The sequence below is a fragment of the Papio anubis genome, chromosome 18 (assembly GCF_008728515.1).
Source record: "Papio anubis isolate 15944 chromosome 18, Panubis1.0, whole genome shotgun sequence".
In the NCBI taxonomy this organism is placed as follows: Eukaryota; Metazoa; Chordata; class Mammalia; order Primates; family Cercopithecidae; genus Papio; species Papio anubis.
This window is the reverse complement of record NC_044993.1, coordinates 2,621,657-2,692,521: the sequence shown is the minus strand read 5'-3', so window position 1 is coordinate 2,692,521 and position 70,865 is coordinate 2,621,657. Positions and strand designations below refer to the sequence as shown.

The 70,865-nt window shown below is 52.7% G+C and overlaps 1 protein-coding gene and 1 non-coding gene across 4 annotated transcripts; both read right to left on the bottom strand.

Moving 5' to 3' along the window:
• Nucleotides 1–12,811: 12,811 nt before the first annotated feature.
• Nucleotides 12,812–68,466, bottom strand: FBXO31 (F-box protein 31). 3 transcript variants are annotated; one of them, XR_641723.3, is made up of 11 exons: nucleotides 68,016–68,466; nucleotides 45,643–45,714; nucleotides 44,419–44,505; nucleotides 31,911–31,987; nucleotides 28,598–28,765; nucleotides 27,860–27,934; nucleotides 21,118–21,227; nucleotides 20,212–20,365; nucleotides 18,799–19,199; nucleotides 18,446–18,628; nucleotides 16,349–16,458 (listed from the first exon to the last, which is right to left on the bottom strand). XR_641723.3 is itself a non-coding variant. In XM_009197008.3 (10 exons), the coding sequence occupies exons 1-10, from the start codon at nucleotides 68,365–68,367 to the stop codon at nucleotides 16,236–16,238; spliced, it is 1,719 nt and encodes a 572-aa protein (XP_009195272.1). In that variant the 5' UTR covers nucleotides 68,368–68,464; the 3' UTR covers nucleotides 12,812–16,235. The 3 variants fall into 3 exon arrangements, 2 of the variants coding, with proteins under 2 accessions (XP_009195272.1, XP_003917332.1); XM_009197008.3 differs by lacking the exon at nucleotides 18,446–18,628 and having other exon boundaries at nucleotides 12,812–16,458; nucleotides 68,016–68,464; XM_003917283.4 differs by lacking the exons at nucleotides 18,446–18,628; nucleotides 44,419–44,505 and having other exon boundaries at nucleotides 12,812–16,458; nucleotides 68,016–68,462.
• A 178-nt stretch (nucleotides 68,467–68,644) lies between these two features.
• On the bottom strand, nucleotides 68,645–68,717 carry TRNAM-CAU. The gene has a single exon. It is a non-coding gene; the product is annotated as a tRNA-Met (tRNA).
• Nucleotides 68,718–70,865: the final 2,148 nt, after the last annotated feature.

Here is a 70,865-nt window from a genome sequence, read left to right as displayed (position 1 = left end):
AAACCTAAACATACGAATATCCGATGACTGACTAATTCCTCACCTCACCCAAGAGAAATGAGAGCTTATGTGTACCAGAAGACATTAACAAAACTACCCACAGCAGCTTTCCTCCTGATGGTCCCAAACTGGAAATGACCCAGATGTCCATCCATAGGAGAAAAGATTTTAAAAAGTAAGTGTGGCATGTTCACAGAGAGGAGATTCTGTGCAACAATGGAAAAGGGCACACAACCACAACCCGCAACAATGTGGATGAAGCGCACAATGAAGTCACACCCCAGAATGTACAGAAAATTCCACGTGTGTGATGTTCAAAACCAGGAAAGCAAATCCATCATGACACAGGCTGGTGATGTGAAGGAAACTCCAGCCACCCTGCCCTGTGTTCTGAGTAACAAGGCCTAGATCCCAATCCTTGCTCTGCCTCTTCCCAGAGACAGGTATCAGACAAGTTGCCTAACTTTTCTGAGCTTTAGTTTTGTGTGTAAAATAATGATAACCATAGAACCAAGTTTGAGAAGATCAGACATGAAAGAGCATGAGAAGTGCTTAAAAACCAGGGACTGGCATGGTAGCTCACATCTGTGATCCCAGCACTTTGGGAGGCCAAGGTGGGAAGATCACTTGAGCCCAGGAGTTCGAGACCAGCCTTGGCAACGTAGTGAGACCTTGTCTCTGCAAAAAATTTAAAAATTAGGCATGGTGGCACATGCCTGTGGTCCCAGCTACTTGGGAAGTTGAGGTGGGAGGATCAGTTAAGCCCGGGGGGCTGAGGATGCAATGAGCCATGATTCTGTCCAGCCTGGGTGACAGGGCCAGACCTTGTCTCAAGAAAAATTAAAAAAAAAAAAAAGGCTAGACACAGAGTCCAGCACGTCAGTTTGTGACGTGAGCGTGCTTCAGGCTGGAAGTTTGGCCACTACCACTGCCTGTTCTAGGCTTTTGTTTCCAAAACCCCCAAGTAGAGGGAAAGAGGAACAGAATGAGATCTCTGTGAACCCAAGGTAATGGGGACCCAAGTCATGCCTACAGAACCTCCTTGATTCCAGGGAGAGAGTTGCAGGTTCCTCCCAGATCACACCTCCCCGGGCAGCCTATACCCAGACAGCAGCAGGGCTCCTGGGCACAGTTGTGTGGTTTCTTCACCAATCAAGGGTCCCTTGCCAAGAACCCAAGTGAGGCTTGCATTTCCCCCATGCTCAGCTCACCCAGTCATGCACCCCAGCCTGGGCCTTAGCCTGCTCCAAAGGAGCACCATGTGTGAGTTTACACAGGAGCACCCTGGGCTAGCAGTGGCCCTGCAGAGAGGCCTGACACCTGAGCAGCAGGAGCTACCCCAGACCAGAGGGGACCATCAACCTGGCTAGACAGGGCAGAGAAGCAGTGGGCCACTGAGGCAAACAGCCTCACTTTCACCTGCTAATGGCTCTTTCCGGCTACGAGAGTTGCTTGACCCATGTGTGGGGACAGCCCTCAGCAGTGACAGGGTGGGGTGAATGTTCCAGCCACTCCACTCTGCAGTCAGGACAACTTCAGGACGTGTTCTGCACTGGCTCCTGGCATCCCCCGCAGGACGGCTCCAGCCGCCTATGTCCTGATCTTCTTGGTCATGCCTATTGTTCCGCCTCCTGTCTTCCCATTCCACCTCCCCACCCACCACCTATGTTTCCAGATCATCTGCCCAATAAACCACTTGCAGATCCTCATCTCAAGGTCTGTCCCCCCCTTAGGGGAACCCAGACAAAGACAGCCTCTGACCATGATGCTGCTGCATGGAAGGGCTTGTTCTGACTACTACGAAGCTCCATGTCACCTGCATCTGTGCCACACACCAGCGACCAAAGCCAGGGCTGGTTCAGAGCTGAGAGCAGTGACCCTCCGAGACCTGGTGGGCAGAGGGAGATGTGTACCAGTCACTGATGCAAGAGTCACTGGCTGGCTGCAGCAGCATGAGGCTCAGCAAGTGCCAGCAAGATCTTTAGAAGAAAACACCCTGTGTGGATGCCGGGAAATGAGCAGGAAGGAGAGCAGGAGTGGCCCTGCTGAGGTTTCCAGAACACCAGGAGGGCGGCAGGTGGCACATTCCCTTCCAGACGCTTACTTTCCGACTCGAGATTTCTTAGAGATGTAAAGCTCCCGTGGAGAGGGAAAAGGATTCGTCATCCACTGAAAATGAAGGCTTAATCCCACAGGGAAGAGCTGTCATTGACCCTCTGTCAGGATTTGAAGAGGCCAGGGGTGGGGGACAGAGTGGGGACACCTCTCTGTGTACCATACAGCTGGTCGCCAAGACAGCATCACATCCTCGGCCAGGCACAGTGACTAACGCCTGTAATCCCAGCACTTTAGGAGGCCAAGGCAGGCAGATCACTTGAGGTCAGGAGTTTGAGATCCGCCTGGCCAACGTGGTGAAACCCTGTCTCTACTAAAAATAACAAAAATTAGCTGGATGTGGTGGCAGGTACCTGTATGCCTGTAATCCAAGCTACTTGGGAGGCTGAGGCAGGAGAATCACTTGAACCCATGAAGCAGAGGTTGCAGTGAGCTGAGACCACACCATTGTACTCCAGGCTGGGCAATACAGCAAGACTCAGTCTAAAAAAAAAAAAAAAAAAAAAGCATCACATCCTTTAGGGGGAAAAAAAAAAAAGTGAGTTTTCAGCCCCTAAGGCCCTGTGGGTGGACGAGGAGCAAGGAAGACAGACATATCCTCCAGGAACAGCCACCCTCAGTGCTGCCCCAGCCCCCGTGCAGAGCCACACAGCCACACGGTGACAGTGTGCAAAGCAGGGCCTGGGAGAGGTCCACCAGACCTTGCACAGTGCTTCCCCCAGAGGTTTGACGGGGGAGGACGCCACTTCCACACATTTGCGCATTTCTCTCTCTCTAGCTTTGCAGACGTTTCCACAGACGCACACAGCACTGCCAAACCAGAAAAGAACTGACACTTTGTCATTTTCTTTCAGGTTGGCTTGTTATTCCAGGATAATCTTGCCTAATTCAACCCATGGCAGGCATAAAAAAGGAGTTCTACAAACTCAAGTCTTGGAGATAAAGTAAAAATGTGGTTTTTAAACTGAAACCTAGGCTGGGTGTGGTGGCACACGCCTGTAATCCCAGCTACTTAGGAGGCCGAGGCAGGAGAATCGCTTGAATCTGGGAGGCGGAGGTTGCAGTAAGCCCAGATCGCACCACTATACTCCAGCCTGGGCGACGGAGCATGACTCCATCTAAAAAAAGTAAAATGAAATGAAACCTAAATAAGAACTGTAATTTTAAAAAATCTTAGGTCTTGGCTGGCTGAGGTGGCTCACGCCTGTAATCCCAGCACTTTGGGAGGCCGAGGCAGGTGGATCACTTGAAGTCAGGTGTTTGACACCAGCCTGGCCAACATGGTGAAACCCTGTCTCTACTAAAAATTTAAAAATTAGCCAGCATGGTGGCACGCATCTATAATCCCAGCTACTTGGTGTCTGAGGCACGAGGATCACTTGAACCCAGGAGACAGAGGATGCAGTGAGCCGAGATCATGCCATTGCACTCCAGCCTTGGCAACAGAGCGAGACTCTTGTCTCAAAAAAAAAAAAAGAAAGAAAGAAAGGAAAATAATAAAAATCTCAGGCCTTTCACTGGAGACACTTTTGGGGTCTCTTTGAACAGTCCCTTCCCAGGCTGGATCCCACAGTGATGAGGTCAAGATCACCCAGGTGCCTCTGACTTGTGTCTGTTTGCGTTTTGTGTTCACCGCCCCTTAATTATCTGTGTCATGTGACCGATGCCCGTACAGACGTTGTTCTGGGTGCCTCTGCTGGTTCCTAGAGGAACCCTTATCCGTTCCGCTAGGGGTTGCTGGCTCATCATCTCCCCTTATTCTCACAGTCTCTCCAATCGTGACAGTTTACATGTCTTCCAAGGGCCATCTGGGTCTTCCCTTACTTCATCTTTGTGCCGTCTGCTGAGGCAGACACAGCGTCATCATCCTTCTCTTTGCTGTTACCACAGCAGCATGAAAAGGGGCATAGCCACGCAAAACAGCCACACTCTGAGTTTGCTAATTTCCAGATACCTCTTTTACATGTCATCCTCCCACCTCTATCACATGGCACCGAGGACCCGCTATCTTAGCACTGTCTCTGAAATTACTGGAGTCCCCAGCTCCACCCAGAGTTCGTCACTTCCCAGGACTCTCACGACCCCACTTGGGTTCAGACCAGAATGCATGCAGCAGCCGTCTCAGTGGGCGTCTCCCACCTCCACCTTCCTTGCCTGAAGACCATTCTCAATGTGGAGCCTCCAGGGGCTCCTGTGGGGCCCAGAGACAGCCACAGTCTTTGCTATGACCCACAGAGCACTGTGAGATCTATGTCTAGCTAATAACAGCACACACATGCACCCAAACAAATGTGCGCACACACATGCATGCTCCATCACACACCCGCACACTGATGCACCCTCGCCCTGGTTCCTGCTCTGCCCTCATCTCCTACTGCATTCCTCCTCCTTGTTCCAGCCTCGATGCCCAGTGCTGCTTTCTTACACCACCATGGCCTTGCACCTGCTGCTCCCTCTGCCTGAACTGCTCTTCCCCAAGTGTCTCAGGGCTGCCTCACTGCATCTAGGTCTCTACTGTGTCATCTTCTCAAGGAGGCCTTGACTGAGCTCCCTATTTAAGGTTCACACAACGGGTGTGTCACCAAGAGTAGACTTTGGGCAAAGCAGGTTTAGAGTTTTCAGATGATGATGACGGTGGTGATGGTGACGATGGTGATGGTGATGATCGTGATAGTGATGATGGTGGTGAGGATGGTGGTGATGGTGATGATAGTGATGTGATGGTGGTGATGGGATGGTGATGACGATGGTGGTGGCGATTATGGTTGTGGTGATGATGGTGATGGTAGTTAACACTGTGAAAGTTTCTTATGTGCCAGGTACTAGTCTGGATGCTCTCTGTATTTAACTCATTTACTCCTCACAGTAACCTATGAGGTGGGTTACTGTCACCATCTTACAGATGAGGAAACTTTAAAAATTCCCTGTCTTGGGCAAGTGAAACTCACTAACAGACTTTTTTCTTAGTACCCAAACTGTGCTCCTAGGGACACCTGAGAGGCAAGAAGGATTTATTGGGCTGTTGCGAATTTCGGGAAAAGCTCCTGTACTCTCTGCAGAATTGCCCGTCAGTTTCCAGCTCCCCCAAGCTGCTCACGCGTGCAGGGGCTTGTCCTGAGTCTCCCAAGCTCCCCACTCTGTCCCTGCACTTTTCCCTTTCACCCTCCAACTCCTTGTGTCTTCAGTCTCCCTTTGCCTCCCCTAATTCAAATTTTCTATCAAGGAATGTGCTAAAAGTCTTGGGGGTTTTTGGGTTTTTGTAGGTTTTTTTGTTTTGTTTTGTGAGTGTCTCGCTGTGTCACCCAGGCTGGAGCGCAGTGATGCAATCATGGCTCACTGCAGCCTGGAACTCCTAGGTTCAAGAGATCCTCCCACCTCAGCCTCCCAAGTAGCTGGGACTACAAGCATACTGTGCAAAAGTTTTGAACAGACATGCTGCCAAACATGAATGGCAGCTGAGCACACTAAGAGAGGCTGAACTTTTTTAGTCCCTAGGGAAGTGCAGACTAAACTCAAAATGAGTTTTCACCACGCACCTCTCAGAACGGCTGAAATAAAGAACACTGAGGGCCGGGCGCAGTGGCTCACGCCTGCAATCCCAACACTTTAGGAGGCCGAGGTGGGCGGATCACGAGATCAGGAGTTCGAGACCAGCCTGACCAACATGGTGAAACCCCGTCTCTACTAAAACTGCAAAAAATTAGCCGGGTGTGGTGGCTTATGCCTGTAATCCCAGCTACTCAGGAGGCTGAGGCAAGAGAATCACTTGAACCCGGGAGGCAGAGGTTGCAGTGAGCTGAGATCATGCCACTGCACTCCAGCCTGGGCGACAAGAGCAAGACTCCGTCTCAAAAAAAAAAAAAAGAATACTGAGTACATCGTAAGGGATGGCAACGATGTGGCACAAGGGGACTCCGTCTGCTTTGGAAAATGTGGCAGTTTCTCTGATGCAGCATGTGCTTACCATGTGACACAGCAGTCCCACTTTTAGCTATTTAAAGGAATGAAAACTTATGTCCACAGAAAAAATCACACAGATGTTTATAGTGATTTTATTCATAAAGTGTCCAACTGGAAACTGCAAATATTCTTTCCGGGGACACAGATCCATTGTGGCGCCTCCACCCTGTGAATCCTGCTCTGCAGTCACACCGCGGATGGATCTCAGGGCATCGGGCCAAAGTCCCACATTGTCAGTGCAGTGCTGCTACCCACAGACGGGCAAACACTGGTCCTTGGGGGATGGGGGAAACACATCTTGCTTTTTTTTTTTTTTTTTTTTTTTTTAAGAGACAGGATGTCCCACTGTCACCCAGGCTGGAGTGCAGTGGCACAATCTCAGATGACTGCAACCTCTGCCTCAGGTTCAAGCATTTCTCCCACCTCAGTCTCCCCAAGTAGCTGGGATTACAGGCGTGCGCCACCACACCTGGCTAATTTTTGTATTTTTTGGTAGAGACAGAGCTTCACCATGTTGGCCAGGCTGGTCTCAAATTCCTGACCTCAAGTGATCCCCCTGCCTCGGCCTCCCAAAATGCTGGGATTACAGGCGTGAGGCACCGCTCGCAGCCCAAATGCTTTTTAAAAGGAAGGAAAAAGGACAGCTCAACCCTTTCTCACTAAAGGGCAAAGGGCTGCTAGCTGGGCGTGTAAAATTGTACGTTTCCCTGAAGTGTGTTCTCTGGAATCCTCTTCCCCAGAGATATTGAAATGGAGGTGCTTTGTTTAGTGCGGTGGCGGCAGATAACGGCCACAGGACAGCTGCTCTGGGGGCCTTGGAAACTACAAATGCTCAAACCACCTCCCCAAAAGCCACAGCTCAGCAGGCGGGAACTGGGGTGAGCATCTCTCCCGACAGCTCCCTGGTGACGCCGAGCTTCACACCCACCCAACCCATGGGAGCAATCCGACTTCATGGTAGATGGTGACCCAGTGGTCATTGCCTCTTTGCTTTGCTCAGGAACTGGGTGGAACGTGCCCAGGGAAGGTAGCCCCAGAACTGCAGGGGAGCCATGACACACTCAAGCCTCACGGAAACCCCTTTCCTTGGGCCACAGTTGGTTCCTGGGTGGTGTAAGGCCGGCTCTGGCCAGTGCGGAGTCGGCCCCTGCTGAGGTTTCTGGGAATTACATGCCTCCCAGGTGGAGAGGAGGACAACTGAGGACACAGCATCTCACTTGCCTCTCCTCACCCACCAGATGCTGGGCCAGGTGTCACCGGAGCCAAGCAGCACACGACTGCCCCTGCCCACTTCCACCTCAGCCCTGACCCTCCCTGCACCTGGGAGTCCACTGTCTCCTGATGTATCTGATCAGGGGTGGCCACAAGAGCACATATTCCGGGACGTGATATGTGTGGCCCATGTTGGGGAAGAGCTGTCATTGTTCACTGCCATGTCCCCAATGCTTAGCACCATTTGTCGCATGGGAGGTGAAGGTTAACAACCCAGTAGTGCCCAGTGGCCTGGGGGACACCTGACCTTCTGGGGCCTGTTGGCTGACAGGTGGGAGGGACTGCCATCCATCGTTGGGGCCAAGGATGCTGCTCAACCTCCCACAACGCACAGAGCGGCCCGGCGCACAGATTCACCCGGCCGCAAACACCAACTGCCGAGGTAATACCCTGCCCCGAGGGAAGCGGACAAGGCTTGAGCATCGAGAACACTGCAAGGGTCTCAGCCAGTGAGGGCTGCCTGGGCCCCACCGCAGGCCTGACTCCTAGAGCCAAGCCGTTTTCTCCCTTGAGGCAGTGGGTAGGGCTCTCATGTGACAACCTTGAGTTTGCAGCTCGGCTATGCACACAGGTGGACCCTCTGTGCTTTGTCAGTTCCTACTGCTTGGCCCTGGGGCCAAAAGCTGCTTCCCAGGCCTCACTCTGAGAAGCATCTTCACGCCCTGGGTGGGTCCACTGCCTCTTCCCGCCGACTCTGCTCCTTGGGAAGAGCATGTTCATCAGCATGGCCAGGCAGGGAGAGCTCAGGACAGCCAGACCCAGGGCCAGTGGCACAGGTATGTGTGGGAAGGGGCACCAGGGGCCTGTCCTCCCTGCAGGCAGAGCCATCTGTCCTCTGTGGACCTGCAGTTTCTGTAAACATCTGGAAGGAGCCAGGAAGCAGCAACTCCGGATGCCCAGAGGAGCCCCAGCCAAGGCGGATGCAGCCAGGACATCACGCCGTGGGGCTGGGCAAGGGGAGCCGAGCCGCAGGCTGGAAAGGCAGGGGTGCACGGCAGATGGGGATGCCGAGCCAGATGCTGACTGAGCTCCACCCACATTTGTGAGGGGCGTGGGGGCTGCGCCCTCAGAGGCCTTAGCTGGCTCCGGGCTTGAATTGCGGGTCCCAAGAGCCAGCCGTGGTGTGCCATGTGGCCGCAGGCTGAGCCTCCCTGTGTTTCTGTAAAACAGCACTCTCGTCTTTTTATATGAGAACCCAATTCAAGGTCCTAGAAGTCCTCGCATCAGAAAGGAAAAGTCGTGGTTTGATAAGCAATACACTCTCTGGCTGAGCCCAAGTCAAGGTTTTCAATCCAAGTTCATCAGCGCCCAGCTTCAGCCGGGACTGCTCTGGCCGCACCTGCTGTAAGCTGGCGCTTCTGATTCAACACCACACTTGGTGCAAGGGTCCCAGAACAGCTGAACTGAGTCACCGACGGCGGCTCTTCCTAGAGGCGCACGTTCGGGAGAGGTGAGGCTGCGGGGCTGGGGCCCTGGGCTAATACTCCCTGGCTTTGTGACCCTGGGCAAATTACTCAGTCTCTCTGAGCTGCTGCTTCCTCTCCTGTGGAGTGGGCTGATCCCAGCCACACCAGCACCCCTGGTTGTTCCGTGGTTAATGTCTGCCAAACACGGTGCCATGGAGAATACCCAGCAGAGCCCGGCTCCTTGTTTGGTGGGGAGGGACAGCGCTGCAGGGGCACCTCCCCCGGCCCTCGAGTGCCTTTCCACCTTGCTTCCAGGACCTCTGCGGCTCAGAGGCAGTGCAGGTGGGCTTCGGCAACAGGGAGGGCCCAGGCCAGCACACAAGGAAGAAGGGAAGGCGCCAGGGATCACCCCCCTCAGGAAGGAGAGAGACAGAGGCGAAGATAGGAAGGATACGCATTGCTGCCTTGTCACTTGGGGATTTTCAAGTCAAAATGGGGAGGGGGCGAGGGTAGGTTTGGAAACTATCCAAATGGCATTGTTTCACATTGCTGGCTGGGGGCAACCCTCTGCAGTGACCCTAAATACCCACTAGAGGTCACACTGCAAAAAGGGACCTCCCCTAAAGAGAGGGGACAAAGGGAGGACCCCGGGCACCCCACCCCCTGCAAGGGGAGGAAGGCTGAAGCCCCGCCATCCATCGGGTGGGCAAAGTGCCATGCCTCCAAGGGCAGCACAGCCAAGCGGTCCCCAGAGGGAGGACTGAGCTCCATCTGGGCCCAGGTGACCCAGCCACAATCCCTTCTCAGCCTCCGCCTCACCCACTGGTGTTAGGCACGGCCAGCCTAGGCAGCCACCAGTCCTCGGTGCCCATCTGCTGTCCCCTCAACCCCAGCAGCAGACAGAAAAGCCCAAGGTCTGAGCACCCAGGAGGATGCTGGTGTCAGATCCCTGGAGAACAACGCCTCTGCCCTTGTGTCTAGGTGAGGCTGCGGTACCCAGGCCCAGAGCAGGTCCCCCCGGCTGGGCTGACCACTCTCTCAGAGCAAGAGGGGAACTGCAGCAGGCAGCAGCCTTCCACTCGTTCCCCATGACCTGATTTTTTTTTTTTTTTTTCATTTTAAAATAAGAGAAACGTATGAAAGGTGCCGCATTTAGTCCCTTATCAGATCCACACTCCCCGCTGTGACCTGGGAAATCGGGGTGCGTCTCCAGTCTGCGGGGTACAGGGTCTCGTCCAGACAGGAGGCTGCATGGTGCTGCTTGTAGCGAGTGACTCGTTTGTAGTTGGCACGCCCCGTGCAGCTGAGGATGACCCCATGGCTTGGCCCCGGGACAGGACCCAGGCCCCAGGAAATAGCAGCAAACCTGAAAGTAGAGAAGGAAGTGCCCACAGCCGGGGACCCACGATCGCCTGCTCTCCCTGGAGGGCGCTCAGGGCCCAGGACGCAGCCGCAGCTGGCAGGCCATGGGGCAACCCAGAGACCAGCAGAGATGGCAGTGGGTGGGCCTGCAGATCACTGCCCCGGGCACTGTGTCCTGCCTGAGGGGCTTGTTTCTGAACCACACAGAAAGGCGGGGGAGCTCGTAATCAATGGTATCAGGATCAACAGGTGAATAGACGCTAGTTCTGCCGTGTGAGCCTTAATCTTTTTTTTTTTTTTTTTTTTGAGAGGGAGTCTCGCTCTGTTGCCCAGGCTGGAGTGCAGTGGCGCGATCTCGGCTCACTGCAAGCTCCGCCTCCCGGGTTCACGCCATTCTCCTGCCTCAGCCTCCTGAGTAGCTGGAACTACAGGCGCCCGCCACCGCGCCCGGCTAGTTTTTTGTATTTTTAGAGATGGGGTTTCACCGTGGTCTCGATCTCCTGACCTTGTGATCCGCCCGCCTCGGCCTCCCAAAGTGCTGGGATTACAGGCGTGAGCCACTGCACCCGGCCTAGCCTTAATCTTTTTAAAGCAAAACAGAGTTGAAGTTCTACCCTCCGATACCTCTAGATGTGACCATACTATTCCTACGCGTATCTTCAGCTTTTCACCACACGTGAATTGATAAAAATTATTTGTATTTTTACGTGTTACACCAATACCATCTCTCACTTGTTTTGCAACGGAACAAGGCTGTGTGCCCATCTGCCAGGTGACAGCATGGGTGGCTCCCCCGTAGTCCACCCGCCTCCTTCCGGCCTGTGACAGGTGTCACAGTGTGGCAACGAACATCCCTGCGTGGCCCATGCCCGGGCCCTCAGGACGCAGTTGCCAATCCCAGGGCCCGTGTCCTTAGTGTCATGAGCTAGTACCAGCCGTCCCCAAAACAGCTGTCCCACCTGCGTTCCTGTTCCCTGGCATCACTGCCAACGCTTGGAAAATGACACTTGCCAATTTCTGCCAGTCGATGGTGTACTTTGAGTGCATTTCCGTGGAAAACATCCTTTTTCTACAATTCCAAGCTAACAGCATTAATTAGCAGCAGTGAGTCACGGGGAGGCTGGGATGAGAACAGGAGGTACTTTCGCTGTCTATGCTAAATACTTCAACTGTTTACAAGAACGTATTACTTTAGTAAACAGAAAAGAAAGATCAATGAGATCCTCACTTCGTCTGTCTGGCTCTGAGCACATACCCTCCCGTATCTATCCTGGTCGCAGATGATGCAATTCACTTTGGCTTAAATCTAAGAAAACCCTCTGGGGCCCAAACCCCTCTGGGTTGGGACTGGAGATACCTCTGATGCCAGCTCAAAGGGAAGGACACAGGGACAACCACTGTCTGGGCTCCAAGGCATCCCTTCAATGCTCCCTTCTGTCAACGCAGGAAATTTGACGCTTTGTCAAGAAGCTGGGAAGTCTGGGTTCCCAGGCCGACAGCCCGCATGGCTTAAGGCTCTCGCCTCCATCTGACTCATGCTCCCAAAGAAATTACAAAACACACAACAAGCCTTCAAAAACAGATTTACTTAAAACTGCGAGGAGAAACACAAGTGCGTGGGTGCAGGTGGCGGCTGCCAGGCTTGCTCCGGTCCTACCCAGTGGGTGCCTACCCAGGCAGGGCACAGCTCCTGCTGCAAGGTCACCTTACCAGGGGGCGCGGAGGGGCTCACGATCAGATGGCACAGTGCTTTCCTAACGCAGGCTGGCTACATGGCCTCCAGGAACAACCAAATGCAGAATCAGGCCAAAACCACATGGCTCTGACCCCCTCGTGCTCTGGCTAGTCTCCTGGCCAGCAGCCCCGGAGGGCTGGCATGCAAGCCACTGAGCTGTGGGTGACACAGGTTATTCCACTGTTTGCACAGTCTCATTCCCATTCAAAGTGCAGGCCAAGGCTGGGCGCAGTGGCTCACGCCTATAATCCCAGCACTTTGGGAGGCAGAGGTGGGTGGATTACTTAAGCCCAGGAGTTCAAGACCAGCCTGAGCAACATGGCAAAACCCCATCTCTACAAAAACAAGTTAGCGGCCAGGCGCGGTGGCTCAAGCCTGTAATCCCAGCACTTTGGGAGGCCGAGACGGGCGGATCACGAGGTCAGGAGATCGAGACCATCCTGGCTAACACGGTGAAACCCCGTCTCTATTAAGAAATACAAAAAACTAGCCGGGCGAGGTGGCGGGCGCCTGTAGTCCCAGCTACTCGGGAGGCTGAGGCAGGAGAATGGCGTGAACCCAGGAGGCGGAGCTTGCAGTGAGCTGAGATCCAGCCACTGCACTCCAGCCTGGACCACAGCGTGACTCCGTCTCAAAAAAAAAAAAAAAAAAAAAAAAAACACAAGTTAGCCAGGCCTGGTGGTGGTGGGTACCTGTGGTCCCAGCTATTTGGGAGGCTAATGTGGGCAGATGGCTTGAGCCTAGGAGGTCAAGGCCTCAGTGAGCAGTGATCATGCCTCTGCACTCCAGCCCAGGTGACAGAGCAAGACCCTGTCTCAAAAAACCAACAAAAAACTACCAGCCGAATGGAAATGATCTGCTGCTTTCTCCTCTAAATAATTCTGAGGATGCGTAGTCAAATGATGTCCCTGGTCTCTCCCCAGAGTAAAGACAGGCTGGGTCACGTTAACACTGGACTTGATCGTGATTCAAGGAGTTTTATTCTCAGGGCAGGTGGTGGTTCTATGAGCACATTCCCATAAGTGTTCTTAAAAGTCACACCATGAAGGCAGCAGCCAGAAGGGAGACATCCTGGAAGAGCCCAGCTGCTCTTTCCGCAGAGCCTTGGATGGTGGACCAGAGCTCAGTGTCTGCTGTTCGCACCTGAGACCCCGCAGCCATGAGCACAACACGAGCTTGGAAGGTGCATGTGGGCAGGCGTTCCGAAGTAACCAAGGGGCTGAGGAGGTTCTGCTGCTGTCCGTGACTCCCACGAGCACTGAAAATGGCCTAACCATGTGCAGGCGAGAAAGCCTGGGGGTGAACAAGCCCTGAGGAGTCAGGGAAGCCAGAGCCAGTGGCTGGAGGGCCCTCGCAGGCGGCTGCAGCACAAATGCAGGTTCCCAGAGAAAAACCTCCAGCTCCAACCTGCTTCTGCACAAAGCTGAAATGGAGCGGCCAGCAGGACATGTGGCTAGAGGAAGGCCACGGCCGCCCCCGCCCCCTCGTGTGCCAGATGGGCTTGCTAGGGATGCAGGTGCCCAGTGTCAGGGCAGGGACACCACAGAGCCGCAGCCAGACCGAAGGGGCCCAGGGCATGGTCAGGAACAAGGAATAAGGGAGCCTGAGGTTCTCCCGCTACGCCACTCACACACAGCAGCGGACACTGAGGTCAGGGCCCAGGTGGGCTGAGGGACCCCAATACCACTCACCTTGAATCTCAGCCTATAGAAGTCGTTTGCAACTTCCTCGTGCAAACATTCAGTGCCGGTACAGAAAAGCTTCCAATGACCTGTTTGAAATCTTCAATCACATCATTTCTAAACGAGTGATAAAAAGCACATCCAGGCGTGCACAGCTGCACCGCAGGCAGCCCCACTCCAGAGAGCAGACCTGATCCTGCCCCAGAGGAGTGGCACAGCGAGGGAAAGGCACCCATGGTGCAAACGGTGGACAGCCCCAACCTCCCAGCTCCACCTGCCACCTTCCCCAATCAAGCCCAATGCGCTTGGCTGTCCTGAACTGGCTTACTCAGCCTCCTCCTTGGAAACGGTTTTATCCAACTCTTAGCTGCCCTTGATAGGGCCTCCGATGATATCAGCCCTTCCGAGTTCTCACCTGCAGCTTCCCAAGAGGGTGGATGTCTTCCCCCATAAGGGAAGCTGCTGTGTTTCAAGACACGCAGATTCTATGCATGTCCCTACAGAACCGGAGCCAAGAACTGGATAAGAACGCGTTGGAGTGGAAAAAACAAGGCCTGTAGTCACAACTGGAGAGACTGGCTGTGTAGCTCTGGCCCTGCCTGGCATCACCGCAGGTCACCACCACAGACAGACCCCCCCAACACACACACCAGGAGCCACATGAGCTGACCACAGCCATGGCTGAGACATGATGGGTGGAAGGCATTTCTATACCCAAACACTGGAAGCGCACGTGAGATCTGAGATTCCTTTAATCAGAAGCACTCGTCTCCTGCAGTGTGCTCTTCAAGCCCCAGAGGGTGCGCCTCTGATGGACTGGGTCCCTTAGAGCCAGCCTCGGGCTCTTGGTAAAAATGCATTTGCTTGATTTTATTTAAACAATGGTGAATCTCCAATGGTGCCAAGTCTACATGCCAAGGGTCCTCCAGGCTGCAAGGCCACAGTCACTGTCACTCAGAGACCACCTCATTTGGCACGAGAGAAAAACAGTGACCACCACAGAGGGCAGGGAGTGGCAAAGCTTGTAGGCTAATGCTGCAAAAGCCGCTGGAAACTGGGGCCACACACGAGAGCCAGCAGGCGCGCCTGGGGGTCTGCGTGGCTCACGGGTGGGCAGCCCTGCTGCCGCCTTGGAGAGGCACCTTCTCCACTGGCTTTTCTCCTGAGTCTTTCTCCCAGGCCAGCCAGATTGCCATTTAGGGGCCTTTGCCAATTCTCTGACTCTGGGACACGAAGTAAGAATTTGCCAAATGCACTGAGGCTGGGCAATGGGAATTTTTTTTTTTTTTTTTTAAAGGCCAGTCAAGGAGAAATTCATCAGGAAAACGTTTCCCAGGACATCCTCAGGTTGGTCTCCACACAAAGGCACACAGACTGTCATCTTCCCGGGGTCCCTCACCAGCAGGACATGTCCAGGGCGCCCAGCACAAAGGCTTGGCGCAGCCCAGACACAAGGACAAGCAGCAGAGAGGGAAGACTCGCTGGGGACGCCCACTCGGGCACAGAGCTGGCTGCAGGCTGGGGGAAGGGCCAGCTCCAGGCACCGTACTCTGTTCTTCAGGAGATGCCAACCTCAGCCAAGACCTCAGACAGGGCCCCCACACGCAGGTTAACACGACACGGGGCACACAGCCCTGGAGGCGTCAGTCCACGGGGTCTCCAAGCTGGAGGGTCCCGCTTTCCAAAGTGTGTCCTCAGCTGCAGATGTGGCTTTTCTAGAAAGCCATCCCCTCACCTGCAAAGGGGTTTCCTCGTCACCTCCCATGGGCACTCCTGGCACCTGTGTGGACCACACACTGCTTCAGACAAGCGGGCCTGGAGCCCTGCATTCTGGAGGAAGTGCCAGCAGCTTGGTTTTGACACCATGTGTGTGCAGGGAGGAAGGCAGGGACCAAACAAACGCCCTGTCTGGAACTGGCCGTCAAGGACAGTCAAGTGGCTGGAACGATGGCCTTGGCTCCAAAGCTGGAGAAGAGGGGCCGGGGCAGGTGAGTGGGCTGGGCCGTGCATTCACAGTGACATTCCCTAGTGACTCAGGTCACTAAGCCCACTCCACAGGTGGGGAAGCTGAGATCAGAGGTGAAATGCTTCTGTCCAAACTCCAAGCGAGCCGGTAGAGAAATGGGGATTCACTCCAGAGTCCCGGCCCCAAGCCTGAGATCCTATCAACGTCCCGAGCTTGCTCTCCGCACACTGTGCCCATCACACCTGCGCTGCCTGAGCTGTCTGCCTCTTCCTGACTCCCTCCCAGAGGCCACTGCTGCCCGGCTTCCCCCAACGGGGTGGGGTGCAACACATGCGTCTCACACACGACCCAGTCTATCATTCTATCCGCTCACGGGAAAAGAGCGCCAGAGGGTCCTGTTTCCTGAGAAAACCGCCAGCCAGCCCAGGGTGCGGCAACCCCACCGCTTCAATTCTCATGCGGTCCCGCGGCTGTCCCCCTAGATCCGCTGTATTCCAGCTCGTTCTCTCTTTTTTTGGTAAGACATGCTCAGCTTCTTCCATCATGGCACTGACAAATATGCAGGTCTATGTCACACTCTCTACATAAAGTGCTGGGGGGTGGCTGGGCTGGGACCCCCGACGAGGTGTGCGTTCTGGTCAAAAGGCCGGATTTCCAAAGTGCATGCTGCTTCTATTCACAGGTCAGAGTCCAGAGCCCCAGAGCCGCCCAGGATGTGGCCGCAAGGACGTGGCCGGTCAGGAAGTGAGGGACTGAATGTTCTTGAGCATCTCATCGAAGGCCTGTGGGGATGGCGCATCTGCGTTCCGGAAGGTGGCCTGGACCCGGCTGTACAGGCTGAAGGATTTCAGCTCCAGCCAGACGAACCCGAAGCGGTCCTCATCGAAGAGGATGAAGACCCCGGGGGTGCGTTCAGGGCTGGTGAAGCCGTGGCCCGCGATGAGGCCTGTGCCATAAAAACTGAACAGAAACAAGAGGGAAAGTGTGAGCTGGGGGAGGGCTGAGTCCAGTGCACGCCACATCCAGCATTCTGTGACCCGCTCTGTGCCACAAGAGCCACATCCACTGTTCATCAGCCAGAAGCTGACTCCCAGAGCCAGCCTGTCTCTGCAGGGGCAGCTGGGGGCGTGGGCTAAGCCTGTCTCTGAAGGGGTAGCTACGGGTGCAGGCCGAGCCCACCTGATGATGGACGCAGAGGCCAGAGCTCGGGGCTGCTCGGCGGATGGGCGCTGACTCGCAGTGCCCGTGAGAGGGATTCACCCACTGACTGCACACTGCCGAGTCACCGAACGGAAACAAGAGGTCTCTGCAGGTTCGAAGAGCTCTGATCCAAAACACACGTTTCATAAAGCAGGCCCAACGTGGAAAAAAATCTTGATTTCTGGGAGTTATGTCCCCATACAAACAATGAGCTCTAACACAGACAGCCTGCGTCTGACACTAACTCCGAAGGAAAAACTCGCAAACACCCACTTATGGCTTTGAAGTCAACATCAGACAGGAAGACACTTATGTCTGTCTTGCAAGCAGCTAAATTCTTCCAACAGATGACAAGAAGTAAGGAGCTGGCCTGGAATCACCCACTGAGGCTCTAAAGGCCCCGGGGGAGAACAGCCCCGTGGACCAGGACCTGGACCTGAGGCTTCTCAGGTGCGGGGAGAAGTTCCAGTGACCAGAGGCAGGTGCAGCCATCGCACTGTGGTCAGAACAAAAGCAATAGGCACTCCCCGTATAGGTGCCGTGGACAGGCCCTGCAGACCCATAAACTAAGGGAAGGGCTCGGGAGCCCCCATATTCAGCACAGCAGGGACTATCCTGCAGGTTAGCTGGGGAGAGGGGCTGGACAGGGCTTCCTGGCCAGTGGCCACAGCACGTGCTGCGACTCGCAAACTGGGTCTGAGCTGGTTGTGAAGTATGGGGGGTTTTAAGATTTTTGAAGGGTAACAGAGCTTTTTTCCTTTTTTAGCTATTCAAACATTTACATCAGCTAAAACAACACTCCAACACTATTTGCATGCCTCTCTCTGTAAACCCCAGTCACCATTATCATACATGGGAACATGAAGAAAGCCCCACCCAGACATCCAGACCCCTCCAGGAGCTGGGCCGGCTGCACCCTTCCCTCCATGATGGCAAGTTTAGCGGGAAATGCAGACACACGACGGCATGGCTTGTAGGTAAAAGGAAAATGACTCGTAACTTGACAATGGCAGAATGACTTTGATGCCAGGAAACTGACAGGTGGACCCTCAAAATGGCCCCCAAGGCCACTGTCCAGCAGAACCCTCTACGGTGATGGAATGTTCTAGAGCTGCACTGTCCAGCCACATGTGGCCATGAAGCACTTGAAACATGGCCTGGGCGGCTGAGGGCCTGGATTTTTCATTTTATTCAATTTCAGTTCACTTGAATTTAAACAGCTGTAAAGGGTAAGGACACAGGGCAAGGGCCTTGTTCATCTATGAGGAGCAACCTGAACGGCAAGGGGCCTGGGGCACTGAAGGCGGTGGCCCAGACAAAACTGTGTTTAAAAGGTCAGCAAGACACCAGCTGGGAGCTGCGCAGGCCTCGTCCCATGTCAGCCGCCCAAGCCCTGCAGGGGCAACGGCAATGCCAGCCCCTCCCACGCAGTCTCAGCTGGTATCCACTCCACTGGCCACCCAGGCACTGGCCCGGCACAGCAGAGGCAGGCAGGCACAGAGGAGGGAAGGGGCAGGAAAGCAGGACCCGCATGTGAACCACACACTGGGAGATGGCCGAAGGTGACCGGCAAGACGCTGACCAGGAGGACACCAAACCAGGCAGGCTTTCCACAGGGTGGGTGGACACCCAGGCGACCCAGGCAAGCTTTCCACGGAGTGGGTGGACACTCAGGCGAGCTTTCCACGCGGTGGGTGGGGAAGGGGTCTTGTTCATTTCCTGCTTTCAAAGCTGCTGGACAGTTTACCTGATCTTTCACTTGATTGACTGGAAGCACGTAGCTTTAGAAGCCACTGGGGGAGCGGCACTGCTGCAGGGATGTGAGGCATCTGGAGACCTTGTGCTCCTGTAGCTCTGAGGTACCCCAGAAGGGGTGGAAGGACAGGAGCCTCCAGGACAGGACCCAGCTGTGCGGCTGCTTGCTCAGGTGCTGGGGGATGTGGCCCAAGGGGTGAGAGGCCCCACTCCTGTCCCAAAGCACTGGCTGCCGCCCTCTGTGAGGTCACAGGCCCTCTCCGCCCGTGCTGCGTGTGGGGCTGGGACCCTCACTGAAGCACATGCTGTCCCACCCTCAGGCCCCAGCGCCCGCCGCATCCTTACCACATCCTGCAGGTTCGGGGGTAGTCCTCATTCCTGGAGCTCACGCCCACGGGCAGCACAAATGGCTGCCCCTGCCCACACTGGGCAGGCGGCTCAGCTGCGGCCGAGGCATCCCCGGGCTTGCCACTGTCCTCACCAGGTGTCCCGTCTGGGCCCCTGCTGGGCGCCTCCACCCTGGGCTGGGCAGGGCTTGGCTGGGACTCCCGGGGTCCCTGCTGGCCGCGACCCTCGCCCGCCTCGTGCCCGCCTTCCTGCTGCTCCTGGCGCACCCGCTCGCGCACCTCCAGGACAAGGCGGGAGAGCTCGTTGAAGTTGCGCTGGTTCTCGAGGTCGGGCAGCTGAATCCGGTGCCTCAGGTCGATCTCCACCGTCTGCTGCCCGGCAGGGATGTTGGGGTCGCCCTGTGGAGCGGGTGGTGGTCAGCAGGGCTCGGGCCAGCAGCAGCAGCACCGCTGTGCGGGCTCCAGCCCAGACCCACCTCTGGTTGAGCGAGCTGGCATCAGCCTTCCCACTGACTTAGCAGCATCCCTGACAGAGGAAGAAGTCTCAGAATCCCTTAGAAAGTGGCGGGGGCCAGCGACGCCTATGAGTGCCCCAGAGGATGGTGGCTGGCTCACACCTGCTCAACTGCCCTCAGAGAAGTTCAAAGAACATCCCAGAGCCGGGCAGCAGCCCAAGGGGGCAGCCCAGATCTGTCCGCCTAAAAGGCACAGCACTGGAGCCGAGCCCTGGGAAGATGCTTCAGCCCCAAAACTCTGTGAGGAGTCCGGGAGCCAAAACTCTGGAGTCCAGGGAATGCCCCATCATGACAGATGTGGCCCTGATCCCTGGAGGGTTGGGGAAGAGGCTCTGCCCCTTCAGGCGCTGTCTGCCAGGATCCCAATAACCACGCAGGGCAGGCGGGCAGCATGTGCCAGGAGCCCCTGTTCACAGCCCCGGGAGAGGCGATACTGTTGGGCTCACCACACAGCCCACCCTCAGGCCACTCCAAGGAGAGGAGCTGCTGAAGCCCCGACGGTGGGAGCTGTCTTCGAGCACAAGGGTCTCCATGCAGCTGCCGGAGGGGCCCCTTTCCCGGGCTGTCCCCAGTTAAATCTGAGCCTGTGTGGGGTCTGCTGTCCGCACTTCCTAAACCCCCCAGGGCGGCCAGGCTGGCCAGGGCTGAGCAGTGGTGTGGAAAGGCCACCTTGGAAGCACACAGACTCCCTGAGGGTCTTGTGGAAATGCCATTCCGGTGCAGCGGGCTGGCTGGGGCCCGAGAATCTGCTTTCCCAAGCTTCCAGGGCTGCGGGTGCAAGCCCACTCTGAGGAGCAAGGGTGCCGGGATCTGTGTCCGCCCAAGTTCCCTGACTCCACAGCCCAGTTGGGCCGGGTGCTCCCAGAGCCCTGCCGACCAGGGCAGCCGCCACTCACCGTGATCTTGGTGCCCCTGGCACGCCGGCCGTGGAAGCTGAGCATCACGATCTCCAGGCCGTGGCTACCATAGGTACCTTTGAAGAGGCCAGGCTTGATGAGGTCGTCGGGGCGGCTGGGCGGCAGGTAGATGCGGCGGTAGGTCAGGCAGTTGCTGTGGGGAGCGGGAGGGTCAGTACAGGAGACCTCGCGAGGCAGGCAGGACTGATAATGCCGAAGGCGCCAGGGCCAAGCTTTGCAGGGCGGGGTAGGGCGGGCAGCTCAGCTCAACCGGGGCCAAGTGTCCACCAGGCCTGTGGGCAGCAATGCGCATGGGGGAGCCCTCGCCCCCCCCACCCTCCTGCACGCCCGCTTCCAACAAGACTTCTGGGGTTAAGGGGAGCACTGGGGCCAGGGCAGAGCTTTAGGCAGGAGAGGAAAGGAAGTGCCAGCCTGTTCCATTACCCGGAGGAAAGGAGCCCAAGTCACCATGGAGGGGACCCCCGCACTGGGCTGAGCGGGGCTGACCTCTAGAGCACCAGTGCTGGTGGGGGTGACAAGAAATCAGACAAAAACAGACACTCGGGTGAAGGACGGGGGCTGGGGCTGTGCCACAGCAGCTATAGGAAGGCCTGCACTCCCAGCAGCCACAGAGAGAGGGGCTGTGTTCCGAGCACCCACTGGGAGAGGGAGGACTGTGCCCTAGCACCCACAGAGAGAGAGAACTATGCTCCCAGCACCCAGAGAGGGGCTGCACTCCCAGCCCCCAGCAGGAGAGAGGGCTGAACCCCAGCACCCAGCCGGAGGGCTACATCCCAGCACCCACTGGGACAGAGGACTATGCCCCAGCACCCACCAGGACAGGCCTGCGCCCCCAGCACACCCCAGGAGAGGGCCGCCCCAGCACCGAGCAGGAGCCGCACTCACTCGTACTGACTGGTGTAGATGAACTTCATCAGGATGAGCTCCTGCATGTGCTCGTGGAAGATGTCCTCCAGCGTGCGCCCCCATTCCTCCCTCAGCCACGTCCGAAACTCCTTCCAAAAGAACGCAGATCATGAATATCAATATGACAGGAGGCTGTGAAGAGGCTGCCAGCTGTGCCACTGAGAGGACACAGCGTGTCCTCCTTTGTCAGCGCACAGGCACCTGCAGGGCCCTCCTGGTGGGGCAGGATGGACTCGGTGCTGGGAAGAGAAAGGGGAGCTGCCGGGCTTGACCCCACGTCAGAGGTGCCTGCCAACAAAAAGTGAAGGTCCCGGGCCCTTCGTCTGCTGGGTGGGAAGCAGCAGGGGCTGTGGGGAGCCCAGGTGAGCTGGGGGCCACAGCCATGATCACAGCTCAGAGTGGGCCTCCCTTCCGTGCCCACCAGTGGGGCAGGAACAGCATCTACAGACTCTGGCTCTGCACCGCAGCGCCCCTCAGCCTGCTTCTCTGGCTCCTAGGAGCCTGAGTGTTCCGGGACCCTCACCAGCAACCCTGAGCCATGCGAGTCACCCAAGGATGACACACTGAGCCCTCGGCCAGTGACTCGGATTTTCCTTTTTCAAAGGAAAAGCAGGTTTGCTAAGGGGGCTCCCAAAAACTCTGCAGCCCCAGCAGTCCGCCCTGCATTCTGCCATCACATGATGCGTAATGGTTTGATTCTACACAATTTACGGAATTCATCCAAACTTCCAAATTCCTAGCTCAATACAGTGTTTCCAGTCATTATCTAGACTTAACTCTGGAAGGGACGCATAAGCAACTCACAAAAAAGAGGAAACACTACGGTCAATCGCTTTCACACATCACTGCTCCAAACTCTGACAAGAAACAGAATCACTGTAGGGGCTGCCCTGAGCACCTGGCAGGACCACACGGTCAACAGAGAAGCCACCTGGATTTTTGTGTCCTAGCAGCACAAAATATAAAAATGAAATTTAAAAAACTCTATGTTCAAAATCCTCAAAAAACATAAGACTTGGGAATAAATGTTACAAAATACATTTAAGATCTATTCCGAAAATCACCGAACACTGCTGAAAGGAAGTGAAAATGCCTGGGCACATAGAGATGCCATGTGCGTGGCCTGGGAGCCATCTAGCCCCATTCCAAGAGCAGCTCTCTCCAGATTGATCTACGGATCCAACCTCATGCCAACCACAAGTCCACCAGGCACTACACAGACTGGACTTGCCAAGTCTGAAATTCCTATGGAAAAGCAAAGAACTGGGACAGACAGGCAATCAGGAAGGCGAAGAGCAAAGCAGCAGGACCAGGCCGCTCTCAGGACTTGCCCAGTACAAGCTCCCGTCACGAGATGGCGTGCAAGCCTCAGGCCTCACACAGGCACCAACAGAGCCAGCAGCCCAGAAACCCCCCGCAGACCTAGCTGCCTGACTGCAGCGGAGGTGCCCGTGCCTGCCCCTGAGGAAAGGAAGGTTTTCAGCAAGGTGCTCCGTCAGTTGGGTTTTCATATAAAGAAGGGACCATGATCCCGCCTTATACCACACACAAGATCATTCAAGATGGGGCACAGGCCTCCACACAAATGCAGAACCTGATGTGACACTACCAAATTTCTAAAAAAAAAAAATGGAGCCTGTCTTTGCAAACTGAGTTTTTTAAGACTCAATTTTTAGAATGTTTTTTAGGACTCAGAAAATAACCATAAAAGAAAACAAAAAGTTTCACAAATTGGACCTCATCAAAATTAAAACTTGACTGGCTAAACTTGAGGAAAGGCTCTTTAAATAACAGAATCAAAAGCAACTGAATATAATGAAGAAAGATTTCAACGTTACCACTGTGAGTAATGAGACCTCAACTTGACACCACCAGGAAGACGAGTGTGCACCTGCAGCCATGACCTCAGTTTGCATAAAGAGGTCCAAGCAACGGGACTACCAGCCAGACCCTGTTACCCAGAACAAGGCCGTCCCGAGCATGTTTACTATGAAATAACTTATCAGAGCAATACATATAAGCCACACAATACATACAAGGAAAAAAAACAGGGAGCCCAGGACATGCACGACAACGATCCATTTCACGTTGACCCAGGGCCTGCTCACTAAACACGTTGTCCTCGCGACCCTCACGGCAGCTCTGGCAGAGGGGCTGAGGGTGACAAGGATGCCTGCTGGCTGCTTGGGACAGGAGCATGGCCCATCCTCCCTTCTCTCTGCTCTTTTCTCAGGCCTGAGATTTAGCACCCATAGAGAAAAGGCCAGGTCTGGGTGGACCCAAGGGTCCCATTTCTCACAAGGACCCAGGGCTGAGGGAACCCACAACCCTGGGAACATCATCAGATCATGCCAATTAGGCAGCCTGGGCGCAAGGAACGACCTCCCAGGGCAGCGGTGACCCACACAGAGGTGCAGGGATGCCAAAGAGACTGCACTGCCCTCGCAGCCTCCCCTGTCCACGGCCCAGCCCCTCCAACCTCCCTGCAGACAGGACTCCACTCCCTTGGAACATGCTTGATACGGTCTGGCTATGTCCCCACCCAAATCTCATCTTGAACTGTAGCTCTTCATGGGAGGGACCCCGTGGCAGGTAAGCGAATCATGGGGGTGGGGGTCTTTTCCATGCTGCTCTCATGATAGTGAATAAGTCTCACGAGAGTCGATGGTTTTATAAAGGGGAGTTCCCCTGTGCAAGTTCTCTCTTCTTTTGCTTGCCACCACGTAAGATGTGCCTTTCACCTTCCACCATGATTGTGAGCCCTCCCCAGCCACATGGAACTGTGAGTCCATTCAACCTCTTTCACTTAGATTACCCAGTCTCGGGTATGTCTTTATCAGCAGTGTGAAAATGGACGAACACAGTGCTGATCCAGAAGTTACCAGCCAGCAGAGCACAGGGCAGTACCGAATTCCTGTGCCCAATCTTTTACCTCAGTTGTGAAAATTATCAGGATGTGTCACCGTGTCCGGACCTCCTGGGACGTCCTCTTCCTGGAACGCAGCTCTCCCAGTAACCTACCTGCTCTCTGGCCTAAAAAGACTTAGCTACAAAGTGGAGAGGAGCTCCCAGCTGATGCATGAATCCACAGAGACCCCCACCCTCTGAACCCCTACACGTCCTGAGAGAAAAGGAGCGAGGACACTGCAGGCCTCAAGATGAACAAAGTGACTGTGGGACCAGGTGACAAGCCCCACAGGAGGGCGCAGCCAGTGCAGCCGCTTCAGGAGAGGAGAGGCCGCTGTCACTCTAGGATGGGCGGGGCAGCACCGTCACCAGCCTCTGCCCTACCTGGGACAGTGGCACCCTCACTCTGTCAACTCCGGGAGGGGGAGCTCAGGAGCGGGACAAGCCAAGGGAGTGTGTTGGATGGGGTGTGGACATCACACAAACGGCAGCGCTCCATACACTGACCGTAAGCGTGCTGCAATTCCAATCGCAAGAGACAGCAAAGGGATGTTTCTGGGAAATAGCTGCTTCTAGAGTTTATATAGCAAATGAACAAAATGAGTCGGGAACATTCCAAAATAGACTAGAAATACAGACAATTAAAATTAGTGACAGGCCAGTGCAGTGGCTCACAGCTGTAATCCCAACACTTTGGGAGGCTGAAGTAGGAGGATCACTTGAGCCCAGCCTGGGCAACACAGTGAGACCCTGTCTCTAAGTCAAAAAAATAAAATAAAATAAAATAAAATATAGTGATAAAACTACAAAAATTCGGCCAGGCGCGATGACTCACACCTGTTATCCCAGCACTTTGGGAGGCCAAGGCGGGCAGATCACCTGAGGTCAGGAGTTCAAGACCAACCTGGCCAACATGGTGAAACCCTGTCTCTGCTACAAATATAAAAATTAGCAAGGCGTGGTGGTGGGCATCTGTAATCCCAGCTACTTGGGAGAGAGGCTGAGGCAGGAGAATCACTTGAACCCAGGAGGTGGAGGTTGCAGTGAGCCAAGATCACACCACTGCACTGGACAGGGCGAGACTACGTCTCAGAACAAATAAAAACTACAAGAATTAGAATAGTGTGGTACTGACATGTAGACAGACATATGCATCACAATATCAAGTCCAGAAATGAACCAAATATACAGGGTAACCGAGGACAAAAGCAGCACTACAAATTGATGGAGAAAGTGTGGTTATTCCACATCCAGTGTAGGGATAACAGCGCAGGTCTGCACAGAACCAAGGCTGGGGCTGAGCCTTACATTTCACATCAGAATAAATCCAGCAGAACCAGACACAGACACAAGAGAAAAATAAAAGCATGAGCTCATTTGTAAACATATCTGGGTCGGGGAGAGATCTCGGGACGGCACTAAACTGAGAGTCTTTTAAAGAAAGATGGATACATCTGCTTATGTAAAAATTAAAAATACGGCTGGGCACAGTGGCTCATGCCTGTAGCCCCAGAACTTTGGGAGGCCAAGGCGGGAAGATCACTTGTGCCCAGGAGTTTGGGACCAGCCTGGGCAACAAAGTGAGACACCCCGTCTCTGAAAATTAACATTAAAGATAAAAAGTTCCATGGATGAAAACACACCATAAGACAAATCCAAAGACAAAAAAAAATGAACAAGAAAAAAACCTGGCAACTGCTATCTGGAAGGGCTTCAGTTTCCAAATAGTTAACAAGCTCCCACAAACCCACTTGAAACTCGCCAACACCAAACAGAAAGAGAGGCACGGGCTCTGAGCAGACAGCTCCTGAGAAAGCGCCCACAGAGAGCTCCTGACCCCAAGACACTAGGTTGGCCTCACTCAGAATAAGGGAAACATAAATTCACACCCCCATCAAGATTCCAGTACGACCTTCCCTCTCACCTTCACTCCCGGGGGTTCCTCTCATTTCCACAAGGAGCATCTGTTGTTATATTTACAATCCGGAAAAATACTACTCCAGTTCAAAATCAACAAAGAGCCCGCACAGAAGCTGGCTTACAGAAACTCTTCCTAATCCCAGAGTATATAGTACCAGAATACGGTTTTCTTTTTTAAGGGCTCAACAGCTGAGGAGTTTCTATTCTTGAAAAATCTGTTGACATTTTTCAATTAAATGTGAACCATAAGGCCCGGCACGGTGACTCACACCTGTAATCCCAGCACTATGGGAGGCCGAGGTGGGCAGATCACCAAGCTCATTTGTAAACATATCTGGGTCGGGAAGAGATCTCGGGACGGCACTAAACTGAGAGTCTTTTAAAGAAAGATGGATACATCTGCTTATGTAAAAATTAAAAATACGGCTGGGCACAGTGGCTCATGCCTGTAGCCCCAGAACTTTGGGAGGCCAAGGCGGGAAGATCACTTGTGCCCAGGAGTTCGAGACCAGCCTGACCAACATGGTGAAACCCCAACTCCACTAAAAATACAAAAAGTAGCCGAGCATGGTGGCAGATGCCTGTAATCTCAGCTACTCGGGAGGCTGAGGCAGTAGAATTGCCAACATCGCCCCACTGCACTCCAGCCTGGGCAACAGAGCAAGACTCCATTTCAAAAAAAAAAAAAAAAAAGTGAACCACAGCAATCACACATACGTTGTAGGTTTCTGTATATAAAACCAAATCTAAAATGACAACGTAATAAATGAAGAAAACCTTTCCATTATTGATCATCTTCACATGCCATCTATTCGAGAAAACAGGAACCTCACTCACCTGCAAAGGATTCCAAGAAACAGGACATTTGGTTCATCTTAACCCTCTCTGCAGTCCTCTGACTGATGGGGAAACCGCCAGAAACTCAAACTAGCTAAGAAACGCACACCCTGGCCGGGCACGGTGGCTCACACCTGCAATCCCAGCACTTTGGGAGGCCAAGGTGGGAAGATGGCTTGAGCCCAGGAGTTTGCGACCAGCCTGGGCAACATGGCATAACCCCATCTCTACTAAAAATACAAAAAAATTAGCCAGGCATGGTAGTGTGCCTGGCTAATTTTTTGTTTTTTCTTTTGAGACACCCACGTGAGAGTGCAGTGGTGCGATCATAGCTCACTGCAGCCTCCACCTCCTGGGCTCAGACAATCCTCCCACCCCAGCCTCCTAAGTAGCTGGCATGCCACCATACCTGCCTAATATTTTTGGGTTTTGTAGAGACAGGGTCTCACTATGTTTCCCTGGCTGGTTTTGAACTCCTGACTTCAAGTGATCCTCCTGCCTCAGCCTCCCAAAGAGCTGGGAATACAGGTGTGAGCCACCGTACCTTCCTTCTTAAGAGTGTTTTTTGAGATGGCAGTTTAAGACTTAGATCCTTGAAAGCTAAAACTCAAGGGCAATATTAAAATACACACAGGCTTCCCCCCTGCACTGGCATGATCCGGAAGCCTCCACACAGTCTGCTCGAGGGTGGGAAACTCAGGAGCTCTGGGTGCAGCCCTCGGGTCTCCCTGCAGCTCACGTCCTAGAAGCAACCCCCCAGCAACCCCCCAGGAACTCCCCAGCAACCCCACAGCAAGTGGATGTGCCCGCCAAAGGGGCAAAGCAGAGCTAACTAAAGAAACGGCCTGTGCAGTTCCTTCGTTCTGCGGTGGGAGGGGACTGGCAACCTGCCCGCCCGCACAATGCTGTTCCTCGAGTGTGCAGGATGCGCGGTCTACACCAACAATACTGGCTGAACCACGGGAAATGGCCACCATGCAGGTCGCATGCTGCTGACTTCCCTCCCGCGTGGGAAAGGTCCACGCCACGTGAACACAGGGCCGGCTCATGGGCTCACCTCCTGCCTCCCGCCGGACATCCTGTGGTGGTCCGTCTGGTTGCACTTGGTGGAGAACTCATCCTTCTTCACAATCTTCAGTGTTCGCAATGCGAGGAAAGAGAAGAGTGAGGAACAGAGTCGTCACAGCATCCCCCACGCCAGGCAGGTGGCCACAACCCCTCCTGCACCACACCCACCAAACCCCGCTGCAGGCACCCAAGATGCAACCAACGCGGTGCCAGCAGAGGGGGCTGAGTCTCCCTGAGCAACGCTCCCGCAGAGCAGGCGGCAGTGGCGCCTCCCCCAGAGCAGGAGGCAGTGGCACGTCTCAGAGAGGGCGTTTGCATTTCCCAGGGACACAGAGCAGCAAAAGGGCTGCGTCTCACACTCAGGGTGTGGCAGATGACACGCTGCGCTCACCATGGAGGCCACTGCCAGACCAAATCAGAGAACAGAGAGCGCACTTGATTCCACACTGATATTCTTGCAAACAGGAAAAAAAGAAACGGAGAAACTGAAATTGCAAAGAACCAGCGGCTCTAACTGAGGGCAGAATCAACAGAGGGGTCCGGCAAGTGACCGCTGCGGAGTCCACCGCGCCACGGAGGCGTGAACAAGAAAGCAGGGCAGGGCGGAGCTCCCTCCCACCCGCTGACCTGCTACAGGCCAGGTCTGCAGCTGAGAACAGCACAGTGGGCCTGGGTGGAGCCCACACAGGACAGCCCTGGGACAGTGAGGACCCAGTCCCGCACACACCTGGATGTGGCCGTGGTGGGGCCCTTTGTGGCCGTACATGCACTCCACTGTGGCGGCCTTCCTCTCCATCAGGTGGATCCTGAACAGAGGCTTGAATCTCATGGGGTCATCGACGTGGGGGTCATGGGGAGGCAGGTACATCCACCCAATGATGAACAAACCATCCACCTACAGGAGGAGATGGGCAAAGGTCCACAAGCGGCTCCCAGGCCAGAGTGAAGCGGCCCTGCATGGCTCCCCGCACTGCAATCGCACAGAGAAGCTCCTGCCAGGCCAGCACATGGGACGTGCACGCCCACCCTCGAGGTGCCTCGAATCCAAGCCAGTGCCCAGCACTATCTTCCAGCTCTAAGATGGGGTGGACACCAGGAGGAGGCAGAATAATCCAGAAAGTGAGACCAGGTAAGGTGCCGACCGGACAGAGGGAACGGGGTGCATTTCCCAACAGGAAAGAGTGAACAACGGCAGTGCAAGGGCCTCGTTCACGTCCTGAGCTGAACAAACTGCCGCTCAAAGGCGGCTTTGAGATGGTCCGGGAAGCGTGCCATGGCCTGGGCAACAGGCAACAGAAGGAACAATTGCCACTTTTGTCAGGTGTGGCAGTGACACGGAAATGCAGGAAACACCCCCTTTCTTAGAGTGCTGCACGGAGGGAGGGACAGCTGAAATGCCACGGGCCTGGGATTTGCTTCAAAACCAAAGTGCAGGGGAGGAGAGAGACGCCAGGACCTCGGGGCGGGGGAGCTCAGAAGCGGGAAGAGCCGAGGAGTGCACTGCCCATGTGTCCTCGCGTGTCTGGGCACTGACTGTGCAAACGCAGAGGTGGGTGTGCCCCAGCATGCTCTGGGTACAGCGGCCACATGCTTATAAGGAAGGACAGCCTAGCATCACCCTCTTCTGGGATAGCCAGGACCCATGAGACTTCTAGCTCCAGCGACGGAGGAAAGAATTCCATCATTTCTGGGGCGAATGAGCCTGGGTCAAGCGTGAGCTGGTGCCGTTCTCTCACGGACTCCACTTTCCCCAATCATCCACTGCTTTTTGGGTTTTTTTTTTTTTTACTCTATTACTCACTACCAGTAAGAAAAACAATTACCACCCTTCCTCCACTAAAAGAAAGGAACGCAATCTGCCCACGCTGTGAGCTGCCGGGCTGGTCTCTCGGAGGAAACAGCCTAAACGCAAGGCTGGACCACGCAACGCCCAACACAAACGCAGAGCGGGTTTCTCCACGGCCGCTGCTCCTACCAGATGACAACGGAGAAGCTTGTGTGTCCCTGCCCCAAACCCCACCTGGGGGCAAAGCCCAGAGCCGCAGAGGAGCATCTGCCCGAGGGCCATGCACGCCAGGCCCGGAAGAACCTACTCGGAGGCCACGGGGAGACAGACACACCCGCCCTGCCCTCGCTGGGCTCAGCCCTTGGTCCCGAGTGCACAAAAGGGAGCCAGGCACAACCACAACACCAGCGCCGGGTTTTCAACACAGCAAGAGCGATGGCAATAGTGACACCTCAGGGGTCAGACCCCTGCCCAGAGCTCAACAAAGTCAGGGCGGGGTTTTCCGTTCAAGAGGCTCCAGCAGGAGGGCGCAGGGGGCGGGACGCAGGGTGGGAGGGAGACAGGGGAAGAGGGTGGGAGGGTGGACCGGAAGCCATGCAGACCCCACAGAGCACCACCTCCTCACTCCACAGGGACCCCTGCAAACACCAAGAAAAGTCGGACGACTTCACTGTGTTGAATGAGCAGCTACTTTTCAACATACATTGGCAGGTGACCGAGAAGCACAGAAACTAAAACTACGAGCACACATCTGCTCCTGGCCCCGGCCCCAGAGCTCCCATCAAACCTGCCCTCCTGCCGAGACCAGCCATGAAGACTGAACACTGTCTCCTAATTCCAGGAGGAAGAAAACAAGAAAAAGAAAAAAGACTGAACACATCAGAGAGCAATGAAGGTAGCCCAGAGACAAGGACCCATGGCCCTGAAGAGAAGGGACAGGCTGAGGGGCAAGGGGCAGGGCCTTCTCCCCGCTTCCTGAGGCCACTGACCACTGGCTGGGGAGGAAGGCCCATGCCTGGCACCCGCAGGCTGGAGAGGCACACACGGAGATCAGGGCCACAAAGGAGCCAGGACTACTGCAGCCAAACGCCAAAGACGGCAACTAGAGAACAGCCCCACGCTGCACACAGGCAGCTGCACAAGGCACCGGTGGAATCCTGAGTGAGGGGTGGGAGGTGGAGAAGGGAAGTAGAGTGACTGCTGAAAGGCAAAGGGGTCAAGCGAAGCATGACTCACAAAGCCAGGAAGAGAAAAGGCGGAATCAGGCCCTGGGGAAGGAGTGCACGGAGGGCTTCCAGCTACGCCCTACAGAGGGCTGTGTCCTGGGAAGGAGAGTGACCCGGAACAAGAACGAGACGCCTCCCCAAGCCTGAGATGCACGCACACCCCGGGCCCGCGCAGAACAGGTGCTCTGACTCAGCTCTGCCTGCTGGCCGGGGCCAGGGACTCCTGGGGAGACCCGGCCACGGGACCCAGACAAGTGCCCAGGTGCATGGTGAGGGGTGGGGGGTAGCCAGCATGCCTGGAGATCAGGAGAAAAGGCGGGGGCTAGACTTGAAAGAAACTTTCACTACTATACCCAAAAAGATTAACAAAGAGAAGGAAAACTTCACCAGAAAATGAGAATTTAATAAAAAAGAAAGCCAGACTTCCATCTCCGGCCGTGACTGAGTACCCGGGACTAGACAGGCACTGCCATGGCAGACCCAACAAACAGGAAAGAAATGTCCTCACGGGTCCTCAGACCCCACAGCAGGCTGCCGGGAGAAGGGAAATGGAGGCGACTGCCACCAGCCTGGACTTCCGCCTGCAACGTGCTAGCACCTTCCAGACCATGGTAGTCAGAAGGGGTCCACGGAAGAACCCAAGGAAACAGACGTCAGAGTGCAACATGGCTGGAACATGTGGGGCAAAGACCAAGAAAGGAAGCACCCGGCTGAGGGCGAGCTCCAGACCCTGCCAACATGTGCACGCTGGGCCTCGGCATCCAGGAAGCAAAGGCCCTCGCAAGCCACCCCCTCCGACCAGAGTCCAAGGACGGACCACGAGGCCAAAGTGTTGCTCTAAGTGAATCTTTGCCCATTTGGAAAATAAAATTGGCCCCTGAAAAGTGACGGAGCAAGAAGTTTTCGGCAATTACCTCGAAGGCACATCTGGGCAGCTTGTTCCCAGGTAGAAGAGGCCCTCAAACTCCTCCACGTGAGGCACCACTCCTGCCCATGCACAGACCCCGTCACGAGGCTCCGGGACTTACCACCACGTTCAGCAGTCCTCCATACGGCCCGATATCTGGCTGCCACAATCCCAAAATGTGTCTGTATCGGTGAAGCACTACAGGAGGAAAGAAAGAGCAAGTCTCTGTGTTAGACCCACCGTGCCGCAGGGAGCCCGGGAACCCCGAGTGGGAGGAAGGAACCAAGAGGACTCACAAAAGGCTTGCAAGAGAGCCCTCCAAACACATGCACACCAAGCCTCTAAAGATCTACCAGAATGAGGCCGGGCGCGCTGGCTCACGCCTGTAATCCCAGCACTTTGGGAGGCTGAGGCAGGCGGATCACGAGGTCAGGAGATCGAGACCATCCTGGCTAACATGGTGAAACCCCGTCTCTACTAAAAATACAAAAAATTAGCCGGGCGTGGTGGCAGGTGCCTGTATTCCCAGCTACTTGGGAGGCTGAGGCAGGAGAATCACATGAACCTGGGAGGCAGAGCTTGCAGTGAGCCGAGATCATGCCACTGTACTCCAGCATGGGTGACAAGAGTGAGACTCAGTCTCAAAAAAAAAAAAAAAAAAAAAATCTATCAGAATGAAACTACCCTCAGAAGGCCTAAGTCAAATGAGCCTCCCGTAAAGTGATGAGCCTCCCATCAGTGGGAGGAAATCAAGCAAGGCTGGGAACTCTCCCTTCTAGAAATAAGACTGAGGAAGTGCAAACAGAACTGGACTACACCTGCCAAATGCTGAGACGCTGGTAGCGCTACAAGGCATGTCCTAAGCAATCAGATCTTTAAAGCTATGTCAACAATGACAATGTCACACTCACCAAAGGCCCATAACGCAACTTCTCCGTCCTGTTCCTTGCCAGTCAATGGCCAGGTCAGGCTGAGCCATCTCACTTCCTGAGCAGCTCCAGGTCACCCCCAAAGCCGTCCCTGGACCCTGCCCTGGTCTTCACCCCATGGGGTATGGGCCACTGCACCAGCTGCCTCCCCTCCAAGCAGGCCTGAACCCCCAGCCCACCCACTGCCTCTCTCCATGGCTCCCTGGCCAGGCTCTAGGCCCTCAGCAATGTGACTGCCACCAGCCTTCCTGCCTCTCCACCCTACCTGCCCGCTCTCCATCAGCCTCAGCCTCCCAGGTCAGCCCAGCCCAGCTCCTCTCCAGCCCCCGCACTGTATCTGCATTCATGAGCCACCCCTTGGCTGCTAAATGCCTGATGAAACCGGCCTCGCCTTCACCACGACCGTCAGTTCCCGTCATTCGGGAAGCCTTACCCGTCAAGAGAAAGCAGTGAGCGGGATGATGGGGGAGAATGTGGCACCCAGCAACTTTCCCTGACCAGGCCTGGGTCCCCTGATGGTAGGGCCTGGGGATAGCAGCTGATCTGGGGGGGTCCGAGGGAGAAGGGGTGACCGGATAGAAAGTACAGACCTGGCAGAAGGAGGAGTCAACACAAAGGGTGCTTTGCTGACACCTCCCCATCATGGTCACCAAATGGCAGAGGCAGCCGGCCAGGGCTGTTATAGCCTCACCCATCTGGGTCACTGGAAGAACAGGTCCCAGGGCCCCTAACGGTGGGACAGAAAGTGCTGGGAGCCATCATATGAGGGCTGCCTATAAGCGGGGGGCTTGCATTTACCCGGGACACCCACGAGAGCAGCAGGCAAGACCAGCGCAGGGTGGAGGAGCACGCATGGCACCTGTGTACCTGGAAAGCTCCCGCAAACCCTGGGTCCCGCAGAATGACTGAGCTCTCAGCAAGGCGGGTAATGAGGGAGTGCACAGGAATCCAGCAGAAGCATCGCTCACTCAGTGGGAGGAGCAGCAGACCAGGCCTCAGCAGCAGGAGGCACGTAAGTACACTCACAGCTTTACAAGACTTCAGTAAAGGCACACAGGAAACATTCGTAGATGGGGAGAAAACACTATGAAGACAAAAACTCCCCCAGCTAATCATCAATAATGTCATCCCAACCTACATCCACACTCAGCTAATCATCAATGTCATCCCAACTCAAATCCACACCCAGTTAATCACCAATAATGTCATCCTAACTCAATCCACACCCAGCTAATCATCAATAATGTCATCCCAACTCACATCCACCCAGCTAATCTTCAATGTCATCCCAACTCAAATCCACACCCCGATAATCATCAATGTAACCCCAACTCAAATCCACACCCAACTAATCATCAATAATGTTATCCCAACTCAAATCCACACCCAGCTAATCATCAATGTCACCCCAACTCAAATACACACCCCGATAATCAATGTCACCCCAACTCAGATCCACACCCAACTAATCAATAATGTCACCCCAACTCAAATACACACCCAGCTAATCATGTCACCCCAACTCAAATCCAGACCCCAGCTAATCATCAATAATGTCACCCCAACTCAAATCCACACCCAGTTAATCATCAATAATGTCACCCCAACTCAAATCCACACCCAGCTAATCATCAATGTCACCCCAACTCAAATACACACCCAGCTAATCATCAATGTCATCCCAACTCAAATCCACACCCAGCTAATCATCAATAATGTCACCCCAACTCGAATCCACACCCAGCTAATCATCAATGTCACCCCAACTCAAATCCACACCTCGATAATCAATGTCACCCCAACTCAAATCCACACCCAGCTAATCATCAATAATGTCACCCCAACTCAAATCCACACCTCGATAATCAATGTCACCCCAACTCAAATCCACACCCAGCTAATCATCAATAATGTCATCCCAACTCAAATCACACCCAGCTAATCATCAATGTCACCCCAACTCAAATCCACACCCTGATAACCAATGTCACCCCAACTCAAATCCACACCCAACTAATCAATGTCACCCCAACTCAAATACACACCCAGCTAATCATGTCATCCCAACTCAAATCCACACCCAGCTAATCATCAATGATGTCACCCCAACTCAAATCCACACCCAGCTAATCATCAATAATGTCACCCCAACTCAAATCCACACCCAGCTAATCATGTCACCCCAACTCAATCCACACCCAGTTAATCAATAATGTCACCCCAACTCAAATCCACACCTAGCTAATCATCAATAATGTCATCCCAACTCAAATCCACAGGTTTTAAAAAATAATTTAACAAAATGATTCCAAAGTCCGTATGAAGAGGTGAGAGCAGCCAGTGATACTCCAAATTTTAATAGACGAGTGCCATGAAAACGAACGAACAGAATGAGATATGAAGAAAATAAAATATAATCCCCAGGAAGCCCCAGTGGCAGCTGACCCAAGCGTGGAAGTCAGGGATTATGGAGCAGGTTGGGACAGAGGACAAAATGTCATGGGCCTGCAGATTAAAATTTTAGCTGGAGGCTGGGCAAGGTGGCTCATGCCTATGATCCCAGCACTCTGAGAGGCCAAGGCAGGCAGATCACCAGGAGTTCGAGACCAGCCTGGCCAACATGGTGAAACCCTATCTCTACTAAAAGTACAAAAAATTAGCCAGGCGTAGTGGCAGGTGACTGTAATCCCAGCTACTGGGAGGCTGAGGCAGGAGATTCGCTTCAGCCGGGAGGCAGAGGCTGCAGTGAGCCGAGACCACGCCACTGCACTCTAGCCTGGGCAACAGAGCAAGACTACATCTCGAAAAAAAAAAAAAATCAACTGTGTCAGCTATTTTTTAAAAATAAATTTCCATTAGCCCAGTGTGGTGGCATGTGCTGTGGTCCCAGCTACCCAGGAGGTTGAGGTGGGACGATCACTTGAACCCAGGAGGCAGAGGCTGTAGTGAGCTATGATCGTGCCACTGCACTCCAGCCTGGGCAACAGAGCAAGATCCTATCTCAAAAAAAAAAAAAAATTCCCCTCTATTTCAAAAGCAGCACATACACAGTCACTGAAGACAATCTGGAAAAAGGAAACCTAAAGCTCACCAGTAATCCCATCACTCAGAGACCACATGCGCAGTCAACATGCTGATGAACATGGTTCACGTCTGCTGTCCTGCACCTGTACCTGCTTGAGTGAGCATGTAGGACTGAGCGAATGGGCAGGGTCTCAGGGCTCTGCAGGCAGTGGGGGCCATGGGGGTTTCTGAGCACTGGAGTGGCAAGACCAACTCCAGACCACAGGGAGGAAGATGGAGCAGGGAGGGCAAGAAAGCCAGGACAGCAGCAAGGAGGTCGCCACCTGGATCTAGGGTCCAGGGAATAAGAAAACCTCTCGAGCCTTTGGAGAGGATGCTGGACTCCACCAACAGCCCCAGGGTTCAGCCTAGACCATCGTTTAGGAATTTCCTGAATGAGCCTGGGCTCTGTGCAGGCCGCTGCCAGCCACCCCACACACAGACACCCCTTTCAGAACAATCCTCTGAGCCCATTTACAGGACACAGTCAAGCCGGTCTTGTCACTTTGCGGTCACATGTAGATGGGTGTGTGATCAGGAACCATAAACACACATTGACCTTGACAATGAAATGCACACCGAAGCATTTAGGGGTAAAATGTACTGATGCCTGCAAGTGTGAAATGCACCAGAAAATAAGTCCACGGATGGCTGCAGGGATGGACAGCTGGGCGGCTGGGTGATAACGAAATGGGAGTTCACTGGACAATTCTTCCAACTTTTCTGTTTTCAAAATTTCATCATGAAATACTGGGGGAAAAAAACACTATTCAGCATGGCGCTCTCTCCTCCTCTCCCCTCCCCTCAGCTCCCGCTTTAACTGCTAGGAACACTGCCCAACGAGCCTGCCTCAGACGCCTGGCAATCCCAGAGTGGGAGTTCCCTGTTGTGCTGAAAAGCAGCATTTCTGAAATAAAAACCCAGCAGCCTCCCAAGATGCCAGTTCTAAAGGGACATCTTCCCTGGATCTTTAAGCTCTGCATGTTGGTCAAAGCGGTGACACCTTCGCTGTACTTTGGAAGCAATGGCCTCTGCTGACCAGATGTCGGCCCCTTTAGTCTGCAACAGGCACTGAAACCATCCCAAAAGGTGAGTCAGAGAAACAGCGTGGCCAGATGGGCTGCCAGCACGCAGACCCAGAGGGGACACAAACTTCTCGTGGAATCGCAAAGCCTGTGTCTGAGAACACAGTTTAAAAAGGGTCCTTACGAAGCACGGCTATCGCACAAGAAAATGTATTCATTCAAGAGATGAATCCATGGATTTAAATAGGAATTAAGCTCCCATTCGAATGGTCAAGAGCACAGCTGGACACATACGAGCGTGAGCGTGATTGCTATACCCTAATGCCTCACCATTTTTATTATAAACATGTCATCTAGATGCATATCTTTCTAAATTCAAAGGACCCAGCCCTCCCTAAAGTGGGCTCGAGGTGGGAGGAAAAAGGAGCCAGGAACAATGTTCCCTGCACTTCAGTGCCCCACAAGGCTCCTGAGTGTCTCAGTTAAGGGCAGCAGATGGTCACGCCTTCCCACAAGCCCAGGCCACTCCAAGGGCTCACTTGTGGGCAGCTGCCACATTATCTTCCCATATGAAATAGTAAGGGACAGGGCCAGGCGCGGGGGCCCACGCCTGTAATCCCAGCACTTTAGGAGGCCGAGGCGGGTGGATCACTTGAGGTCAGGAGTTTAAGACTAGCCTGGCCAACATGACGAAACACCGTCTCTACTAAAAATAATTAGCCAGGCGCCGTGGTGTACGCCTATAATCCCAGCTACTTGCAAGGGTAGGCAGGAGAATCGCTCGAACCCAGGAGGTGGAGGTTGGAGTGAGTCAAGATCACACGACTGCACTCCACACTCCAGCCTGGACGACAGCGCGAGTTTCTGTCTCAGCAACAACAACAAAAAATACATATATATATATATCAGTTTCACACAGAGAGATGATCTTCCTTTGTTTGTACAGCGGCTCTCCACCCTGACTGTACGTCAGAATCACTAGGGACACAGGAAAACGTCAACGCCGGGCTCCACGGCAGCCAAGTCAATCAGCAAGGGGATGGGGGGTGGGGTGGGGGGCCTGTCAGGGTTTCTGAGAAGCTCCCAGGTGACTGTGATGTGTGGCCAGGCTGAGAAGCTCAGTGCAATGTAATCATTCCACAACATACACAGCTGTCAACACACCACACTGCCCTATAAAGACGTAATATATACAATTATCATCTGTCAGTTATAAAGAAAGAAATGCTTCTCCGACAACCTAGCAGGCTAAACAACTACACAGGAAAACCAACAACCTTACTTCTGCTTTGAACGTTACACAGTTTTTTCAGTACCCAAAATTAAGTAGATGATTTAAAAGATGAGAATGTGAATAAAGACATCACCACCTCTTATTAAAAGTCATTTTAACATCTGGTAGAACATTACCAGATGCTGAGACCTTTAAGATTTTAACCCTTATTAAAAAGAAAATAACGTAACCAAAAAAAAAATTGTTAATATCTGAGTAAAGGCTAAAACGAAAGAAAATAATCCAGGCCAGAAGTCCACAAACTTGAGAATCTGTAATCACAGACCCCCGAGGGCCTGTTCAGGCCCAGCCCGGAGGTGCAGACATGACAGGCGTGGGAGGAGGCCAGGGAAGCTGCGTCCAACAAGCTCCCAAAATACATGGAGGCCGCTGTCCAGGACCACACTCTGGGAGCACAGATCTGGCCTCCCAGGAGAGCCTGGAAAACGTCAGAATAATCTTTGGAGGTGAACGCATTCCTCTAATTCCAGGCACTGAAAGTAGGCATCTATCTGCCCTGGGAGCCGCGGCATAAATGCTCCCAAAATGAATTGAAAATGAAGCCAAATGGGAAAGGACCGTGAAAGGTGGGGTTACACTTCCTCCTTCCAGCACCGGCCCAGGTGCCAGCACATCTGGGAGAGCCTGGGTTCTGGCGCACACCTGTCCTGACTCAGAGTCCCTGAACCTCGGCCCACACGCCACAGGTGGGCTCCACGCCAGGAGACTGGTGGGATGCAGAGTTTGTAGGTGGATGCCCCTAACTAAAGGTGTTGGCCTGTGTTGCTCAGGGGACTATGGAAGAAAACGGATTAACGTGAGCTATCTTTCCATCAGCTGAGGCGTGGCCAGGGCTGCTGCCTCCTGGAGGCTGCGGGGGTCCACTCCCCGCCTTGTCCTGCTCGGCTCCTGGGCCCTCCTCCACCTTCAGAGCCACATGCAGCCTCTCCTGCCTCTCACTCCTACTCCCACCCAGGGCCCCCCTTGTACAAAGACCCTGTGATGACACAAGGCCTGCCTAGGTGGTCCAGGACGCCCCCCTCGCCTCAGGACCCACACCTTTACCCACAGAGTCCCTGTTACCGTGGAGGCTGGGCTGAGTGGTCTCCCCCAAAATTCATGTCCCCTGGAATCCCAGAACGTGGCCCTCTGTGTGGAAGCGCAATCATGATGGGCCGCAGCCGCGGGAGCACGTTAGGGTGCTGAATGCTGGCGCAGAAAGGGCCCGATCTACTGACGGCTGGCCTTCTCCGAGAAGACAGAGACTCAGAGACGACGGAGGGGGCCATGTGGAGACAGAGGCAGGAGCTGCGGCGATGCAGCCAGAGCAGGAAGAGGCGACAAGTAGGCTCCGCAAGGGCCTTCGGAGGGAGCAGGGCCCCAGGACACCTTGTCTGGAACCTCTGGCCTCCAGCCTGGGAGAAAGTGGGTTTCTTTTTTTTTTTTTTTTTTTTTTTTTTGAGACGAGTCTTGCTCTTTGCCCAGGCTGGAGTGCAGTGGCTAATCCTCGGCTCACTGCAAGCTCCTTCTCCCGGTTCACGCCATTCTCCTGCCTCAGCCTCCCGGGCAGCTGGGACTGGCAGCACCCACCACTGCTCTGGCTACTTTTTTTCTATTTTTAGTGTGAGACTTGGGTGCTCTACCTTATGGTCTCTGGATTCTCCTGGACTCTTGGTGGGATCCGCCCGCCTCGGCCTCCCAAAGTGCTGGGATTACAGGCGTGAGCCACCGCGCCCGGCCGAAAGTGGGTTTCTGTTGTTTTAGACCCCCCTTTGTGTTCATCTGCTCCAGCAGCCCTGGGAGACCCCCACACTGATTAGATGACAACTCCACAGGCTCTGAGGACCGGGATGCCGACGTCTCTGCGGACCCTGCCGTGCTCCCACAGCAGGATTCTGTCTCGCGTGTGCCTACTCTGCGTTCAGCTCCAGTTTCAGCGGAATGGATGTTTGTAAGGAATTCCACTACATTTCTAAGCAAGGCACTCCGTATTTCTAGGAGACATCATTGCTAATATCTGAGTAAAGGCTAAAATGAATCAGTGTTTTAGCCCAGGCGCAGTGGCTCACGCCCGTAATCTCAACACTTTGGGAAGCTGAAGCGGGATAATCGCTTGAGACCAGGAGTTCCAGACTGGCCTGGGCAACACAGGGAGACCTCGTTTCTACAAAAAAATAGAAAACTTAGCCAGGCATGGTGGCACACACCTGTAATTCCAGCTACCTAGGAGCTGGGGTTGATCATCTGAGCCCAGGGAGATGAAGGCTGCAGTGAGCCATGACTGCGCCACTGTACTCCAGCCTGGGCAACAGAGCAAGATCCTGTCTCCAAAAAAAACCCAAAAATGCACTTTGACTGGCTTCACCAACGTGCAGAGAAGCAGATGTATCAGAACTGCTGTCAGAACAACAGGCTTTCCCTTAACACTCCCAACACCTTACAAATGCTCGTTATCCAGAGTGCCAGGCAACCTCATGCACTCAAGGAAAAAGGAAGAGAAAAGATACCCCAAAAGTAGTGACTCTGAGGTCACTAAACTACTCCAGAGACCAGGCACGCTGGCTCACACCTGTAATTCCAGCACTTTGGGTGGCCGAAGTGGATGGATCACCTGAGGTCGGGAGTTTGAGACCAGCCTGGCCAAACTGGCGAAACCCCTTCTCTACTAAAAATACAAAAAGTAGCCAGGCGTGGTGGCTCATACCTGTAATCCCAGCTACTCGGGAGGCTGAGGCAGGAAAGTCGCTTGAACCCGGGAGGCAGAAGTTGCAATGAGCAGAGATCGTGCCACTGCACTCCAGCCTGGGTGACAAAGAGACTCCATCTCAAAAAAATAAAAATAAAAAAATCTACTACTCAACATTAGGATCCCAGCTTCTGCCGCATGGGTTTGTTCCAGGACAGTCCTACGCTCAGGGATGTCAGCTCGGCCAGGCGCGGTGGCTCACGCCTGTAATCCCAACACTTTGGGAGGCCAAAGCAGAACGACTGCTTGAAGCCAGGAGTTTGAGACCAGCCTGGGCAATAAAGCGACACCCCCATCTCTACCATAAAATAAAATAAGATGCTGGACCCACAGCGCAAAGTCCAGAGGACCTCAACACGAACAGTTAACGGCCCACATGCATGATGGAAACACAAGCCACGCGCGGCCCCAAAATACTCAGAAGCCCATCAGGGCAGACTATTCCAAAAGGTGTGCTGCTGTGAGAACAAATGCTGAGCTGCTCTCCATTCAGACACTCTGAGAGCACCTGAATACTGAAAACACGGACACATCACAGGCATCAGGCTGAGGCTGCTGAAACTGGCTTGCTTTTTTCACACATCAGAACTTTTTCTTCCTGATATTCTAGTAGGTCATGGAGCTAAGAGACCAAGTCACCATTTAAGTATGTCCGAAGAGAAATGCAACCCATATTGAACTGCTGCTTTTCATTGTTATTTTCCAAATTTTTCAAGTTTTCTACAATGACTTTGTGTTTTTATAACTACACTCAAACTTCAGCAGGAACAACAGTATGTCAATCAAAACCCGCCTATGATAAAGCCGCCCACTTGAAGCAACTGGTGCCACATCACAACATGAGGCTGCCCAGCCTGGATGCTCGAGAGGCCGGCCCGGCAGCAGGGGAGGAGATCTTTTCCTCACAAGCTGCATGAAGCTTCCCTCCACCTGCCTCGGGGACAAAAGAAATGTCCCCTGCCCCCAGTGCAACTCTGGAGACTTGCTAGGCCCTGGCTGTGCAGCCTCCGCAGAGGCTGGTCAGAATTCCATCCTGGGTCCACAGTGTACATTCCAGAGAAACTGTGAGACAGACATGCGACATGAGCAGCCTCTCAGTGCTTGTCCCCTTGTACTGAAGAGCCCTTGCCCAATCACCTGAGGTCAGGAGTTCAAAACCAGCCTGGCCAACATGGCGAAACCCTGTGTCTACTAAAAATACAAAAAATAGCCGGGTGTCGGGGTGGGCGCCTGTAATCCACTACTCAGGAGGCTGAGGCACGAGAACTGCTTGAACCCGGGAGGCAGAGGTTGCAGTGAGCCGAGATCACACCACTGCACTCCAGCCTGAGTGACAGATTGAGACTCTGTCAGGAAACGGAGGGGAGGGGAGGGGAGGGGAGGGGAGGGGAGGGGATGACAGGACAGGAAAGGGAAAAGCCAGCACATTCGTGTCGGCACTGAGGAGAGACTGTTCTTGTCCATGCTCACAAGTCGACCGTCCCCTCCCAGGGCTCTGCTCGCTGACTGCTCAGAGGAAGGACTGGTCAGTCTAGAACAGTACAAATGTCTTCAAACATTGCCCACCCCTCCTTTTCCACCTCAGCCCCTTCCAGCCCCGTGTTCCCTGTCCACAGACTGCTGAGAGGTCCTTTGGCTCTGACCTCCACTCAGCTGAACAGTTCACCTCAACAAGGCAGTGTTGTTAGCAGGCATGTAAGGCGTTCAGACACCATCTTGAAGCGTGCTAACCAAATCCAGGCACCTGCGCACCAACTTCAGGAAGGTCCCCTCGGTAAAGTGGGACCAGCCTCCCCACTGCAGCGATCTGCTGAGATCTGGCAGGACGTTCGGAGAAATTCTGGGAACGACCCTTATTCTTTCTGCTTTCAGTAGGTGTTTCTGGAAATTGGGCATTTATGAAACTTATGAAATTTATGAAAGATGTAGGTCTGCTCCCAACAGGCCATGCCGACTCATGGGCAATCTGGTGGATGGAAAGCAATAGTAGGGGCTCCACGAGCCTCAAGAAACTGCAACACGGCTTTTAGTGCGGGCAGGTGTTTTCAGTCTCTTCCTGGACAGCTGAAATTCACTGTCTCCATCACCACTCAACCACTCTGAGCTAATAAGAAGTGGAAACAGGCCAGGTGCGATGGCTACACCTGCAACCCTGACACTTTGAGAGGCCAGGGCAGGAGGACTGAGCGAGCCCAGGAGTACAAGACCAACCTGGGCAACACAGTGAGGCCCCCGTCTCTACAAAAAGCTGAAAAACTAACCAGGCATGGTGGCATACGCCTCTAGTCCCAGCTACTAGGGAGGCTGAGGCAGGAGGCTCGCTTCAGCCCAGGAGTTCAAGGATACAATGAGCTGTGATTGTGCCACTGCACTCCAGCCTGGGCAACAAGACCCTATCTCCAAGCAAAAGTGGAGACAGCATCAAATTCCTACGACTGTGGCTTAGAAAAGTTTCCAGAGCTCCATCAAAAGAATTCAGTTCTTTTTTCTTTTTCTGAGACAGAGTCTCACTCTCGTCACCCAGGCTGAAGTGCAATGGCGTGATCTCGGCTCACTGCAACCTCCACCTCCCAGGTTCAAGTGATTCCCCCACCTCAGCCTCCTGGGTAGTTAGAATTACAGGCGCCTCCCACCACACCTGGCTAATTTTTGTACTTTTAGTAGAGATGAGTTTCACCATGTTGGCCAGGCTGGTCTCAACCTCCTGACCTCAAATGATCCACCTGCCTCGGCCTCCCAAAGTGCTGGGATTATAGGCATGAACCACCGTGCCTGGCCAAAAAGAATCAAGTTCTAAAGAGTCAACTGTTGGCCAGGCATGGTGGCTCACGCCTGTAATCCCAGAACTCTGGGAGGCCGAGGTGGGCAGATCACTTGAGATCAGGAGTTCAAGACCAGCCTGGCTAACATGATGAAACCCCGTCTCTACTAAAAATACAAAAAAAATTGCTGGGCATGGTGGTGCACGCCTGTAATCCTAACTACGTGGGAGGGTGAGGTGGTAGTATTACTTGAACTCAGGAGGCAGAGGTTGCAGCGAGCTGAGATTGTGACACTGCACTCCAGCTTGGGTGATAATGAGACTGTCTCCAAAAAAAGAAAAAAAAGAGTCCACTGTTGCTACCTGTACTTGTCTGTTGAGGGTATATGCATATATGATTTTTAATTTACATAGGCTATTAAAATGTGACTAATAAAACTCAGAAGTCAACTATTCATATTTCACTTTAGAATAAAAGTTTTAAAGCTTCTACTGTTCATTCCTCTCTGCCTTGGCATGAATTTTCGCAGTAGCTCCTCAATAAATGATAAATGTGAAAACGTGCATTAAAGTGATCTCGACTGGTGCTACCCAGAAACCACTGCAAAAAAGTGACCCAAATGTGGCCTGGGTCCAACCCACAGGTGTGATCTCTGTCACAGCCGAACCAGAGCCACGCTGCAGCAAGTGAACGTGAAAGGATGACAAAAAGCCACGAGGTCTGCTTGCTGCAGGACAAAAGCTGTCCCATGTGTGAATAAGGGGGCCCTCCCCATGCAGTTCTTGGCCGTGCTGGCTGCCACAAAAGCCAAAGCTCGCAGGAGGTACATACGGCAGGTGTAAACGTCTCTGTACGCCATGTGCTCATAATCAGGGAGAATTTTCACAAAACGTCCCGACTTCACGCGAGGGTTTATACCTGAACAGACACAGCAGGGAAAGGGCTAAGGATGGCTCCCTTTTCAGGACTGTGCAAACAGCGTGCATACGACCCAATGCCCGCCCCTCACCAGTGTGATACAATCCCCTCATGTTTATGCAGCCACCCAGGACCCAGGGAGGCGGCTCTGAGAAGCCTGCTGGAGAGAACACTGTGACACGTTTTCCTTCCATAAGTGGCGCCACCAGAAACTCATGGTGGCAGCAACCTTGGGAATCCTTTCCACATTCGGTCACGCTCCTCCCGCAGCCAGCACACGCTAGGCAGGCCCTGGGGCACAGCTCACCAGGGCTCAGGAGGCGGGAGGGCAGGTGTCCTGGCCGGCGAGCATATGGGATGACTGTCTTTGAGAGGATATGGCCCAAGCGGCTTAAGAAACTCAAAGAGCATCTGCCTTGCAGAAATGAAAAAGAAAAAAGAAAAGAAGCTCAAAGAACAGTCAGAAGATGAAAACTTGTGGTATGAGACATGCACAGAAACCCTCTGACCATCAAAAACAGCCAAGAGTTTCATCCAATGAGCAAGAAATGGGAAAGCCTCTGGGCACTGAAGAAACACCTGCGGGAAGACAGCCCGGGGCCGAGGAGCCTCTGCCTGCTGGTGAATGTCACAGGTGACTCTGGAAAGCGGGGGAGCCAGAGAAACATGAAACGGGGCTGGGTGGCTCAGCCTGCCCACAGAACACTGAAGGGAAGGAGAACTTCAGAAGGGGGGCCGCCTCTCCGTACCTGGGGGCTTGGACGGAAGGCACCACAGCTGCATTTCCCAATTACCACAGGCAGTCCCATCCTGAAGGTTGGAGGCCCAGAAACCAGAGAAACACGCAGCTCCAGGAGCACCCAAGTCGCTCTGGTGCTGCCTACATTTCTCAGCTCTAAAGGGCCTCTATGCCTAATAAAAGACACTAGTATCCAGAATGGGAGAACGGAGAACAGAGTGTCCCCTCCCTCAATTTCAGTGCTGTTACTACCAGTGCTGTATTCAAAATGTGACTGTAAGATGGTTTCTGAGAAAACAAAAGTATGGACTAAATCACTTTTATTATTTTTCATTGATGTGCACTGTCTGCTTCTGGTACAAAGTTAATCATGGATGATAACAAATAGATTCACTCACGCTTCGCGTAGACGTCCCGACAAGACACGCCTGTGATCTCCAACTTCCGCAAGTTTTCACAAACACCGTACTCTGTAACAAGAAACATTTGCAGAAATTTAAGATCAACAAGTCCTAATGAGACAGACATGGGCAGGTTGCTGACGGCTGGCAGGGGAGGTGTACACCTAACCTCAGCCCCATCTCCAGAGTACATCTGTCACTGTGGAGATTTCACTGACTTCCTCCACATTCAGTCAACACCCTTCTTCACCAATGAAGACATTATTCTCTTTTAGTCAATGTCACCCTTTACAAAATAATAATCTGCATTGTCTATTCTAATAAGCTCGAGAAGCCTAACCACACAAACCAACATCAGACAATCCCTAGTTTATGAACAAGGTGAGGCAGAATTCAGTTGTCTGGACACAGTGCCATGTTTCCATGGAAACAAGGTCACCACTGGTGTTAGGGTCCAGACAGTGCCAGAGGCCAGTCCATCCCACATACTTCCCTGTGCTGCCTGTGTGTTCAACTCAGCCCGAGCCTAGGAGGGGATCGTGCAAGACATGGGGGAAGGGGTGAACACTGTCCCTTCTCCACTGGCTAAGCTTGGCCAGGGCCCAGTGAAGGGCTCCTGGATACCTCCCCCATCCCCTGTCCTCAAACCCTCACCTGCTGACAGCACCCTCCTGTCTGTCCCCTACTCCCACCCCACCACAGCTCCACTTTTCACAATCACCGACACCCAGCACATCCCAAGCAAAACCCCAGGTCCTTTAGCTTGGGTCTCCGCTAGCCTTTGAAAGGAAAGACCACCAGGGGCTAATCCACACAACCACAGAACTGCACGTGGGCCAAGAGCTGCTGCCACTGGCGATACCTGCATTCTGAGCTTTCCATGTACTATGTACCATGCCAAGTCATGCTGGGCATCACCTCACTGCATCCTACAGCAGGCCCATGAGAGAGGCACCACTGTCGTCTCCACTTTCTCAACAGAGAAAACAAGTGCAGAGAGGTGGCGTGACTCCACAAAGGAACTCGAGCTTATGGTCAGCTGGGACCAAAAATTGAAGCCTAGATCAAAAAGCTTCCTTCACAGTGAGAATGTGGCAGGGACACAACATGGGAGACAGGACGGGGTGGCTGGGTCTCCACACGGACCACTGCAGCTCACACTGACTGTGTTATGCCCTGTGCAGGTGTGAGAGCCTGACAGTCACCTTGAAGGTCAGGACCCTGCCCTGTGGCAGAGAGGGAAACTGGTGCCCAGTGAGGTTGGTGGCCGTCAGAGCTCACTCAGCAGTCATGATACAGGAACAAAGTAAAAAACAGAACCAAAGTACTGCCCCCCATCACATGCCTTTCAATAAGCCCTACTCGCCCGGAGGCCTCGTCCCTTCTTCTCAGTAACACGGATACTATTACCCCAATCCTTCTCTAACTGGAAGCACTGACAGTACTCAAAGTAAAGCTCGAGAAGCAGACAAGGTGGAGACAGCAGTTGAGACGAGGTAGCTGCTACTCAGCAAACCTCTTTCCAGTGGAGCCGTCCAGGCTCCTGCCTTGACAGCATGTCCCCTGCCTCCACTTCTGAACCCCAGGCTCCTGGACGGCCTGCGTCTCCTCTCAGGAGGCCTGCGGGTCCCCCTTAGTGGGAGGACCTGGGAAACCACATCCTATATCCAGTAGGCTCCAATGAGGAGTGCCCAGAGTGGGTCCCCGAATGAACACACCCAGCGAGGAGATGCATTTTAGTTCTTTGGAGAAAGAAACAGGAATGATAAGAGTGAGTCACTGAAGAGCTCCTGCAGAGCCCAGGGAGCTGCTGATTCCGGATCTAGGCCAGGGCTGCCCCGATGGAAACACAATGTGGGCCACAAACAGCATCGACATTTCCTAGGAGCCACATCAAAAAGGGAACAATTAAACAGGTTAAATTCATGGTTATATTTTATTTAACTCAATATAACCAATTATTATCATTTCAACATGTAGTCATTACTGAGTTATCTTTTTTTTTAGAGGTGGGGGGTCTCACTATGTTGCCCAGGCTGTAGTGTAGTGGCTACAGGTAAAACATACACACATACATACATTGATTGATGGATGGATGGAGTCTCGCTCTGTTACCCAGGCTGGAATGCAGTGGTGCAATCTCAGGTCACTGCAACTTCCGCCTCCCAGGTTCAAGCGATTCTCCTACCTCACCCTCCTGAGTAGCTGGGACTACAGGCACACAACACCATGCCGGGCTAAGTTTTGTATTTTTAGTAGAGATGGGGTTTCAATTCACCATGTTGGCCAGGCTGGTCTCCAACTCCTGACCACAAGTGATCCGGCCTCCCAGAGTGCTAGGATTACAGGCGTGAGCCACTGTGCATGGCCAGACTTTAAACATTTACTTATCAATTACTTTGTCGTTATGACCAGGGGAGTCAGGGACCCCTGTCTTCACCGCAAACAGGTCTGGGGAGCAGGACCTTTGTCCTCCCTTCAGTCAGGGCCAGGGATGAGGAGCTGAGATGCAGCCTGAAGCAGTCCAGGGGCTGCTCTGACAACCATCCAGGCTGACTCCTGCTAATAATGACAGAGAAAAAACCAACACCAGGTGGGAGTTAAAAATAAAACAAAAGCCGGATGTGGTGGCTCACGCCTATAATCCCACCACTTTGGGAGGCCGAGGCAGGCGGATCACCTGAGGTCGGGGGTTCGTGACCAGCCTGACCATCATGGAGAAACCCCATCTCTACTGAAAATACAAAATTAGCCGGGCATGGTGGTGCATGCCTGTTATCCCAGCTACTCGGGAGGCTGAGGCAGGACAATCGCTTGAACCCGGGAGGCGAGGTTGTGGTGAGCCGAGATCGCGCCACTGCACTCCAGCCTGGGCAACAAAAGGAAGATTCTGCCTCAAAAAAAAAAAAAAACCCAACACCAGCTTATCTCCTTTGCCTCATGGTCTATGGGCCTCCTGGGTGACTTGGGGCGTCTGACGCTTGCCTGTCAAGCAGGACCAAGGACTGGTAAGAATTTCTTCAGTGAAAATTTGTCAATGATAGAATAATAATGAGGAAAATTCTGCAATTGCCTCCAGAGAATTTTGTTTTAGACGAACTCTCCAATTGTCCAAGGTGACTGGCTAGAATGGCAAGAATAAATAGGTTTTTAATGAAAATGTCTTGCTACATGGTGAAGTGCTACAGGGAAATCAAAGAATGATCAGAGAAACGCACAGGGACTCTGTGACAGTCTGCTGAGAGGGACTCAGCAAAACCAACACTGAGCTGTGGAGGAAAAAGGCAAATGATAAAAAAAGACAGTCTGTGTTACAAATAACAGGAGCAGCGTCTTCATTTTTCATCTGTAAGTTAAAGGAACTGGACCGGATCATCTGTAAACTCCCCCCTTCCAAGCTGTCAACAGCCTACGATTCTAGTTGGAGAAAAAAGAATATTCACCAGCAAATGTTTACAAATGGGAGGGCGAAGGGGACAGGCGCTGACGCAGAGCAAGGACGGGGAGGGCAGGGCTGGCGGGGTGAGAGCTGTGGCCGCAGGCTGGCAGCCGCCCCACCTCCTGTTCCATTACAATTTTATTTCGGTTATGTTGATACAACACAGTCTGTCCTTCCAAGTGATCACAGGAGTCCAGTTATTTCTGTCAAGTCAGCCAACCAGGAAGGGGCTGCAGACAAAGTGCGGCAACAGGGACTCCACCAGGCCGCGGAGCTCATCCCGCAAGGCGCCTCACCACAGAGGAGGGATGACCCCAGGGAAACGTGTCACCAGGACACAGCTCGAAGCTCAAAGGGGCCTGTGTGCTCTGTGCAGCTGCCAGACTCTGCCCTGAAGAATCACAGGGCACCTAGTGAGCACTGAAGCAGCCAAGAAGCCCTGGATGGCCAGGTATGCAGTGCGGAGGCACAGGGGGTGCACCTGGACGCAGCCAGACCTAGGCCAGTTCACGCTGACTCCTCTCCATTCCAGAAGTCCAGGGAGCATCTGTCAGTGTGGAAGTCAGAATGCTCAGGCCAAATACCGAGATCAACTAACTATTCAGGCTGAACCAGAGGCCTGGGCGGGGACATCTAACTGCCCACCCATCAGACTGAGGGACCCAGGCCACAGCCCTCCAGAATGCAGTACAATCACTAGTTATGGCTTATCAGCTACAGTGAACTCTGGGAGGAACTCCCACAACTAGCACCATCATTTAGTTTCACTTCACAGATTACAAAACATTTTACCTGGTGGCTCACGCCTGTAATCCTAGCACTTTGGGAGGCCAGGGCAGGCAGATTACCTGAGCTCAGGAGTTCAAGACCAGCCTGGGCAACATGGCGAGAGCCCATCTCTACAAAGAATACAAAAATTAGCCAGGCATTGTGGCACACGCCTATGGTCCCCACTACTCAGGAGATTGAGGTGGGAAGACCATCTGAGTCCAGAAGGTGGAAGCTGCAGTGGGCCAAGATAATACCACTGCAATCCAGCCTGAGTGACAGAGCGAGAGAGACCCCATCTCTTAAATATACAGATCTATAGATATATCAGGCAGACCACCCAATAATTACAGCATTTTCTGTGAGGATATAAAGGTCTTTGCACTGATGACAGAAAGAGAAAACCAATCTGCTTTAAGGCAAGATTCAAACTAGGAGTAGAGGGAGGTAAACAGAGGCAGGTGGAATGAATCTCTGGGCCAGGCCAAGGGGTCGGGACTTCTGCTGCAGGCAGAGGGGAGCCTCAAAAGGCTCCTCAGCAGGGGCAGTGAGCTCGCTGGCAAGGCAGAGGCTCTCAACCCCTCAGACCAATCCCACTCCTTAAAACAAATATTTACTAACACCTCCTGGATCCTCATGAAAGCAAAGAAACGATTCTATACACAATTGTAAACAATTAACATTGCCCTAATTGTAACAGGAAGGAATACAGAAATCCATCAAGGTGCGTTTTGCCTGGCTGCTCCGGGCGTGGTCCGAGGACCTGTGGCACAGCATCCCTGGGAGCCCAGCAGGGAGTCCCAGGCCCCACCCGGACCCATTGAATCAGCATCAGCATCTCAGCAAGATACCTGGGATGGCTGGAGGAGCCCTGCACAGGCTGCTAACATCTCTGCCCATGCAGCCCACCATATTCAGCGCTGCCATGGCAACATGCATTTCCAAACAGTTTCTGGGAAAGTTCTGAGCAAAATACAGTTTTAGTTGACAGTATATGAAAAAACTGTATGAAAAATGCTGGGTATAGGTCGGGCACGGTGGTTCACACCTGTAATCCCAGCACCTTGGGAGGCCGGGCAGATCACTTGAGGTCAGGAGTTCAAGAACAGCCTGGCCAACATGGTGAAACCCCGTCTCTACCGAAAATACAAAAATTAGCCGGGTGTGGCAGTGGGAGCCTGTAATCCCAGCTACTCAGGAGGCTGAAGCAAGAGAATCACTTGAATCCAGGAGGTGGAGGTTGCCATGAGTCAAGATTGTGCCACTGCACTCCAGCCTGGGCGACAGTGAGACTCCAACTCAAAAACACAAAACAAAACAAAAAACCGATCGGTCAATGTCACCAAAACCAACCAGAGTCTAACAAACTGTCACAGCCCAGAGGAGGCAGAGGAGGCGCAAGGACTAAATGCCACGGGGGCTCCCAGACAGGATTCTGGGACAGGAAAAGGATGTGAGTGAAAACTGCGGCAATCTGAATCAAGTGCAGGCGTGGTTAAGGATAACGGATCACTATCGGTCCATTAACTGTGACAAATATGCCATACTAACAGAAGATGCTCACAACTGTGGAAACCACAGCATATGGGAACTCTCTGCCCTTCCTTGCAATTTTTTTTTTTTGAGACAAAGTCTCGCTCTGTAGCCCAGGCTGGAGTGCAGTGGCCGGATCTCAGCTCACTGCAAGCTGCGCCTCCCGGGTTCACGCCATTCTCCGGCCTCAGCCTCCCGAGTAGCTGGGACTACAGGCGCCCGCCACCTCGCCCGGCTAGTTTTTTGTATTTTTAGTAGAGACGGGGTTTCACCGTGTTAGCCAGGATGGTCTCGATCTCCTGACCTTGTGATCCACCCGTCTCGGCCTCCCAAAGTGCTGGGATTACAGGCTTGAGCCACCGCGCCTGGCCTCCTTGCAATTTTTTAATAAATCCTGTAACATTTAGTTTATTTAGGGGGGAAAAAGGCTCCTTAACATAAAACACCTCCTAGGAGGCAACACCCATGGCTGTGGTGGCAAGGACCCAGGCAGAGGTGAACAGAGCAGGCAGGATCAGGGCAGAGCAGAGGCCTGGAAACGCCCAGACAGAGTGCAAAGGGCCCTGAGCACTCCAGGTGTGGGAGAGCTGGCAGGGCAGAGCTGGGAGGCAGAGGGAGGCATGGGAGGGTCACCTGGAAACAGCCAGGGAGCAGGACTGGAAAGCGAGCTTCCAGGAAAGGAGTGGGCACAGAGATTGGAGGGATGTGGGAAGAGGCCATAGCATGGAAAATTGAATAAAGATTTGAAGAATAGGGATCATCTTAATATGGTGGAGGGTGATAGGCTGGAGCAGTGGATGACACAGGGGTAATAAGGAGGATGGATGGAGGCACTCTCTACACTTCCAAAATAGCAATGTGGAAAATAAAAAAGAACCAACAAGACGGGCACAAGGGCTCACACTTGTAATCCCAGCACTCTGGGAGGCCAAGGCAGGAGGCTTGCTTGAACACAGGAGTTCAAGACCAATCTGAGCAACACAGTGAGACCCCATCTCTATAAAATTTTTTCAAAATTAGCCAGGTGCAGTGGCACACCTCTAACACCAGCACTTTGAGACGTTGATGTGGGAGGATTTCTTGAGCCCAGGAGTTCAAGGTCGCTGTGAGTGACAAGCCACTGCACTCCAGCCTGGGTAATCACAGTGAGACCCTGTCTCGCAAAAAAAAAAGGCCGGGCGGGTGGCTCAAGCCTGTAATCCCAGCACTTTGGGAGGCCGGTGACCGGGATCACAAGGTCAGGAGATCGGTGACCATCCGGCCAACCCAGAAACCCCATCTCTACTAAAAATTACAAAAACTAGCCGGGCCAGGTGGCGGCGCCCGTAATCCCAGCTACTGGGAGGCCTCCTGAGGCAGGAGAATGGCGAAACCCAGGAGGCGGAGCTTGCAATGAGCTGAGATCCTGCCACTGTACTCCAGCCTGGCGACAGAGCGGTAGACCGCCCCAAAAAAAAAAAAAAAAAAAAAAAAAAAAAAAAAAGAAAAAGAAACAGAAAGAAATATGATGTTTGTGAATCCAAAGCAGGGATAAAATGATACTTGCATGTAACACAGGTTGTCAATCCGAGGGACTGTGGGTTGTCAACATCCCTGCAGATCACTCACCCTCAGACCGGCTCAGCAGGTCACACTCACCGAAGTCCGAAATAATAACAACTGGCCTACCTGCTCTCACTGAGCCGAGCTCCGCACCACCCCCCACCCACTGAAGCACATCAAGATTCCCGGGGGGTTCTGCCGGTGTCCTGATAATCAGGTGGCTCTTCCTCTGGCCTACCTGCTCTCACTGAGCCAAGCCCCACACCACCCCTGCAAACCACTGGAGCACATCAAGATTCCCCAGGGGCAGGGGGCGGTTCTGCCAGTGCCCTGATGATCAAACGGCTTTTCCTGAGACCCACCTGTCAGCTGTCACTATTTCCTCTGACTCTCCATAAATACTCTGTCCTCTTCTTACACAAATGATGCACTTCAAATTCGTTAGTTACTGCATAATGAGACTGTAGCTTCAGTTTGCTGTGTGGTTTAAAGGACAGCCCCTTTCCAGGTTCCAGATGCCACCAGTGCACATGACACCTCACTGACAAAGCAGTCTGGACTGAGGGTGCTTTTCCTCTGATACTACGCATTTTCGTAGTCGCCTTAATGCTGCAGGCAAGATGCTCTGATTCCCTGCGCCAATGGCTAGATGGGCAGACACTGGAAAACGCATTCATTTCTGCTTGTTGTTTATGCTGCCTGAAGTATAAGCCAGTCCTCTGCAAGCCATCAACACTGTTCCTGAGGCAGTTTCTCTCTGCTCAGATTGCTGAAGGCTGGTGACTTAGTTTCATGAATTTTCACTGAGCCCAAAGCATCCTCTAACCTGACAGAAACAATGCATGTAGCCTTTTATTAACTGCTTGGACTTCTGAATGAGTCCAAGGTTTTTCACTAGGATAGCCACATCGACAGAGCCCAGGGCCACCATCATTCTCTGGATACCTCACCAGCAAATGTACTGCTAATACCCAGTAGGAGATGAACTCGAGAACTTGATAAAGCATCCACAAAAATGCCATTAAAATTCACAAGAAAAGCAAAATGATGTGCACAGTGCTAATGAATACAACTATCCTTAGTGGGTTTTTCCTGCTGTCACCAAAAGGTCACGAGAAATGAACCAGAGAATAAATGTCATTCTGACCCAACTGCTCCTATAAGGAATTTTCCACATGATGAAAAAAGTCTTTTAAAACACAGAGGTTAAGAACAATTACACATCCTTTTATGGTTCTATAAACCTTCTCATAAGTCATCAAGGGAAACTGCCCTTAACACAGCTTTCAGGCCAGTGTCCTTTCCAGCAACCATGCACCCTTCCTTCCAGAAACACTGGCAAGTGTTAACTCCCACCCTGCTGCACAGACCCAACCCAACTCCAGACGGCCAGCGTGACCTGTGCTGCCTACCCGCTTCGAGGCAACAGGTTCAGTGTTGCAGGCTGTTAACGCAGTGTCCTCGCTAAAAGTTTCCTTACTAATCTTCCCTTTTTTTTTTTTTTTTTTTGCCTTTATAAGAGGAAGTGTTCTTGGTAATTATCTACCTCAATAGTTTCAGAAAGAGGAACAGATAACCTCAGTCCAACATGACTGGCAGTTGGCAAAATCCAGCAAAGCAGCTGTTCTGATTGCTAAGGAATTAATTTAGATGCTTTCTTTGTTTTTTGTTTATTTGTCTTTTTGAGACAGTTTCACTCTTGTTGCCCAGGCTGGAGTGCAGTGGCGCCATCTCAGTTCACTGCAACCTCCACCTCCCAAGTTCAAGTGAGTCTCCTGCCTCAGCCTCCCGAGTAGCTGGGATTTCAGGTGCCAGCCACCACACCTGGCCAATTTTTGTATTTTCAGTAGAGACGGGGTTTCACCATGTCTCAAACTCCTGACCTCAAGTGACCTGCCTGCCTTGGCCTCTCAAAGTGCTAGGATTACAGGCGTGAACCACTGCACCCAGCCTTTATTTTTTTTCTTTTTTGTTTCACTTGCTCATGTGAGAGGAAATTTTCTGATTGGAATATGTGAAATGGCAATTTAGTTTTGTTATCATGGTAAAAATAAACATAAAAGCTACCATTTTACCCACTGTTGACTGTACGGCTCAGGGACACTAAGTACCTTCATATCGCTGTGCGGCCTCCTCCGCCATCCACGCGTAGAACCTTTTCACCTTCCCTAACAAACTCTGTCCCCACTGAGCGGCACCTCCACATTTCCCCAGCCCCTTCCTCGGCACCCATTCTGCTTTCTGTCTCTCTGCTGCTGACTATTCCAAGGCACCTCTTCCGAGTGGAACCATGCCGTACTTGTCCTCTGGTGACTGTTTATTTCACTTAGCATAATGTCCTTCAGCTCCGCGCATCACCAGGATTTCCTTCCTTTTTAAGAATGGATCGCGTTCCATCCTGTGGGGACCACACTGTGTTCATCCGTTTATTCATAGATGGGCACTCAGGATGCCTCCGCCTTTTGGCTATTGTGAACAAAACTGCTTTGGACAGAGGTGTCAAAATGTCTGAGTCCCTTCCTTTCTTTTTTGGGGGGTATATACCCAGAAGGAGAATTGCTAGATCACGAGGTATTTCTAAGTTTACATTTTCTAGGAACTATAATACTGTTTTCCACAGTGTGACTATTTTTCACAAATTTCTCTTGTTTTTGAGACTGGGTCTCACTTTGCCACCCAGGTGACAGAATGAGATTCCATCTCAAAAATAAATAAGAACATTTCCAAAAAAAAAAAAGCTATTTAAAAGCTGTTTTGCCAAGAGGAACAAAACAGCCCAGTGACCTGACCTGAGTCCAGCTACACTGAAGCTGCGTCCTCTTGTGACTCAACTGCCAGGGGTCACCAACCTCTGCACATGGTCTTCTTGTCCAACAGAGCTCATTGCTGAGTGGTGGCCTGTATTGGAAACCCCACCCTTGCAGCACAGGCCCAAATGGGGCCTGCATCTAGTCCGTCTCTCTGGCGCGAGTGGTTTGGAAGAGCCCTTACTATCCCCGTCCCACTTTCCCCTCCCTCTCAGGGGCCCAGGGAAGACTCATCTGCTTCACGAGCACCCCCAAACCCTGGGAAGGGAAGATGAAGAGGACGGGAGGTGCACCCTGGCCAGCATGGCCAAGCCCACACTCAGCACACTGGGACAGGAGGGACAGGGACACAGAGAGTCACTATTCTGTGCTCAGCACTGGCACTAGGGGGGACTGCAGTAAGAAGGCACTTGGCATCATCCTCCCAAAAGCACCACTTGAGAAAGGCACCACGCTAAGAAGTCGTCTGGGGCAACTTGGCAGGTGCCTGGGCATGGAGAGAGCTTCGCCCAGCCCCAGGGCACTCAACACCAGGGACTGCAGTCAGCACTGCAGATTTCAGCTGGAAGGGCTGCGCCAGCCACCAACTGCCAGACCCAGGGGAATAGGAGCCTGTGGGTGGGGATGACTGAGGAGCCAGCGGGGTGACCCTGGGCATGCAGGCGGGGAACCCGAGGGAGAGGGCCCTGTGGGACAGGCAGAGGCAGACACTGTGGCCCCTGGGACACTGCTGGGCCTCAGCCTTCCTGGAGGAGAGGGAAGCTGGGAGCAGAGGGGGTGGCAAGTGCTGAGGGACCTGCTGGCTGGTGACCTACCCGCTTTATACTCAGTTTTCCAAATAAAACCAAAAGACGACACTGATTGGAAAGACTGCGTTTGTGTTTGCGCTAAATTAGGGGATAATTACAATCCGTTGGAAATATGGCTTAAATTCTTCTGCTTCTGAGGCTAAAAAGGAAGTTAAGGCACAGGAAATGAGCTGGCGGTGGCAGAGGGGACGTGCTCCCAGGCTCCAAGAACAGCACTCCAACTGCGGCCTGGCACTCCCCAACACTCCCAGCTCTGTAGCCATCAGCTTGACTGCATGGAAAACTTGCTGTTTTTAAATAATGCAGCAGATCTGCAAACACTCCCACGGCCAGCGTCCTCTTAGGACGGAATATGGAAAACCCAAAGCCTGGGCAGAGCCCCCAGGCATCTCCTATCAAACACCAGAGTATGTGGGTGCTAAACAATAAGGTGACCACTGAGCCAGCGTGCCTCCTGCTCAAACAGTCTCATCCCTGCAATGACAGTCTCCATGTGGACAGGAGCCTTGAGAAGCCTCCAGCCAGGACTTACGCCCCTCCTCTGGCACCCACGACAGGCACCCACTGGCCAAGGGAGCCCCCTCGCGCTAAGATGCAGTGGTCATCCCCGATACCACGCCTTCCCAAAGGACACAAACAATCACTCGGTGACGCTGTTCGCGACCCTTCTGTGAGTCTGACTCTACAATCCTATCACCCAGGACCTTCCTGAGATTTCAGACGCGTCCTTTTCCTCCACTCATGCCAGGAAGGCCTGATGAGTCCTGGCTAATTCTCTCCATCATCCCGGTGGCCAGGGATGGTGTCACTGTCAAAGGACGCTGACCCAGAAAGGGGAAAGACAGTAGAGACACACTTGTTTTTTGAGAGGACACTTGTTCCGCTCCAAGATCCCAAGATGCCCTGTGTGTACATGCCCTTTCTAGACAGAACGACAAACCCCAGACCCTCAGATGCATTACAGCATTGCATTACACACAGAATCAGTGAGTGTGCAGTGCCAGAAACCTCTAGAAACCAATCAGTTCTCCTGGGCAAGTCGGCAAGGAGCAACCTGTAGCTTGTGCCAACCTCCTATAAGTTAGAATGCCTTAACCGTCTGGGAATGAAGCCCAGCTGGTTTCAGACTCTTATTTTACTCCATCTTAAACAGCCCCTAATGGCCGGGCGTGGTGGCTCACACCTGTAATCCCAGCACTCTGGGAGGCCGAGGCGGGCAGATCACGAGGTCAGGAGATCGAGACCATCCTGGCTCACACGGTGAAACTCTGTCTCTACTAAAAATACAAAAAAATTGCTGGGCGTGGTGGCGGGCGCCTGTAGTCCCAGCTACTCTGGGGGCTGAGGCAGGAGAATGACATGAACCCGGGAGGCAGAGCTTCCAGTGAGCCGAGATCACGCCACTGCACTCACTCCAGCCTGGGTGACAGAGCAAGACTCCATCTAAAAAATATATATACATATATATACACACACACACACACACACACACACACACACACATTCCTGAAGCCAACCTCTTTTTTTTTGAGACGGGGGCTCACTTTGTCTTCCAGGCTATAGTGCAGCAGTATGAACAAGCTCACTGCAGCCTTGACTTTCTGGGCACAAGCAATCCTCCAGCCTCCCTCAGCCTCCAGAGTAGCTGGGACTACAGGTGTACGCCACCACGCCCCAAAGCCAAGTTTTAAACCACTAACTTGCCCCTTTAACTTCTTCCTGAGATGACCCCTCCAGTTTCAGCCATGTTTAACCACAGCCATAGTTCTCACGTTGTGCATCAGCAAATCAAAAGGGAACAGAAATAGCACTTTCTTCTGCATTCAAAAACAACATTAAATACTGGCTTTACATTTCCCATTTTTATCCTACAGATCAGACAGTACAGATGCTTTTCAACTTTGACAGGATGACATCCCAATAAACCCACTGTAAATACGAAGGCCGGGCATGGTGGTTCACACCTGTGACGCCGGCACTTTGGGAGTCCAAGGCAGGAGGTTCCTTTGAGGCTAGGAGTTCCAGACCAGCCTGGGCAACACAGTGAGACCCCATCTCTACAGAAAATACAAAAAATGTAGCCAGGCGTGGTGGCACATGCCTATAGTCCCAACAACTTGACACAGGCTGAGGCAGGAGGATTCCTCGAGCCCAGGAGGTCAAAGTCGCTGTGAGCCATGATCGCACCACTACACTCCAGCCTGAGCAGAGCGGGGCCCTGTCTCAAAAAAAAGAAAAAAAAAAAGAGAGGAAAATGTGGTAAGTTGAAAATGCATTGACTACTTGATGACTCCTAACCTACGCAACATCACAGCTTAGCCTAGCCCACCTTAAATGAGCCCAGAGCACTTAACTTAGCCTCCAGCTGCGCAAAATCATCGAAAATCACTTCATTGTATAACAAAGCGTTGACTATCGTGATTTATCGAGGGCTGCACTGAAAGTGGAAACAGAATGGCTGCATGGGTATGCGCAGCTGTTTCTGCCGAATGCGTATCGCTCTCGTGCCAGCCGAACAGTCCTAAGTCCGACTGTCTGTATAGGAAAAGGGTATTTCTAGCGATGATGAAATTTAGACCCACCCTAGGCTTACAATGGACAAAAATGTTGTACGAATATTATTCCACGTAACACTGAAGTATTTACCATTCACGGAGGAAATGTCAAGCTATGAATTCTAAGTTCAAAACCAGGCACCGTAGGGACCATGCTGGCTCGTGGGCCTCGCTCTCCAGAGTTCAGGGAAGAGTATGCGCCTGAGTCATTCCTGTTTTTAAACGTAATCTTTGTTATTATTTGAATGCTTTGATTCAGAATGATGCTCTGAATTTCCAAAGCATATCAGCTTTAGGCAGACTTCATGAAGTAGCTCATAAATGAACAGTGCCGGCCGGGCGTGGTGGCTCAAGCCTGTAATCCCAACATTTGAGAGGCCGGGGCAGGCAGATCACCTGAGGTGAGGAGTTCAAGACCAGCCTGGTCAACATAGTGAAACCCTGGCTCTACAAAAAATACAAAAATTAGCTGGGCATGGTGGTGCGCCTTTGTGATCCCAGCTACTTGGGAGGCTGAGGCAGAGAATTGCTTGAACCCGGGAGGTGGGGGTTGCAGTGAGCCGAGATCACGCCATTGCCCTCCAGCCTGGGCAACAGAGTGAGACTCTGTCTCAAATAAGAAATAAATAAATAAATGAACAGTGCCAAAATGGGCTGGCATTTCATAACACATCAACGAAACAGTCAACGACTAACCAAAACAAGCCCAGGCAGGGCCAAAGCAAGAGAGGCAGCCAGCTCCTGCCCTAGCACCCCAGAAAGTGAGGGCTTCCTTATAGTCCTCAGGCAAGGAGCTGCCAGAGGCCAAGAGGGCGACACATCAAAGAAGGGCCCTGCGCCCACCCTGCCAGGCCCTGCAGGCTGGAGTAGGTTTGGTTTTGTTTCCTGTCCGGAGAAGGGGCCCTTATTTGTGATCTGCCTGTCCCAGCATCAGAAGTACAGACATGGCTTTCCGTGGGAACTCCCTTCACCTGCCCAAAGAAACACTATTAGAAAAGATTTAACCCACCAGCTCCAAGCTGCCCCTGCCACCACCGTTAGCCTGAGTCACTCCACTTCCTGACATGCAGGGGCCAGAGAGGCCACAGTAGTATAAAAATAACCAACTTACTATTGCCAACGGGACACTGGAAATCTTCAGCTTCTCACTGACCAAACATATTATAAATAACCACCTCGCCGGGCGCGGTGGCTCAAGCCTGTAATCCCAGCACTTTGGGAGGCCGAGACGGGCGGATCACGAGGTCAGGAGATCAAGACCATCCTGGCTAACACGGTGAAACCCCGTCTCTACTAAAAAATACAAAAAAAAAAACTAGCCGGGCGAGGTGGCGGCGTCTGTGGTCCCAGCTACTCGGGAGGCTGAGGCAGGAGAATGGCGTGAACCCGGGAGGCGGAGCTTGCAGTGAGCTGAGATCCGGCCACTGCACTCCAGCCTGGGCGACAGAGCGAGACTCCGTCTCAAAAAATAAATAAATAAATAAATAAATAAATAAATAAATAAATAACCACCTCATTTCCAGTTGCCAGTGTATTCCCCCTGCCCCCTACTGCCAAAGCACCCTATCCCTTTAGAAAGAGCCTTAAACACGCAAGCCTCACCCACACCCTAAAGTCAGTCATGGCCCAAAATTCTCTGAAGCATTAAAAGACAGGCAGAGGTTCCCTTTTTCCCACTCCCATTTTTGTTGCTTGTTTTCTGTTCTAGGAAACTCAATTTTTTTTTTTTTTTTTGAGACAGTCTTGCTCTGTCATCCAGGCTGGAGTGTAGTGGTGCGATCTTGGCTCACTGTAACCTCTGCCTCCAAGGTTCAAGCTATTCTCCTGCCTCAGTCTCCCAAGTAGCTGGGATTACAGGTGTGAGCCACCACGCCCAGCTAATTTTTGTATTTTTAGTAGAGACGGGGTTTCACCATGTTGGCCAGGCTGGTCTCGAACTCCTGACCTCAAATGATCTGCCCGTCTTGGCCTCCCAAAGTGCTGGGATTACAGGTATAAGACATCTCACCCAACCCCATTATTAAATTATAGAAAGTATTCACCATCTGTAAAAAGAAGAAAATAAATACAGAAAGCAGACAAGTAAACACTGGGTGGTAAACACAGAAATCAGCCTCACTCACCACCCCACAAGACACTAAAAACTGGAGCCACCCTATACCCCTGCCAGGATGCCAGGTGGGCAAGGACCATGCACCTACCAGGCAGCCCAAGCTCTGCTCCTGCTCACAAGGCTGGGGCCAGCCCCATTTCTCACTTGAATTGGCCTGCCCTTGACCTTATCAGCATCCACCATAACCAAATGTTAGGAAAGATGAAGTTTCGGGGCTCAGAGAACTAAGACCAGATCTGTCTCATATGTGACTATTCCTATCTGTATTTCCAAACACAATTAGACTAACAAAGACAGACACCTGTAATACCACACAGGCTTGCCCACGGTCTGATGCCTGACCTACGTGAGGTAGAATTAAAGCTGCCACGGTGAACTCGTGAAACTGAAAATCTAGCTGTCTACCATGTTCGTAACTTTGGGGTGTAAACTGATCACTTAAGCATAAAGTTTGAAATCTATAATTTTGATTAAAGTTGGAAATTTTAGGCTGGGCACGGTTGCTCATGCCAGTAATCCCAGCACTTTGGGAGGCCAAGGCAGGTGGATCACTTGAGCCCAGAAGTTCCAGACCAGCCTGGGAAACATGGTAAAAATCTGTCTCTACAAAAAAATACAAAAATTAGCCAGGTGTGTTGGCACGTGCCTATAGTCTCAGCTACTCAGGAGGCGCGGATCACTTACGCCTGAGAAGTCAAGGGCTGTAGTGAGACATGATCGTGCCACTACACTCCAACCTGGGTGACATCACGAGGGAGACCCTGTCCCAAAAAAAAAGTTGGAAATTTTGCCAAAGTCACTATAAACGAAGTTGAAAAGCAAATGACTATAAACAGTGAGGAAATGTTTTGCAATATATTAAACAGGCCAGACACAGCGGCTCACACCTATAATCCCAGTACTTTAAGAGGCCAAGGCAGGCGGATCACTGGAGTCCAGGAGTTTAAGACCAGCGGGGGCAACACAGTGAGACCCCAACTCTACAAAATAATACAAAAAAATTAGCTGGGTGTGGTGGTGCACGCCTGTACTCCCAGCTTCTTGGGAGGTTGAGGTGGGAAGATCACTTGAGCCCGGGAGGTTGAGGCTGTAGTGAGCTGTGACTGCACCACTACACTCTAGCCTGGCTGACAGAAGGAGACCCAGTCTCAAAAAAAAAAAAAAAAAAAAAAAAAAAAAAAGAAAGAAAAAAGAAAAAACATGCATATGTTTAAAAAAAAAAAAAAAAAAGAAGACATTTAGGCTGGGCACAGTGGCTCACGCCTGTAATCCCAGCACTTTGGGAGCCTGAGGCAGGCAGATTACCTGCAGTTGGGAGTTCGAGACCAGCCTGATTAACATGGAGAAACCCCCGTCTCTACTAAAAGTACAAAAAATTAGCCAAGCATGGTGGCGCACACCTGTAATCCCAGTTATTCGGGAGGCTGAGGCAGAAGAACTGCTTGAACCTGGAGGGCAGAGGTCGTGATGAGCCAAGATCGCACCATTGCACTGCAGCCTCGGCAACAAGAGCGAAACTCCATCTCAAAAAAAAAAAAAAAAAAATCTATCCAGGTTACAGAAATAAAATCCACAAATCAAAGAAACAGTAATAGGAAAAAAAGAGCAAAAATGAAAGATAAACACATAAAATAAATCCAAATGGTCAATAAATATATTTTTTAAATGTGCACCTTCACCAGTTATCAGGCAAATGCAAAATAAAATGGCACAAAATAAAAATGCAAAATAAATGGTTAATAAAATTCACCCAACTGGCATCTATTTTTAAAGAGGAATCATTAAAATTAGAGAGAATGTAGCAGAATTAGAGAATTCACTGGATTAAATGAGAGGCTTAAAATGCTGGGAAGACACACGGCAGCTACTGTGCGATACTGCATCCGGGCAGTTAAGTTTCTCCTTCTGTGACTTGCCTGTCCATGGCCTGGTGACAGGTGTACAAAGAAGGGAAATCACTCTGGGAAGCATCTAGCAAAAGTGCTTATCTCACCCCCGACTACCCCAGCAACACCACTCCTGGATATAATCCTCAGAGAAATGTTCAAATACATATGCATCCAAACATATGAGAGTGTTCACTGCCACACTGCAAGCAGTGAAAAAATAAAAATAAGCAAAAGAACTCTGTGACCACTCAGAGTTATGAAGCATCACATACCATTTTTTTTTTTTTTTTTTTTTTTTTTTGAGATAAAGTCTCACTGTCGTACCCCAGGCTGGAGTGCAATGGCGTGATCTCGGCTCACTGCAACCTCCACCTCCCAGGTTCAAGCAATTCTCTGCAGGAGATCAGTCAGAGTGGTGGGAAAAACCACAGGGAAAGGATGCAAACCTACTGAAAAGTGGGAAGGTTCTGCAGAGCCCCGCAGGAGAATAGCTGAAGGCAGCTGTCCTATAACCCTGAGGCAGAGGGCATGGAGTAGATAAAAGGAGTGTAGAGGAATTTATCTTTTTTTTTATTTGAGACGGAGTCTCACGCTGTCGCCCGGGCTGGAGTGCAGTGGTCGGATCTCAGCTCACTGCAAGCTCCGCCTCCCGGGTTTGCGCCATTCTCCTGCCTCAGCCTCCCGAGTAGCTGGGACTACAGGCGCCCGCCACCTCGCCTGGCTAGTTTTTTGTATTTTTTAGTAGAGACGGGGTTTCACTGTGTTAGCCAGGATGGTCTCGATCTCCTGGCCTCATGATCCGCTCATCTCGGCCTCCCAAAGTGCTGAGATTACAGGCTTGAGCCACCGTGCCCGGCGGAGGAATTTATCTTAAACAGGCTTGTTTACTTATGTTGACCAGGAACTGACCTTTGATCATCAGCACATGATGTCCCCTGAAAGGGGAGCAATAAATGTTAATTACCTGCAGGCTGTGTTTGCTCCGGGTTTTTCCGCATAGTGCCTGCACTGAATAAAAGCAAGCAGCTCCAGCTTCTCGGGGCTGCTCTCTGGCCACTACAGCCAGGAAGTCACCTAGCTGCTCTTATCTTGCATACCTGTGTCTGAGTACTCATTTCATCCATCAGCTAGGGCCTGCGGGACAGACCCGCCAATTCTCTTGCCTTGGCCTCCAGAGTAGCTGGGATTACAGATGCCCACCACCACGCCCAGCTAATTTTTGAATTTTTGGTAGAGACAGGGTTTCACCATGTTGGCCAGGCTGGTCTCCAACTCCTGACCTCGGGTGATCTGCCCGCCTTGGCCTCCCAAAGTGCTGGAATTACAGGTGTAAGCCACCGCGCCCGGCCCACATACCATTTAAAAAGGCAGAACTAAACTTAAATGTATTAACATGAATAGAACTTAAAAATACAACTTGGGCCGCGCTGCACTCCAGCCTGGGTGACAAAGCTAGACTCTGCTCAAAAAAAAAAAAAAAAAAAAAAAAAAAAAAAAAAAAGGCCAGCTGCGGGGGCTCACACCTGTAATCCCAACACTTTGGGAAACCAAGGCAGGCAGATCACGAGGTCAGGAGATCAAGACTATCCTGGCCAACACCGTGAAACCCCATCTCTACTAAAAATACAAAAATTAGCCGGGCATATCAGTGGGCGCCTGTAGTCCCAACTACTTGGGAGGCTGAGGCAGGAGAATCGCTTGAACTCAGGAGGCAGAGGTTGCAGGGAGCCGAGAATGCAACACTGAACTCCAGCCTGGAGACAGAGCGAGACTCCATCTCAAAAAAAAAAAAAAAAAAGACAAAGGAACCAAAAGTAAATATGACAAATGATTTAAGTTATTTATTGGGGATGGCTGGAAATATGCTTGGTTTACCATTTTTGTTGCGACAGGGTCTCACTCTGTCACCCGGACTGGAGTGCAGTAGCATGATTACAGCTCACTGCAGCCTCAACCGCTCCAGGGTCAGGTGATCCTCCCACGTCAGCCTTCCACAAGCACGCACCACCATGCCTGGCTAACTTTTGTATTTTTGTAGAGATGGGGGTTTCACCATGTTGCTTGATCTTGAGCTCCTGGGCTCAAGTGATCCGCTGGCCTTGGCCTGCCAAAGTGTGTTTTTAATGTCTCAAAATGAAAATTCTCCTGTTAGCAGGTCACCTGGGTGAACAAGATGCTTTCAATCTACGTCACGATGTCTGGTGTCCCAGGACAGCTGCACTGAGAACCACAGCAGTGGGAAAGAAAGGACTGAAGGGTTCTGTCTGTCCCCAGTCGCTTTCTACATCTCCATCAGGACTTTTCATATTTCTGTTAGCAATTCTAAGAATTTATTCTGAGCTGTAATTCCAGTTTTTCTATGGTATACCTTTGACTTTTTGATTACACAAAAAACTGTCTGTTATCCCTCTGCTGAGCCATATACACCTTACAGTTTCCCAGGCAAACCCCCCAGAGGTCACCACACAGCTCTGGCTGCCTGATGGAGAAACTTCAAAGCACGACACATCCAAAGCACAACAAGGGAATGTGAGTCTTACAGCTACACAAAGTGCAAATCAGAGCAAATGGGGAGACTTCACAGGGAAAGAGAAAATGGAACTGCCTCAATTATAAATGGAACACAATTTTAAAATGTAAAAAGAACTTTACTTTCCATGTACATGACAAAAACTTAGTATTACTAATACTCAGTTCTCACAATTTGTAAGACGAAAATAGACACTCTAAGGGAAAAAGACAAAAATAGACACCTTAAGAGAAAAGAAGACCAAAAAAGACACAAATAGGGAATTCGCAAAAAAGCACAATAAAAATAGCCAAGAATCCACATCTACCAGCTACCATTGAGGGGAGAAGGCTTCACAGGCATCACCTCATTCACCCTCCAAGTGCCTCCGGGAGCAGCACTTCCCACTCATGCTCCCAACAGGACTTGGGAAGGTGAAGCGGCTTGTCCAGATCTCACAGAAGATAAACGGAGCCTGGGCTGCGGCCCAAGTTGGCTGACTCCAAATCTGGTGCCTTGACCATTAAACAACAAAAATAAAATGACGATCTCTACTGCCCAGGAGGACTTGGAGAAAGGAATCTTCTCATGCAGACCTCCTTGGGGTGCAAACTCAAAGAGCTCGACAACAGGTTGCAAAGGTTTTATCAACGTGCAAAGTGTGTTTTTAATGTCTCAAAATGAAACCCACAATCCTGCAAACCCACAATCCCACTTGAGGAAGCGCACCCTGCCCACTGGCGGGAGGGCTCACACCTGTAATCCCAACACTTTGGGAGGCTGAGGCGGGCGAATCATGAGGTCAGGAGTTCAAGACAAATCATGAAGTCAGGAGTTCGAGACCATCCTGGGCAACACAGAGAAACCCCCGTCTCTACTAAAAATACAAAAATTAGCCAGGCCTGGTGGCGCGCGCCTGTAGTCCCAGCTACTCCGAGGCTGAAGCGGGATAATCACTTGAACCTGGGAGGCAGAGACTGCAGTGAGCCAAGACCGCGCCACTGCACTCCAGCCTGGGTGACAGAGTGAGACTTCGTCTCAAAAAACAAACAAAAAAAAAAACACGAAGGAAGCGCACCCTACCAAGACAATCTCTGAAGTTCCCAAGGATACATATCAATCTCCTAAATTTCTATAAAATACACAAAGCAGTCTTCAAAGCACTGTTTATGCATGGAAAAAAATGCAGACTTCAAAGCTTATCAGTGAGGGGAGAGTCTGCTATATGCAGGCAGTGAATTACTATGTAGCATTGTTTATACTACACTGTCTCTAATATATATGGTATTATATCCTTTAGGGAAGAACGTACACATGACTCCGAGAGGTTTTTTAAAATGTTAAAGAGTTTATCTTTGACTGCTGGGGTCTCTGATGGTTTTATTCCTTTTGCTGTTCTGCATCGTTCAGATGTTTTCTAATCTGTCCTGTTTACCTAAATATGAGCTGCTTGAACATCAAAGAGCTGTCAACCTTTAAACAGAAAGAGCCTTGAACTCCAGATTAAATACACATCTCCTCCTGTGATCTGTTACATCCAATATTGCTGAAGGCAAAAGTCCAGCCCGCACCGCTGTGATCCATCTGTCTCTCCAGGCCCCCACCATCAGGAGCCCCCGACACTGGGCTTCCTCTGCTCCCCTAATTTTTTTTGTTGCTGTTGTTTGAGACGGAGTCTCACTCTGTCGCCCACGCTGGAGTGCAATGGCCCGAATCTTGGCTCAATGCAACCTCCGCCTCAAGGGTTCAAGCCATTCTTCTGCCCCAGCCTCCTGAGTAGCTGGGATTACAGGCGCCCGCTACCAGCACGGCTAATTTTTGTATTTTTTTTAAGTAGAGACGGGGTTTTACCATCTTCGCAAGGATAGTCTCGAAATCCTGACCTCAGGTGATCCGCCCGCCTCGGTCTTCCAAAGAGCTGAGATTACAGGCGTGAAACTGCGCCCGGCCTGCTCCCAATTTCTTCAAGTTCACCTCGTCTCTGGTAGGGGCCAGCGAGGCACCCTCGGCTAGTCTCCAAGGCAGGGGCAGAGGCGGCGGCCCCCAGGCGTCAGCTTAGGCCCGGCCCAGACCAAGGGGGACCCCAGCCCCAGCTCCCGGCATGGCCTCGGCCCCGTGGTGTCCTGGTGCCCCATGTCTGGGCCTCTTCAATGCCTTCCTGACGCCCTCAACCCCTCTCCAGCCCTATCTGCCTCACCCGGGACCCCTCGGACCCTCCCTAACACCCTCAAATACCTCCATGGTCCCCTCAACGTGGCGGCACCGCGGCTGCTCCCCACCCACACCCGAAACACCACATCGCCGGGCCCCGCGCCCATCTGGTGGTCCCGACCCGGGGCCACCGCCACCGCCCCTCCCAGGTCCGAGGCCTCCACCTGGCCGGGACCGCCGTCCCCGCGCGCTCACCCTCGCGGCAACGCCTCCTCCAGATGGTGTCGGTGTGCAGGATGCGCCGGAACTTCGTGCAGACCTGGGCCAAGCTGGGTAGGTCGGTGCCCGGCAGCGACGCGAAGATCTCCACCAGCAGCTCCGGCGGCAGCTCCAGCAGCGAGCAGCGCGGGGGCGGAGGCGAGGGGCCCGCGCACAAGCCGCCCCCTACCCCGGCCAGCACCGCCGCGCTCGCCTCGATGCGCTCTTCCTCGGGGTCTGTGTCCGGCTCGCTGTCGGCCGCTGCCGTCTCGGCCGGGCCCCGGCGCTGCTGGCGGCGCCGGCATCCGCGAGACGGGCCCACGCCGCAGAGGCGAGCGCACACCGCCATGCCGCCCAGTGACGGCCACTGCCGCCGCCTCTGCGCACGCTCCAGCGCGGCCCCGCCCCGCCAGCGCCGAGCCACGGCCCCTCCGCAGAGCCCGCCACGCCCCCTGGAGAGCCCAGCCCCGCCCCTAGCTGGAGCCCCGCCCCGGCCGCGCCACCCCCTCCCCGCTGGGCGGCGACCTCTGAGACCCCGCGCGGTTGCCATCCCCTCCGGCACGAGGGCGCCGCCCGTGGCGGGGACGGGAAAAGAAAGTGGTGACGCCGGGTGCAAAACGTTGGGCTGCCCCGTGTGAGGCTCGAACTCACGACCTTCAGATTATGAGACTGACGCGCTGCCTACTGCGCTAACGAGGCTGCTCTGTTGCCCCTCCGCGCCGCGGCCTTTGTGGAGAGAAGAGTCGCCCCCCGTGCCCGCGCGCCTGCTTCCGGCACCCGAAACTGTGCCCCGCCGGCCCGTGAGTAGGAAGATGCGTTTTACAACCTCCAAATACAGAGACAGCAGCCAGAACCCCAAAGGGCGTCTAGAAACCCTTTTGTCCATCGAAACAACGGGCGTTCCATCGTGTCCGCCTTATGGTAACCAAAAGGCCCGCGCTGAGGGGCTCTGCAGGGACCTTCCCGAGCTCCCTGCGGAAGGCCCCGGGAGGGCTTGGAGGGGCGGCGGGCAGCGCGGCCCAAGAGATCCGGGGATGCGCGCCCGGTCTGGAAAGGGAGGCCCTGCCACGCGGCGCCGCCCAAAAGGCGCCAGTTCCTGCAGCTGCCGGAAGCCGCGCACGCCCGCTCCAGCTGGGCCGTGCCGAGGCCGCGGAGCGGGGTGGTCTCCCAGGTACGCCGGTAGTGACCACGAAGGCGTCCTCTGACCAGAGCAGCCGCGCATGTCGCCGTGGGCTCGCCTCGGACCCCATCTCTTGGAGGCCCAGGCGGGAGTATAAATCGAGGCCGGGAGCTCGAGACCAGCCTGGGCAACACAGCGCAGACCCCGTCTACAAAACAATCCAAATTTTAAAAAGAGAGGCTGAGGCGAGAGGATCGCTTGATCCCGGGAAGCCGAGGCTGCAATGACCCGCGATGGCGCCACTGCACTCCAGCCTGGGCAACACAGCGTGACCCTGCCTCCAAAAAAAACAAAAAACAAAAATAGCCACAAATGGCTGGGCGCGGCCGCTCACGTCTGTAATCCCAGCACTTTGAGAGGCGGAGACGGGTGGATCACCTGAGGTCATGAGTTTGAGACCAGCCTGACCAACATGGTGAAAACCCTGTCTCTTAAAAAAAAAAAAAAAAAAAAGCCACACAGACCAGGAGCAGTGGCTCACGCCTGTAATTCTAGCACTTTGGGAGGCCGAGGCGGGCAGATTGGTTAAGCCCAGGAGTTGGAGACCAGCCTAAGCACATAGTGAGACACCCCCATCTCTACAAATAATTTAAAAAATTAGCCGGGCATGGTGGTGCCTACTCGGGAGGCTGAGGCAGGAGGATCGCTTGAGCCAGGAGTTGGTGGCTCCAGTGAGCTGTGATCGCACCACTGCACTCCAGTCTGGACAACAGGTCAAGACCCTGTCTCAAAAAAAAAAAAAACCACCAAGGCCAGGCGTGGTGGCTCACGCCTGTAATCCCAGCACTTTGGGAGGCCGAGGTGGGCAGATCACGAGGGCAGGAGATCGAGACCATCCTGGCTAACATGGTAAAATACCGTCTCTACTAAAAAATTAGCCGGGCGTGGTGGCGGGTGCCTGTAGTCCCAGCTACTCGGGAGGCTGAAGCGGGAGAATGGCGTGAACCCGGGAGGCGGAGCTTGCAATGAGCCGAGATCGGGCCATTGCACTTCAGCCTGGGCAACAGAGCAAGACTCCTTCTCGACAACAACAACAAAAAAGCCCCACCAAAACCAAAAAATAAAAATAATAAAAATCCATACAGATGCGCCTATGTCCAAACCTTGAGCATCTCAGGCCAACACTATTGAAAAATAGTACCTGACTGATTACCCTGGCCTCAGGTTCCTTGTTTTTCACTCCATCCCGCAGTTGTTAGAATGCTCCTCCTTCCAGTGACCATAATAAATAAACTGAAAGCAAACTCCTTTCACAAGGTGGACCTACTTATTCACAAGTATGTCACGGTCCACTGGTCTCGAACTCCTGACCTCAGATGATCCACCCGCCTTGGCCTCCCAAAGTGCTGGGATTACAGGTATGAGCCAGGAGCCATCACACCTAGCCTAGTTGGAAATATTATACTATTAATAGTTATAGCCATAGACACAGCATAGTGCTTGGTACATAGTAGTTGCATAATTAATTTATCATTGTTGGATGAATCAGTGACAACCACGAACATCTATTCAGTGCATATATTGTGTGACTTTACTGGTATTATTTACTGCTACCAATTTTTTTTTTTTTTTTTTTTTTTTGAGAGGGAGTCTCACTCTGTTGCCAGGCTGGAGTGCAGTGGCGTGGTCTTGACTCACTGCAACCTCCAACTCCCGGATTCAAGCGA

Bases quoted from the DNA above. Each gene is read 5' to 3' on its own strand.
- FBXO31 (XM_009197008.3), bottom strand. From the start codon at position 68,367: ATGGCGGTGTGCGCTCGCCTCTGCGGCGTGGGCCCGTCTCGCGGATGC. The intron at 45,715-68,015 runs GTGAGCGCGCGG...TTCTTGTTACAG, and splicing joins GAGGAGGCGTTGCCGCGAGG to AGTACGGTGTTTGTGAAAAC. The intron at 44,506-45,642 runs GTGAGTGAATCT...GTGTCTGTTCAG, and splicing joins TCGGGACGTCTACGCGAAGC to GTATAAACCCTCGCGTGAAG.